At 42.9% G+C, this 72,089-nt stretch overlaps 1 protein-coding gene across 1 annotated transcript; it reads right to left on the bottom strand.

The window, feature by feature from the left end:
- Positions 1 to 24,402: 24,402 nt before the first annotated feature.
- On the bottom strand, positions 24,403 to 49,601 carry LOC119659352 (probable cytochrome P450 6a20). The gene is made up of 2 exons (XM_038067400.1): positions 48,405 to 49,601; positions 24,403 to 25,248 (listed from the first exon to the last, which is right to left on the bottom strand). Exons 1-2 carry the CDS (start codon positions 49,501 to 49,503, stop codon positions 24,839 to 24,841), a joined length of 1,509 nt encoding a protein of 502 aa, XP_037923328.1. The 5' UTR covers positions 49,504 to 49,601; the 3' UTR covers positions 24,403 to 24,838.
- Positions 49,602 to 72,089: the final 22,488 nt, after the last annotated feature.

Below are 72,089 nucleotides of genomic sequence, written 5' to 3'. Positions count from 1 at the left end.
ACATCTTCAGGTTGTTTCGCGACGACAACCACAGCTAGATCATCTGCGAAATCGACAATCGTGACCTCCTTTGGCACGGGAAAGACAAGGACCGCATTATACATGACGTTCCACAGGAGAGGACCCAACATTGAGCCCTGTGATACTCCTGCGGTGACGGTGTACTGCTTGGATTCCTCATCCGTGTCGTACCAAAGTGTTCTCTCCGAAAGGTAACTGTCGAGGAGCTAAGCCAGTAAGCTTTTTATCCACTCCCAACTTGCGCAATTGAACGCATTTTTTAAGTCCAACGTCACCACGGCACAGCATTTTTTGGACGACATCGCGTCTCCAGCCAGCTTTAAAACAACGTCTACGGCGTCGATCGTTGAGTGGGCTTGACGAAATCCAAATTGACGCTCCGACAGTCCATCTTTATATTCAATGAGCAGTCTGTTGTAGATGACCCTTTCGAACATCTTTCCTGTCGTGATGATGATGAAAAACGGTCGGTATAATGATGGGTGTCCTGGGCACTTATTCGGCTTCGTGAGCAAAACTAGTCTTGCCTCCTCCACCGGTCGGGGAAAACTCCTTCTACCATGCACGTTTCACGTCGGGTCTGGTCTTAACAGCGAGTGTAAGAGCTGTATTGGGAACAGCATTCAGACCCGCTGCTTTGTTATCACCAATTCTCCGGCAAACTTGCCAAAATTCCTCCTCAGTTGCCACAGGTGTGGTGTAGATGTCCAATGCTTGCTTGTGTTGTTTGCGCTCCTCTTTATCCGGGGGGCAGAGCGTCATCACGATATCGAGCACAAGATACGGGAGGTCAGTTGTGGTGTTCGCTCTCTCATCTTCTTCATAATCATCCTGTACGCTGTTCCCCAGGGGCTTTGGTCTGCCTCTGCGCAAAGTTTATTAAAGCATTCTCTGGTCCTGCTTAAGCCTACTTCGAAGGTTCACATATACTTGCCGTTTCTCGTCGAAGTCCGGTCTTCCTCTAGATCGTTGGCAGATCCTTCTAGCTCGAAAACATGCATCCCTTAACACTGCGATCTCTTAATTCCACCAATAATTTGAGCGCCTTTTTGCGAAAACTCGTCGCATGCTTCCGTTATGCGTCCCATCATTTGCTCTACCTCATCTGTAGCCGCACCACCGGGATTTTGGCCTCCCAATAGCATCTCTATGAATGCATCCTCTTCAAACATTTTCACGGAACAGCCCCGGTTTCCAGCTTCACGGGAACGCATATTCGCCTATATTGGATCTGAAGGAAAATTTCCTGGTGGTCGCTGTGAGTATAATGCTCACTGACAAACCATGTCATTCTCCTCGCCTCGAGTAGGATGCGGCCCTCATGTGTTCGTAGTGCGACTGCCCCAATCCACAGCCCACGCGTTGAAATCACCCGCTATGATCTTGGCGTTTCGACTTCTTGCATCCGAGACTAGCATACCTAGCTTTCCTTCGAAGTCGCGCTTGGTGCAGCATAGCAACTATATATGTAGATACCAGCTGTTTTTGCCCTGACGAATCCAACTTCTGGAAACCCCGTCACTTCTCGAACGGCTTGATTTCCACACGCCCATATTGTCGCCTTGCCAGTTACATTTGCAATCCAGGCACTGCTCTTCTTATTGCGATAAGACTCACTGATTGTGGCAACTTCGCTTCCCTTCTCATAGATGGTCTGCGAGAGAAGGTCTTGCGCTGCCTCCCAGTGGTTGAGGTTGATTTTTATCAACCCCATTTCTTTACTACATTTAAGGCTCTCCTAAACACGGGGCATCGCTGCTGCCTGCAACGTGCCGACAATCGACGCCCTTTTTCTCCTTGCAAAGCATACATTCAGGCTCAGCCTTGCACTCCCTGAACATATGTCCTTCTGCCCCACATTTTCTGTAACTTTTTGACCTGTCAACGTCACCGGTGCATTTCGCCGCTATATGACCAAATTCCAGGCATCTAAAGCAGCGTTTGAGGGACACCTGCTCCCTGAGTCGGCAAACGACCCAACCTATTTTTACTTTGCCAGTCGCCAGCAGTTTGAACGCTGCTTCAGTTGATAAGCTTATGATTGCCGTTTGCGTGCCTCCGTATGCCTTTCTCAGTCTCCTGATTGCGGAATCTTGCAAGCCAAGTGGTTCGAACTGCTGGCGTCGCGGCGTCGCGGTATTCTTCTTGGTCGTGATTTCATCAATGTTCTTACTTTGTGTGACAATCTCCTGCTTTCTGGCCTGTACTTGCGCTTCTTCTCCTAAGGAATTCTCCACCTTGCCGAAGAAATTGTCTACCGTTTTTCAGCTTCAGAATCATATTTCCTTTTTGGGAGCGTCCGATTCGGCTGACGTTTTCTCCAAGGTCCATCAGCTCAGGATCGGATTTGACCTTCAGAGGATATCGGCGCAACTCACATCACCTTTTTTGGAGATGATAATTAATTCGAGCCGTAATCTTCTTTTCTGTGTTGCATTTTTCTTTCTGCCAACCTTGATCCAAGCTTTCTTGGTTCCTCTTTTGGGCTTTGCCTTCCTTGGGTCGATTGGAGCCGACGCCGCAGTAACTTTGTTTGACTTCCCTTTCGCTGGTGAGAGGCCTTTTTGCCTTTTCGCGTCCTGTGAGGATCCGAAAGAATGGTTTGCCACACCTCTACTCCTCATTTCAAGCTTACCGCCCTTTGGATTTTGAGGGGATACCACTTGTGTTGCTTGGGTGACGCTTGATTTTTTGAGGTATTTTTTTCGTCCTTGGCACCATCGTATACTACACGAATGGTACGGACCATGTTTTTGATGGCCTGTTACACATTGTGTTTTTTCTTTATAAATTCAGACAACTCTATTATTTTACCTCCGAGTAGGGCAAACGATGATTCATTCGGATTCTGACACAGCTCCTCTGCTTGGCTTTCCCATTGAACCCTCGCGTATTTAGTAGCCTTCCGGGAGCTTTTCTGATTTCCTTCCTTCATCAACGTTGATTTCGGAGATCGCAGGATCGTCGAGCTTCTCCTAAATGGATCAAACACTAAGCCCTGCGGCATGTTCCGACCAGGTGTAGTCGCCCCACTATGGGCTAATGAATGATCAGTTTGTGGGGCATCTTTCCGTGTATTTAGAGGAGGCGTTCTCGGGAGTGAAATACTCCTTTTAAAAGCCTCTTTTTCCAGGCTACTTGTAGTATTCGATGCAACGGTGGCCAAGTAATCCACCACCGAGGCACTGCAGTCGAGGGATATCCCACTCCCAAAAGCAACTGATACTGGGTTTACGAGGACCTACACCGTAACTTTATTCTCCTTCTGTTCCTCCATGTTTGGTTTCATTTCTGGGTATCATTCCCATAGCCAATTTTTATCCACGGGTCGGCATGCCCATAGACACCTCCAAATGCGTATATGTGCATATTCCTACGCATCCGCCGAGCATTCCCTTATCCGCACGAAGGGACGCGCCTAATGGGAGATCTAGCAACTCCGCACAGATCTACTCATCTATCTGACTTTGTTCGTGGAGATCTCAGTGCGTCGAATTTTAACATACACCCTTACTCTCCCATCACTGCTACAGAAACACTATAGGGAATTACGTTACATCACGCAACAAATCCGGTTCATTGTAGTGACTTCTTAACTTATTAGCGTTTGTTACCGCGCACTCTCAGCTTCTAATAAACAATCCACTCACATGTCGCCACTACACTACATTATATTGATTATATATATTTTTTCTACGCTCTTCATGCTGGAAAGCTGGGTTTCCAATTATAGAAATCTAATTATCTGTTATTTCACGAATTTAGATATTGATCGACATTGTTGCTATGGTGGTGAAGGCTGCGCTATCCAAAACGGTCCTGAAAATACAATTGATACTTAAGTCAATCCAGATGGCAAATACTTTTCCGAAATTGTATGTAATGTAGACTTCTCTCCTAAAACTGGCAACTTTCAAATACACCGCTTCATCCTATGTTTGGCTTCATCCCTACCAGGGCTATGCGAAAGGATTGCAGCAAGAAAACTACATGTCCTTATTGAGAGTTTCATCACAAGTGCAGATTCATGGATCATGTATTCTTATTAATATTTTGCGTATTTCATCTATCAATAGTCACCGAAGTTATACCTTCCCTATAAGAATGAACATTGCTGAGTCAAAGATTAAATGAAGTTACATAAAAACCCTAATGATATCGTTTCCCACATTGCTCATACGAAATAACCAGATGCGCATGTCGGAATTTTTTAATAAGTCATATTTGCTTGATAGAAATACAAATGCCAAACTGGAGTACCAATCACAATTATAGTTGGGGTATTATCAACAGAGAAATTGCATAATGGTTTTGGGAATACCGAAGTCGTCATACGTCTTCCCGGGGGTCTATACAAATAATGATATATGTACATAAATACCGAAAAAGAAGCACACGAAGCGAACCAAATATTTCCAGTATGAATATTGGTCTTCTTGTATTTCATTATAGAAGAGGTGAAATGAGGGGACTGAATGATGCAGTATAATAATTGATAGTTTCGAATGTATAAATCGTTACCAATTTTTTTACTATCATATCATCTTCCACGGGTTAACAAAGAAGGTTAGGTTAATACATATACGTACTGAATGTTGAGCTCTCGCAACGCTCAGCCGGATAAAGAAATACTTAATTTCACCATGTTTTAAGTTTCCGATGAGTTGCACAGCCCATCTGCTTCTTGACTCGTTTTCCCCTTGAGTAAATTGCGATTCACTCAGGGTATGTTGTCATTCTTCACGGGCAACATTCTCTCCCTCGCGCTTATAGAAGGTCTTGCCTTCCTTAGCAAAGAGGGCGACCAGAATCACAACCGCGATCAGTGTTGCAGCAGACTCTGAGGCAGTATGGTAAGCAGACGCCATCCATGAAGTCCGCTAACTCTGCACTTGCTCAATGAGCTTACAATACAACTTCTTGATAAGAGTAGTGGCTCATACCTTCGCTCTGTAGAGTAGAGCGGACTGTATCGCACTCATAACAAGGCGCCTTCTGCTAGAAGCAGGGCCTCCAACGTTTGCCATTAGCCATACGCCGGTACAGCCCTTGCTCGGGACTGTATCGGGCCAGTATACACCGATGGCTACCGATGCCGAAGATGGGTTTTAACGAAAAGCTTTCCAGTAAAAATTACGATCAATTTCCATGTGCTGCTCCCATACAACTGAACAGAGAAAATTTCCCGATTTTAGACAAACCAGCGAATGCGTTCCTAATGTGTAAAGTGACTTCAGCCACGGTGTCATCATCAGCAGGAACAACGCCGCCAAGATAGATAAAATGGTCGACGCTACCGATGCTCTGCCCTTTGCAGATAGGAGGAGTGCGAACAACCATCAGACTGAGAACCTTGATTTTGTGGGTGTTTATCTTCAGTCGAACACTGCTAGCCTCTTTTCCAAATATAGACCCACTTAGCCAAGGTCCTTGATTCGGTGAGAAAGCAAGCAAATGCCATCAGGATAGTTGTAGCGCTTTGATTTATTCGAAAAGGCTCATCATCGAATTGAGTGTCAATCTGCTGTGTCGATCTAGCCATTCCACTTCAGATGCGCTTTTCGAACACCTTCTTGGCTTTCTCAAGAATACAGAGTGGTGGTTCTACAGGCGACTGCCTAGTGGTTCCTCTGACTTTGCTGATCAACGCAAGCTTCTTCCGTTTCCAGCGAAGAACACAAATGGGTCTTCTCAGGCAAGTGTTGAATGCTAAGAGCGGTTGCAGACCCTAGCGGTTTCTTGTTTTCCATAGAGGAGATAATCTTTTCCAACTCTTTCATGGTGAAAACTGTTTGGAATCATTTCGAGCGTGATACTTATGAAGTAATGTCCGTGCAATGGATCTATTTTTCAGGTGGTCAGCTTATAACCGAATCCCCGTGCAAGAAAAACATTCATCGAATTGAAGCGGACGTAGAGGCGCGTCAAGCGATATTGATATTGTGATATCGCAATTTAATCTGTCGCATTAGATTTTGTCGCAATGTAAACCAAATAATTTTATGTGTCCCCAGGTCTTCTTCACTATATCGGTCATCTTCATCAGTCGATCATTAAATAAATCCATTTACTTTAAAGCATTGCGGAAACACAGAGAGGTAATAATGCCTTCCCCATATAGAATGTTAAGGCTCTAGTCGTTTTTCCCACGATTACACACCATTTTGCAATTGTTAACAACACTGAATCGTTGTTTGGAAAATTATGAGCAGACCAAAACCTCTGGGTAAGTCTTACATGTTGCTCTCATGGCCACTAATCTACCACGGTGGCATGATGATCGAAAATAGTACAATTCCAACAATTGGATCTTCTTCTGGAAAATATCTAATGTCTCGGATGCTGGTAACATGAACTCTGTCTTATAAAAAGGGTGTTGGTACATATTTATTTTTCCACTATTAGCTCAGGTAAGGTAGACATTTTCTTCAGTTTTTTGGCATGCAAGACGAGGGTTTGTCATTCGCTGTTTAACAGCGAACTTCCTTATTTGTATGGTTTTCTGGTTTTTGTCTCATTTCACCCGGGAGCAGGCTGTTCAATGCATCCTTGAATTCAGCCTATGTATAGCTTTGAGTAGCATAAAGACTGCTTCTGTCAAGCGGGTCGTCAATCATTATTGTTATGACTTGGGGTTCGCATGTCTGCGAGAGCATGTCCTAGCCTACAAAAAAGTAATTGGAACCTATGATTCTTGAAAATGTTGCATAAAACTTGTGATGTTTCTGGTCCTAAATATAAACTGAACTTACAATTCTAGGTTGAGATGGGTTAGTAGGCTAATTCCAGTCCACCCGGTCTGTAGAAGATCTAATTTTATAAGTTTCAAGCCATTCTCAAGGACTATGGACATCGTTGGTTAAACCGCTCCACTAAGGCATATAAATTGCTGGCTGGAATATAATCTCGCCTAGGTCCTTGCACTGGATGGAGATCTCAGGCTTTCTCACTAACTAAAGTTTTTACCTGTTGGACGCCTCAGCCTAGAATTCACCAATCTTTTTGAAGTTTGAAAGTTCCAGATTTGCTGTTCACCCAGGTGTAAATAGTAACACTTCTTACCCAAAAGAGAAAGTTCAGCTGAAATTCGTCTCCGACGTTCTGTTACTCATTTGATTCTTCAGGTCAATTTGCACGTCTTTGTGGGTAGGAGAGTTTGAACATGTTAGGATTAGTTGTCGTTTCCCATGCTTGTAAAGTCATCAGGGGTCGTTAGCGATTTTTAAACGGGTCGCTTACGATACGGGGTGGGACGTCCCCGAGGTGCCCGAGTAAGTAGTTCTGCCCCTAGCTGGCAGCATACCTGCGTCCTAGGTAGTAGCCTCGAGAAAGCTTCTCGGTGAAGAGCGAACCGCGAATGGCCGGTACATGTCGGGACACACTGGGAGTCTCCGGAGCCGTCGACAACTCTCTGTCGGCGTCGACGGGGTGATGTGAGCGTAGCTCTGCCAAGCTGGTAGTTGCGACGTGTATCAGGAGCCAGCCCCTTCGGGACCCTGGTCGGGAAGTGTGCATTGAACCGGTGTTAGTAGACCGCGTTGCCCCGAGCGAGCGCTGATCCGTCCGTGAATTCCGGGATCAGCTAAGCGTAGGTCAGGCCTCAGGGAACTGGGGTAGGGGCTGTGTCCCCGAGGGTATACCCGTTCTTGACTATTGCGGCCCGCTCCCTTGCACACGATGCGCTGGTACCTTTTTCATGGAGAACATTCTGAAAATTATAAAAAAAAAGGACGAAACAACAGACAAGGAGGAAGAGCTGGGTGCGTTTGGGCGGAGCACAAAGATGCGTCGTTCACCGCAGCGACCAGTGAAAGAGGCAACGAGGGCTGATATACCCGATGAGATACCGGGGCGCCCAAATAAAGAGGAAGCCTCATCAAGTGGTGCGACTGACCGTGCGGGGATGGCAACTCCATTACCTTGCAGTGCCCCTGTCCTGGAAGTAAGCTCAGTGAGAAACGCTAGTCCTGAGCAGATGGATTTGGACACAAATCGAGTGGAAATGCATTCGACCGTCCTCGCTAGAGCCGAAGAGGAAAGGCTCATCCGAAAGTGCGCAGCAGTGGTGAAACGTATGCGGTCGGCAACGTTCCTTCAGAGAAACGTCAGCAAAGGCGTCAAAAACGGGCTGATGGAACTGGAGGAACTACTGGACCGCATTTCCTTTTATAGACGCACGTGGAGAGCAGCGGAAGACGATTGTAGAGCAGAAACAGTCGCACTCCCCGCTGAGAATGCTGCTTGCGTCAAACGAACCGCAGATAGCCCTCTGCAAAGTGAACAGGGGAAAAAGCGGAAAGAGGACGACGTGCCTGAAGGAGACTTTATCGAAGTAGTCTCCAAGGCCCAAAAAAAAGAAGGCGAAAAAGGATAAAAAGAAACAACGGACTCCGGCGCCAGAGACACGTCTGTCCAAAAACAAGGAGGCTGCCAACCCAAAGCCAGTAGCGGAAAAAACGAGGAAACGAAGAAGGACTAGATCGTCGGCTTTGCTCATTAAGCCGACGGAAGGCAAGACATTTGCGGAAGTCCTTAGTGAAATCCGCTACAGGATGAAACCCGAGGAGAACGGAGCAGAGGTGTCTTCGATACGGAAAACGAGGAGTGGTGGAGTTCTCGTCGAACTGGGCCCAAAGACGACCGACAAGAGCACGTTCTGCGAAGCGGTCAAGGGGCTATTGGGGGAGAAGGCCCTTGTTTCCAGCCTTGAACCCATGTGCTCTCTGGAAATACGGGATCTTGACTGCCTCACAGAAAAGGTCGAAGTAGAGGAGGCGCTAAAGCGTGAATGTCCAGAGGTAACCAATGCCCGGGTAGGTATTACCTCTGTAAATGCTCGAGGCCAAAAACTTGCCGTGGTGGATGTGCCCGAGCAATATGCGAGGAAACTCCTTAACAGCGGGAGAATCAAAATCGGATGGGTAGTATGCAGGGTACGAATGCGGATAGTCCCCACCAAGTGCTACAGGTGTCTGGACTATGGACACACATCAGCAGCTTGCAAGGGTCCGGACAGGAGGACAGCATGCCGGAGATGCGGCCAAGCGGGTCATCAAGCGAAGACTTGCAAGGAAAGCGAGAGTTGTGTTCTCTGCAGGGATCGTGGCGCATCTGGCGAAAGCGTCGCACACACTGCGGGCTCGGGACGGTGCTCGATCTTCAGGGCGGAATTGGAGAGGGCTAGGGTGCGAATGCCATGATCCGCATTTTGCAAATTAACATGCACCGGAGTGCAACCGCTTACCAGTTGCTAGCGCAGTTCGCTGCGGAAGTAAATGCTGATCTAGTGCTGATTAGCGAGCAATACCGAAACAAGGACCCGTCCTCATGGTATCTCGACTTATCGGGCACCGCTGCCATCTGGGTTCGGGACGACGTTCGACTTCGTGTTCTTGCCGAAGGCCGGGGGGACGGATTTGCCTGGATCCGGTGTTTAGGGATAACGTTTTTTAGCGTTTACCTGACGCCGAATGAGTCGATTCCGGACTTTCAACGCCGGCTTGATGCTCTGGAGGACGCCGTTTCGAACACGGAGGGACGAATCCTGGTTGGCGGTGATTTTAATGCCAGGGCTCTTGAATGGGGCATGCCTCAATCAGACTCCAGAGGGAAACGGATTCTGGAAATGGCGGCGAGAACCGGGCTCGTAATTTTAAACACCGGATCCACGCCAACGTTTCGGCGCTCAGGTTGTGAAGGAAGCATTCCCGACATAACTTTTGCGTCGGAATCTCTGGCATCATCGGTGGACGGGTGGCGAGTCCTAGAAGACTTCTCGGCAAGTGATCATCAGTACATTGCGTTCGAAGTGTTTGACGCTACTTGCCGGCGAGCACCAACACGACGTTCCCCCTGCGTGTGGAATGTCGCGAAGGCGAACATCGGAAGGTTCGTCGAAGCTCTTGGAGCAGGTAGGGCCGCGCTGGGGGGCACTCCGGGGGGTGGTGGTGTCGCAGCTGACACCGTCGTAAATTCAGTGATGAATCTGATAACGACGGCGTGTGAGGCTTCCATGCCCCGGAGAGGCCCCAGGCGCGACAAGCCTTCTATGTACTGGTGGACGGCGGAAATTGCCGACCTACGGAAGGAGTGTCATAAGCTCCGCCGTTTGGCACAACGTTTGTACGCCAACGAGGAGGCATGTGCCATAAAGGCACAATATAGATCAGCAAAAAGGAGACTCCGCAGCGCTATAAATAAAAGCAAAGCTCGCGGCTGGCAAAATCTTATTAATGAGGTGAATGATGACCCGTGGGGACTTGGCTATAAGCTTGTCACTCGGAAAATCGGGGCTCTGCGGAAGCCCTGCATACTGAGCACCGACCAGATGGACCGCATTGTGCGGGCATTGTTCCCCAGACACCCTGTACGGCTTGATGTAAACAGCGCGGAAAGCGTCGTGGATTGCCCTCTTTTCACAATGGGAGAACTCGAAGAAGCGGTTCTCACTATGAAAAACAGGAAGGCGCCAGGTCCTGATGGCATCCCGGCGGAAGTTTACAAACTGGTGTTCCGCCAACGGCCAGAATTGCTGCTCGAAGCGTTCAACGCGTGCTTGAAGGAGAGCATTTTTCCTTCTCGCTGGAAAGTGGCCAGACTCGCGTTGATCCGTAAGGATAAAGGAGATCCGGAGCTCCCGTCGGCATACCGACCGCTGTGTATGCTTGACACGGCCGGAAAAGTGCTCGAGAAGCTCATCAGGGGTAGACTCGCTGAAGCGATCCGTGCTGCCGGGGACTTATCCGCAAGGCAGTTCGGGTTTAGAACAGGGAAATCTACAGTGGATGCTGTTATGGAGGTCGTAGATGCGTTTAATCGAGCCGGGGCACACAGCCGCCGATCTCGACGGATAGTGCTCCTCATAACGCTTGATGTCAGAAATGCCTTCAATTCCGTGAGATGGACAGATATGCTGGGCACACTAGAGAACTCCTTTCACGTGCCAAGCTATCTCTTGCGGATATTGAGGGATTATCTGAAAGACCGCTCCCTGTTCTAGAGGGCCAGAGGAGGATGGAAATCACGTCGGGAGTAGCGCAGGGATCCATCCTAGGGCCGGACCTCTGGAACGCTTCCTACGATAGTCTGCTGAGACTCGATATGCCTGAAGAGTCGCGCCTGGTCGGTTATGCAGACGACGTTGCGGCACTTGTTGCCGGACGCACTGTTGAACAGGCGCAAAGCAGACTTGGCATATTGATGCGACGGGTAAGCGGATGGATGACTGCTCACGGTTTCAACCTTGCGCTGGAAAAAACCGAAGTAGTCATCCTGACCAGAAGAAGAATCTCGACCTTGCGTCCCATATCGATCGGCGAGTTGACTATAGAGTCAAAACCAACGGTTAAATACCTTGGTTTAATGCTCGACTCGAAGATGAGCTTCTTCGAGCAAATCAAAGCAGCCGCGGACAGGGCTGCAGCAGGAGTCGCGGCCTTGAGTCGGCTAATGGCGAATGTCGGCGGCCCTATATCAACTAGGAGACGTCTCCTCATGGGAGCAACGCAGTCCGTCCTTCTCTATGGTGCGGAGGTATGGGCTGATGCCCTTGACAAGGAGGTGCATCGTAAACGCCTCGCTCAAGTGCAGAGGCGGGGAGCTTTGCGAGTGGCGTCTGCTTATCGCACTGTCTCCGAACCGGCTGTGATGGTGATTGCGGGAGTGATCCCCGTTGCCCTCCTTGCCAAGGAGCGCAAAGCTATCTATCGCCGTAAGGGCGAAAACTTAAGAGAAGTGGTTGCCCGTGAAGAACGTCAACGCACCCTTAACGAGTGGCAACTTTCTTGGCAAAATGAGCCAAGGGGCAAGTGGACTGCGCGGCTCATCGACAAATTAGACCCGTGGTTGAACAGAAAGCACGGTGAGATTGATTACTTCCTTACCCAACTTCTAAGTGGGCATGGAGGTTTTCAGTCTTACCTGCACAGGGTTGGGAAGGCGCGATCTCCTGACTGTGTGTTCTGCAATAGAGTGGCGGATGACGCTGAACACACCTTTTTCTCTTGCGAGAGGTGGGACGGCCTCCGCCAGCAGCTTTATGCAGACACAGGGGAGCTCTCTCCAGACAACATTGTCAGAGAGATGCTGAAGAGCGCTGGCAGCTGGAATCGTATTGCGCATTATGTTCGGGCTCTTCTTACTACGAAGAAGATTGAACTGGACCGGCAGAGGGATCGGACGGTAAGGGGTTCCCTGAACTAACAACTCCCTCCCCTCCCCTCCCGTTGGTGAAAGGAATTCCTTGACTTGTAATGTGTCAAACGGTTCCAGGCTAGTTCTCTGATGACGGGGAGGTGTTTAGTTGGTAGTCCGCCAGCGTGCTGTTGCGGGAGCCCAACACTCTGTGCGTAAACGCATTCACCTACCCTACTCCCAAAAAAAAAAAAAAAAAAAAAAAAAAAAGTCTTGTTAGAACTTAAATGTAAAGAAATTTGATTTTAATAGAGACTTTCACAAAATAAACTCAATTTTTACCCCAAGCCAGGAATTTTCTTCCTAGAAACCTTATGTTCGGGTTAAAAATTAAATTTTCATCAGTGTTTGAAAAGCGAAACTCTCGTGAACACGAAACCATGATCAAAATACGGACTACGTCCCCAAGTAGGAAGGAAATGCAGGAGAACAAATCCTTAAGAGTAGAGCTCATGAAAATATATCTATATATAAAAACGTATACCATTCTATCAAATTTAATGAATGACTGTAGACACACCGCCCTCAAGGTGGAAATTACCTTTTCCTACTCTAAGATATGCAATTTATTCCCGGAATTACTCTAGAGAAAAATTTAGAAATAATAACCGGGCGAGATTTTAGATCACTCGACGAATTCCAACAGAGTATCCCGACAGTACAGTCTTAACGTGTGAACCCGCCCGAAGGCACCCGGCATGCCACTATCCCAGACATGAATTATGCGGATATTACCGGAGAGGGAATTCGACGAACAATAAACAGATCGAAGAGTTAGAGGGGGGCAGGTTTGGATCTTAAGGGGGTCATCCCGTGTGTCGGATCCACGGAATCGAAATTTTTTTTTTGGTATCACTTGTATCTACATATAGTATGTAGTGATTTATATTCGGAGTCGTTCGGAAATTATAGTGTTACACACGTGATAAGTTACATGCCAGGTTTATGTCGATCGCCGTAATAAAGCACATATTTACCGGTCCGAATGTCGTTCGAATGACTTCGCTTAAAGGACAAGAATTGAAGCCAAGGCTGTATATGTGTTTCTTCAAGAAACCTAAGGTTTATGCATTAGGTATAGGAGATTAACGGTCAGTTTAGGTTTTATGGCTAAAAATCGCATTCTACTTTTTAAATGCGTTTTCCTCGAAACAGAATGCTGAAAATCGACTGCCACCATAGCCCAAAATCTATCCAACGAAATTCTTTAAAATTTGCACGACTTATTCAGAACATATTTCTACTGTCCGCAAACTAGGATAATTGCGATTCATTCAGTAGTTGTTTTTTATTCATTAAAGAAGCCTTTAAAAAATTCACAAAAAAAAAAGTTTAACAAGGCACCAAAAATTTAGCTTTTAATATTTTTTAATAATCCTAGTTTGCGGACTGTAGTTAAGTGTGTACGTTAAAATGCCGTTTATTTTTTTCTTTAAGATGATCACAGCGCCCTCTAGCGTGGCCGCAGAAAAACACCTTTTTTTGGAGATGGGTGTATAAATTGCTCTGTATTTCAATAACCAACAATGCCGTCGGGCTGGAAAAATTACTATGCACGCTCAAGATATTAATAAATATATGGTGAAAAATTCGTATTTGTATCTTTATCTAGTTTTTCACAAAAAAATTCTAAAAAAAGCGAAAAAAACGGCCTTCACACGGGATGACCTCTTAAGCAGAATTTGAGATTTACAAAAATTAACAAATACGCACCTTTTAACACATAGGGTAAATTAGGTCAGCACTGAACCGAAGGAATTCCAAATTTTCCTTACTGTGGGGATCACCTACTTCCTCCTTCAAAAGCATACAGTGAAGGGCTTCTTAGGTATAAGACCGTTTGTTTGATTGCCAACCCGCTACGAATGCATAATGTCCATTATTAGTGGAAGGATCAATGAGAACTTCGAGACCAACAACACTCTGTTCAAGGAACAGAGGGGCTACCGAGTGGGATCGGCGGCTACCTCAAAGACTAACTCATTATCTACGCTGTAGTTGGAGGCCAAGCAACTAAAGACTAAAGAAATCTCTATAGTTTCTATATCGATTACGCCAAGACTTCCGACAGCGCTCCGCATACTTGCCTAATTGAAGTGTCACGTCTGTATCGCATACATTTGAAACTAATAAAGGTTTTGGGGAAAATCATGGAAGAGTACTACCATACCATACCGATCATTTGAGGGTAAGAATATCTCAAAGTTTTACCGTATATAGAGAGGCATTTTCCAAAGGGATTAAACGAGTCTTAAGAGTTTCGTATTGTACTAAAATGTTCATAGCTATTAAGTGATGCTACGACGTCACGACTTTGCGATCGAATGTGACCTACATGCTAAATGTGAAGTGATATGCACCTAGATGACATCAAATGGTTTGTTGGCACTAATAACAATTTTAGACGCTGTTACAGATAGTTGATCTATTCAGGCATGACATTCGGTTGAAATTTGGTTTGGATAAGTTTCGAATTTAAGCTATCCGCAAAGATTATCACGAACCACACGCAGGACATACATAAAAACCTCTTGATCCAAACTATAACCGAATTCTACAAGAAACCCACGCGTGAATTGATGATTTGAAAGAAGAATGTAATCGCCACCATCCCCTTTTTAAGGTTTTGTGTAAACACAAAACCTTATTAAAATCGGTTTACTGTCTGCCTGTCTGTCTGTCTGTCTGTCACACGCATTTTTCTCGGAGATGGTTATTGCGATTGACACCAAATTTGGTAGAAAGCTGGGAACTATGAACGCTCACGCATACAGTGAATTACATCCTTTTACGTCGAATTTAAGGGGAGGTCCCCATACATGCAAAAGAGGGGTGTAAAATTTTTTTTCATCAAATATAGTCATGTGGGGTATCAAATTAAAGGCCTCGATTAGTAGTTTTCGAAGCCGGTCTTAGTTTTGACATTCGTTGGAAGGGTGGGGAGCGCGGGGGGTTGAAAGTGATCACTTCTTTAAGGGGGCCATTCTCAGAAACTACCAAACCGAAAAATCTGAAAAAAATCAGGAGGCTGCCACTATATGGTGCCTAGGCTCCGAAATACCTCCCATGCCGATATCTGTTTAAATAAAGTTAATAATAGTATTTTACTACAATTTTTTGTAATTGGTTAGAAACCCCCCTTAAGTTCATCCTAGTACCATGAAATTTTGCAGTGATATAGGCTATAATATAGAGCATGATCTTACCATCGCACTATTACTAACAAAGTTATAATACCTCAAATTTGTTGCTTCTTTGAAAATTGAAGACTATGAATGTCAATATCACCCGAAAGTGGACACTCTCACATAATATATGGATATATTACGTGCTACGTACTAAGAAATACACAAAACCTTTCGTACCTGAAGCGTCCAGCTTCCGGTTTCCCGACTTGTTTTCTTTAGCGTTATTCAATTCATAAGCGAAGTCGGCTCGTCTTGATCGGTTTCGCCATTTTTCTCCCACAGAGACCAAATCACCAGCTAAAGTATTAACCCATCGCTGTTTCCACCAGCCTTTTGGTAATTTTCTATCGACTGTAATGTTCAGAACAATCTTGGCAAGTAAATTAGAAGAGGAGCATCCAGCAGTGCAAGCTTCTGCCAGTTTGTTGTCGACTATTTCGCTGTAGATTTCCAATTTCCGTTACCGAAGGAATCGCCGCCATATTCAGAGATCTTTGAAAGGTTTCAGCGTCCCTTTCTTGCGATGAGAATAACCTCTGGATAATTTTCGACAAGAGAGTGGGAGATGTAATCTGTGAAGATGACCGGCCTCTGAATCATCTCATTGCAATTCTGTAGGTAGTTACATCCATCTCCTAGCACGGTTCAGTGTTAACTATTGCCCTTTGAGCGGAGCCCCTTGCTCTAGTAGTTCAATCTACCCACACTTCCAATGGCTTTTGCAGATCAATCCGATCCCTTCTCGGCTTGGGGTGTGCTGTTCCCATCCGTGTTGCTCTCCGCATAATAATAATCGTTGGTGCGACAATTCACTTGGATTTGACCCTTGTTAAAATACCTCCCGTGCAGGAGGTAGTGTGGTCACCATTGCCCTCACCCGTGATTGTTACCTTGACTTGACTCAATCACAAAATCACAGTTGTGTCGACTGACATGCGACATCCAGTCTCGATACAAATCCTGCTGACATCAGTGAGATTTAAATTGCGACTTTTCGTATGACAGCCTCCGCTTTAACCACTGAGACATCTGAACTCTCCATAGTTGAAAGATAATTGCCTGGTGATCGCTGTAGATGAAGTCCTCCCTAACGTGCCACAATATATCACGCATCAGTGTAGGACCGACAAAGGTCAGCTTTATGATTGAGGCAGATCCCTTATTCCGAAAGGTGTTTACATTACATTGGCAAATATTTAACATACGTTGGCCTTTGCGTTATTGTCTCAACTTTCTTATTCGAGGCTTCAGGCATTAAAATCGCCGGCAATCTCCTTTGGACTTCATCCCATTGCGTCGTGAACAAGATTGTTTACTCTGTCTTCAAACTCACGGTTTCTGTATGATTCAATTATGACGGGTATCTCCATCTAAGATTCGTGGATGGTCTGCTCAAGCAAATCAGTTCCTCCAACTCCAACTTTCAATGTCTCGCGTTTTTGGAGCCGTACTGTAACATTCTGTAAGTGAATTCTTAATCTGGTTACGAAAGCTATCAGTTTTGCCCAACGTGGATTTTTTCAACACCTCTTCCGGGTCCTTTAGCTCTTGTTGATATTTCCGCCCACTTTTTTTAAAATTTTTGTATTTCCGGGTTCAACAGATTGCCCTTGTTGGAGATGCGGTCGCGGTCGTCACACTTGGACAAATGTGGTGGGTGTCGAAGCCGTCATAGTCGGCCAGTGATTGCCTTGCTGCCCGTAATTTTTCGCCTTCGTTATTGGTGTTGCTGGTCTTCCATCACTCGAACACCTCCTTCTACAAATCACTTATGGCATTAGATCCATAGTTATCCACCACCGGGGCACTGCGGTCGAAAGATATCGACAACCAGAGCCTCCTTGCTCACTCCTAGTGAGTTTACCACTTCTTTGTTCTTTCATTCTGGTTTTATGTTCTGGTTATCTCTCGCGTAGCCATTTTTGGTCCACACAATAGAGATGAGCACGTACAAATGCACAGTCTGAAAAGGAAGATCATGCACACATATTGACACATCAATGGTGCTACGTTACTTTCTTTACGTAGACTCATATCAACCCATTTTATAACTTTAATATAAGCGTTTATTTTACACTCAGTTTTACACTGTCCACCTAAACTTGTTCGTCAAAGAATCGTCGCGATCTTCCGGGTACTTCGATTTAATTGTCGTTCGGTTTCATCTATTTGTTTAAGTTAGTAAACGGTGTCATTAAATTCCTAATTTCCCCGCATGGTGCTTTCAATTTAGATTCAGACTTTTGTTTATCTCCCTTCCTGGGCTGTAATCTCTGAAACAGTACTAGGTGATCCCCGAAGGAACTACTGACGCAATGCAAATTGCACGGTTACTAATGGAGAATCACCGTGAGAAAAATTGCCCTCTTTACATTGCATTTCTGGATCTGGCGAAAGCGTTTTACCGTGTCTCACACGAACTCATCTGATATGCTCTACGCCAACACCTAGTACCAGAGGAACTCGTGCGTTGGTTCCAATTGCTCTATCACGATCAGAAAAGCAACTCTCGAAGTGTGGCGTTTGTATAAAAACCAATTCGTGTCTCTGTCGTTGTTCATCAAGGAAGGGCCCTCTCACCAATCCTCTTTCTTCTTGTTATGGATACTGTCATACGAGACGTCCAATATTCAGCACCTTATACACTGCTTTATGCAGATGATGTTCTGAACAATTTGTCCAAAAATGAAATGATCGTCTCGTGCAACATGGTTCCAGATTGAATCGAATTAAACTGAATTTTTGACGACCGATTCCCATGAAGCAGGCACTATCACTATCAGTATGAAATTGCATCACGCATTCGAGTAGTTTGGACGGAGTGGTGTTCCACCACTGGTGTTCTTTGTGATCGGTTTATCAACGAATATCTCAAATCTAAAATATACTGCAATGTCGCTCGCCCTGTCGCCCTCTATTGTTCTGAGTGTTGGTCGACTATAAACAACAATGAAAGACGTCTCGAGGTAATGGAGACAAAGATGTTACGTTGGTTGGCGTGATATCCGCGATCGATATGGAGTTACACCGATCATGGAAAAATTGCGAGAGGGGCGTCTTCGATGGTATGGTCACGTAATTCGCGCTAACGAAAATTCGCTTGCCAAGATTGGTCTGAACATCGAAGTCGATGGTAAGTGACCAAAAGGCCGACCGAAACAAGATTGGCTTGATACGCTTTATGGTGATTTGAAGGCGTTGCGACTACAGCCATATCAGGCCTTTGATAAATTAAAATGGCGGAACCGATCACGACGATTCAGTTACGAACGGCACAAAAACTAATGAAGAACTTAATATTCTCATTATTTTTGGTACTCTTTGCAGCATCAAATCGCAGCTCGCAGCGAAATGGCATTTTCAGCAGCACTTTCAATGAAAAATAGGCCAATATCCGGTCCAAAATTCACACCAAATTGTCCTTCTCCGAAGATACATTGTCTTCTCGATGATCGCGTGCTCTTAGCATAGCCGCTAATATGAAAAAGTGCTTCATCAGAATAGATGATTTTCAAGCAAAATCGTTATTCATTTCGAGCTGCTGCTCTAAAGCCCAAACCGAAAAACCATGACGAAACCATGGCCATGTACCTTCAATTAGGATAATTCAATTGGACCTTACAAACAAAAAATGTGATGTCTCTGCACAACGTTCGCATTGGGCTGGTGTATGAAATGTTAAGTTATTGAGGTCGATGTTCCAGGATTGACTCGCACACTTTCGGCTACGGCAGCTACATTATTATCATTGCGCACCACATGAAGGGGGGACCGTAAGTGCTAGCCGAAGAAAACTGACGATCTACGATATTTTATGGAGACGGAAAATCATTGCACGTCCGACCGGGAGTTGCGCGACCAAAATTCCGCACATAAAGGCTAACCTTAGTGCCATGTATATGAGGTCATGAGTTGCTGCGAGCCCCTGGCAGCATCTGTCATAACATTAGACGTCGTACGGCTGTTTATGGTTCCCCACATACTAGTGAGGACCAAAGGCAGAGCTTCCTTCAAATTCATCTAGGGAATGCTTTATGGAAGTAAACACCCGTAATATTCTCGACAATTGATCCATGTTTGCTCTACTAGGAAGTGAGGAGCAAATAAGTACATGCATCCAAGATCAATCTTTCGAATACATCCGTTTCCTACTGGGTAGGATGGGGAAATACGGACCAGAAAACCGTCTAACAACATTAACACACCGACACGCCAATATATTAACCACATGGCTCATGGACCACTTACTTCGTTCCTATCAAGATACACAATGAGATTCCGTGCGCCTTTGCCGCAGAATTTGCTCCTCCTGCATATAGTCTTTTTGTGTTGACCAGTAGCATGCAAGTCTGACGAACTTGTAGCGCTAACGGCGTACAGCAAGTGCAACAGGCGCCTCGTTTTGGCCAAACCTTCTTTATAATAAACGCATTGTTTAGGCTACACCAAATTGACTTTGCAAATAAGTTTGGAATGTTTCCCAAAGTTGTTCAAGCATAAAGCGAATAATTTCGTTCCGTGAAAATATGATAGTACTCACTCTCTGTCAAGATTTTCAGTGGGAAAGAGCTGTCAGTGTCAAAATAACATATGATTCAGTTGACAACCTTGTATATGACATCCAGGCCTCAAGATACGCCCACACAGATGACTTCTCAAAAAGCTTCATTTATTAGTATAATATTCTATTTTAGAAACTTACTAGAAATCCGCCTTAGGTTGATCTGAAAAGGTCAAAATTTAATATACATAGCTGACAACATTGAGCATCATACTGGAAAGTTTGGCTGAAATCTAATCCTTATTGTAAATTTTTGGGAGCCTAAATTGTCCACTGCGCATAAATTTTAAGGTACGAGCTCCCGGTTTCCGACTTGACTCTAATTTGAACAAGTCGGGGAAACCGGAAGCTCGGCGCTTCAGGTATAAAAGGTTTTGTTTGTTTCTTCTTTGAGTATATTTGAGTGCAGAACTATCCCATTTGTACGTAGCCCGTTATGTAATGCATTTAGCATGTCAGATTACTCATTTTAGTGAGATATTGATATTTAGTTGCAGTAAATTAACACGGTAATATCAACTTTGAGCTACTGTAACTTTGTTAGTAACAGTATGATTTTGACCAAACTTGGGGATAATATGACTCATATTATATTCTATACTACTATATTATAACGCTAGGATAAGCTTAAGGGGGTTTTTACTCAATTTCCCCAAAATTTGGCAATATACTATTAAGATCTTAATTTTAACAGGTGTCGATGTGGAGAGTATTTTGAGGCCTGAATACCATATAGAGGCATCTTCATGACCTTTTTTTCAATTTTTCGATTGCGTAGTTTCTGAGAATGGGTCCATTGAAGAAATCATTAATTTCCACTCCTCCCACTCCCCGCCTTTTTAACAGATGTAAAAACTAAGCCCGGCATCAAAAAGTACTAGCCAACAACTTTCATTTGATACTCAACATAACTACATTCGGTGAAAAAAAATGGTATACCCCCTTTTGCATGTATGGGGACCCCCCTTAATCTTAACGTAGAAGGATATTATTCACTGCACGGCTGGGCGTTCAGAGTTTCCACCTTCTCACCAAATTTCGTATCAATCGGTGCAGCCGTTTCTGAGAAAAGTGCATGTTGCAGACAGACAGACAGGCAAACCAAAAATCACTATTGTAACCACATAACGGGTAACACCAGGTGTCCAGCTTACAGGATAGCTTTAAGTACCCTACGTACATGAGAGTTATCCAGCTAAATCTAAATCACTGCCAAGCCGCCCAGGACCTGCTAGCACAGAAAATATATGAAGAGGAAATCGATATTGCTATTGCCTGCGAGCAATATAAAAGCCACCATTACGGCGTCTGGGGAACAGATATACTTACTTTCGTAAGTGATTCGCTGGTCAAGCATCTACACTGGCATGTTAGCGAAGAATACATGCATGGCGACCACCAGGCGATATATATTACTATTGATAAAGGACCCAGAACAATAAATCCTCACCTGATGAAACCAGAAATAGGTTGGTCATCAAGAGCACTTAATGAGGATACATTGCTTGAGGTATTGCAGTAGAACACGGAGTTTACTGGAACGGCCATAGAAAAAGCATCGCAACTGTCCCAACAGATATACCGAGCATGTGACGCTTCCATGCCAAGACGTCCACACTGTCGGAAGTGCGACCCTAACTACTTCCTCCGTTCCCCGCAGAGTGGAAAATACAAAAGCTTGTATTGACCCCGAAGCCAGGTAAGCTGATAGGTGAACCAACATCCTGCAGACCTGTCTGTCTTCTGAATACAATAGGCAAGGTCCTCGAGCGGATACTTTATAACCGGCTATATCCATTAATTGATAGTGGCGGTTATTTATCGAATAGGCAGTTTGGCTTCCGGAAGGCGATTACTTCCGACAGCAAAAGCTACTTTATGATATGGAAAATTTAAATTGTCTAAGAAGCATAGCGATTCCAACGCGTGCCTGCATCAAGCCAAATCGGAGTCCAATGCAAGTCCGTGGCCCTTCCCCAAATGGAAGGAATGCATTTGCATTTCTTTCTGCATCAGGTGCAAAGCGATCGGGATTGAAGACTTCTGGGTCTGGGTAATAGTCCGGATCATGGTGTATACCGTAGACGGGAACCATCACCATTGTACCCTGTTCGATAATCTTGTCGGATGAAGGGTCGAAGATGTATGTAATAACGGCAGGAGCCTGTTGTGGGCCCTCTGCTAAGGAACTTAATGTATAATGGCGTTTTACGGCTTCCAGTTGCTAAACGTTGTCGTCGGATTCGCGGATGACGTTGGAGTGGTCATAACATCGAATCACCCCGACGAAGTACAGATATATGCGAACGAGACTATATGGACGAACAAGTCTTAACTCAAAAACCACGGGCAGAAGTTTGCCGAACACAAAACGGAGTTGGTGCATCGGAATTTGCATCGGGGCACATGTTGTTAGCTCTCAGCCATCGCTGAAATACCTGGGAGTAATATTGGACTCCAAGCTGAGCTTTAAACCCCACTTAAAGCTTGCTGGGCAGGAAGCGGCGACTATCAGCTCAACACTGGCAAGGGTGCTTCTAAATGTAGGCGGCCAGAAGCAGAGTCGACGTCTTATCGCGAGTCGTCAGCTGTGCACTTTTATACACGGCACCAGTGTGGGCCTCGGCGATAAAAATCGGAGAAAATCGCAGACAGCTTCAAGCTGCATATCGATTAAGCGCTCTTCGAACATGTTGGGCGTACCGAACAAAATATTATGAGGCGGCATGCATGATTTCGAGGATGATCCCGGTAGATATTCTAACCGATGAGTCGTCTGTACGAAAGTCAGGAAGCGAGCCTGAACAAGCAAAGTGGCGTATGCGGTCATTGGCTGCATGGCAAACAGCGTGGGACCAGGGGGAGAATGGCCGGTGGACACACAGGCTTATCCCAGACATAAGCACGTGGACTATGCGGAACCATGGTGAGACGAGTTACGATCTGACTCAGTTCTTAACCGCCTAAGATTTAAAAGTTCAGGAAGGAAGCTTGAAACAGAGCTAAATACCCGTTTAACGGTGGAAAATCTGATAAGGTACATGGTGCAATCAAATACAGCATGGGACGCGGTAGTTGCAATGGTGAAACGGACCTACCAGCAGCTAAACGCAGCAGAAGTACAGCGGAGACATAGAAAGGAAGCTACTGCAATCGACGCCACGCAAGGCGGTAGCAGCTCGTTTAGAGTGAACAGCCGAGAACTGAACAGCCCCGCGAAGCAATACCGGAACGGTGGTCCAGCGGAGAGAGTGTGGAGAAAATATGGGAGGTTTTAGTCGGTAATAGTTCGGTATGCGGGTCCTAGATTCCAGATGCGTAACCATGATGGATTTTCCCGTCAAAAAAAAAAGACAGACAGACAGACAGACGGACAGACAGATATTGAACCGATTTTAATAAAGTTTTGTATTCCAAACAAAACCTTACAAACGTATTGAATTCCATTTTCCTGCCCTTTATTTGTCTATAGCGAGTTTCATTCAACGTTACTGCGCAACATTACATGATTGCAGTTTAAGAATTTTTAACTGCTACTCAGAAAGTGTGTGAACAGTGATCATGCAATGAAATTTCTCATCACAGGAATTCTCTTTCGATATTGGCAATATGCAATTCAGACGATCATAAATCATGAAAATTCTAGACTTATCTAACTCCACCTGCCTAAGGGCGGCTTGAAAGTTTTGCCAACGAATTCCCGCCCGGAAAATAGCTGTTAAGTGGGTATTCCAGTGAATTGTTACGATGATGTTCATATGTATATATATTATATATCTAGAAGATACTATTATCACGCTATTATTTGAAATTCGATTACTATCTTCCATGTTATAAAAAAACTGCATTCCTTAGTGACATGGGGCAGTATTTTACTGGGCAAATTGTTAACTGTTATCAAAATGCCATTCGTATTTACCAATCGGATGGCATCAGTTTTAAACGTTTATCAAAGTTTTAAAAGCGATTAAATTTTGCAATAAAAAGAAAAAGGAAATTAAATCGCATTGAAAAATCACCTTATCATTTACATAAGCTTAGTGTTCAGCAGGAGTTTGAAAGCATAATCATCGTTCGAAATCGTAATCAGTGAGTTATGAATAAAGAGATATGACAAAATACGTAGAAAGTGCCCAGAAAAACAAGGAATTTTATAACAGCAACAGATAAATTATTTACAATTCTAGAAAACACTCTGATTGATTCGGTTTATCGCATTTTATAGAATTCACTAGTCATTACTTAAAAATGTTTATTATACCTGATAGAAGTGACTTAATTTCCAGAGCAAAAGAATTTGCTGATTACTCGGTTTCGGTCTGTCTAATTATAACCGCGATGCCTACATACATGACCAATCAAATAAATTTAATGCAAATAAACGAACGGAATCTTCTTAGAATCGCTGATAAATTATTGAGAAAAATGAAGCAAAGAATGGAAGATTGGAATTTCGTTGATATAATTTATTTTGTAAGCTATGCACATTTAAGATACTTATGTACACATTTCTTGTATATAATATGGTAAGTACAAATATAAGGACATATCTTTAAATAACACAATATCACAAATATTTGGCTGTGAATTTCAATGTTACCCACATCATTTGAAATTGCATGCATGTGATTTCTTCAGCTTGAGAGGTACGTCAAGATTGAGCTTCTGAATAAAGTAGAAGCCTGGAATTCACCAGACAGAGGTAAGGCTTATCTATAAATACTTACAACATTCTATTTGAAATTCATGAATGGATTCTTTAAATAGTTGAAATAAATTATTAATATTGAAAAGAGTGAAAATTTGGTGGCTATTGTGCTCATATATATATATGGATATCTCAAGTAGAATCTAATAGATATTCTATCAAATGATTCTATACAGTCTCGATTTTAAGATAAAGACCACCCTTTGGTGACAATACTACATTATTTGTTGCAAACACTAATGGAATCATCGTTTTGTCGCATATGGAAAACTTAAATTGTCTTAGAAGCATAGCGATTCCAACGCGTGCCTGCATCAAACCAAATCGGAGTCCAATGCAAGTCCGTGGCCCTTCCCCAAATGGAAGGAATGCATTTGCGTTTCTTTCTGCATCAGGTGCAAAGCGATCGGGATTGAAGACTTCTGGGTCTGGGTAAAAGTCCGGATCATGGTGTATACCGTAGACGGGAACCATCACCATTGTACCCTTTTCGATAATCTTGTCGGTGTCGGGCACAGAATAGTTTTCAGTGGCAACGCGGAATACAAGGCCACTAGGCGGATATTTGCGGAGCGATTCTGTAATGATAAAAGTAGAAAAATATCAAATTAATTTAACGATTGGAGACTGATCTTAAGCTAATTTCAAAAGAGTTGCATGTTTTCAGGAAAATATGAAAGATATGCTGTGAAAATTGTAGTTTTATGGCGGAGCCTTATTAAGCAAAACATAACTGGAGTATCTTGATTTCGAATAGTCAATAAAAGTTGTGCCAGATTCGGTTATGAAAGGCCTAAGTTGTTTTGTTGGAGTGGAGGAGCGTATTTGCCGCGCGAGTTTAGGCGAAGGAACTTTTCCTCGCTGAGCTCAATCCTATCCCGGCAAATAATAAATTAATTGTGACAGACACCTTTCATGGAGTTTCATAATTTGTCCAGATTAACAGCTTATAGCAGAAAATCTTCCTTTTGGTAGAGTGGGTTTATTACAGCGAAGTATGGAATTCGGTGACCTGACGGCGCCAGTATATCACTTGATTCACCGTGACGATAAGGAACGTATTAATACCAAAGGTGTGGTCTCTGACGTTGAAATCGATTTTTTGGCAGTTTAGTGGGATAAGGGTTAGTTTCCACTTCCTGAAGTATTGATAGAGCTAACAAGCTAAACGATGAAGAAATCGCTATTTGAAGGATCTTGATTGGATTGGGGGTGGGAGCGGGTTTCAGTAAGTCCCCCCTGGAAAGTGAGAAAAGGATTGCGGAGAGGACTGAGCCATGTGGTATTCCAGCTGGCTGGGGGTAAGGAGAGAAACAATTGCGCTGAACTTTTGATCGTTGGAAAGGATAGAGATAGGCCTGCAGCTAGTCGAAAAGAGAAAATTTTTGTTTCAATTTTGAGTCAACTCAGGCGGAAATATATCCTCGGAAAGCAATGGTTGTATGATGTTAACAAACAGAGGCTAATCAATGCAGAGTATATATTGAAGAATATTGGAAAAGATTGGAACTTTGCCAAGTCGCAGTGATATTTCTTTGAAAATCTGGTATGTATTTTAGTTAAACTCGTTATTATAGTGACGGTTGCGGAGGTCGTTAGTACACAGCGTAAAGATCCTTTCAGGGATTAAGGTTTTAGGGACACGCAACTCGTTCTTTAGAGTTGTGTGGAGCATATCTATTTCCAAGCTTAAGACAGTTACGACTAGAAGATATCGCTCTAGAACTCATAAAGCAAAATCTTTACAGAAGACACCATAAGACTTAAGATGTGGTTGGGGTTAAGTTTAATTTGGTAGAAAAATAGCTTTTTTAGATTTTTTTTCAGGTTTGTCTAAAACAAAACCTTATCAAAATAGGTTTACTGTCTGTCTGTCACACGTATGTTCCTCGGAAACAGTTACAGCGATTGACATAAAATTTGGTGGGAAGGTGTGATATAAGAACGCTCACACATACAGTGAGTTATATGATTTTGCATTGAATTTAAGACGTGCAAAAGTAAAAGACCTCGGTTAGAACTTTCCGAAGCCGATCTTTGTTTTGACATTTGTCGGAAAGGTAGGGAGTGCGGGGGGTCGGAAGTGATCATTTCTTTTACAGACCCATTCTCAAAACTACTCAACTTAAAAATCTGAAAAAATCCAGAAGCTGTCATTTCATGGTGCCTAGGCTCCAAAATACTCCTCATATCAAAATCTGTTCAAATAGAGTTAATAATAGTATAACTATAATTTTTAGAAATTGACTACAAATCCTTCTTAAGTTGAACTTAAATAATCCGCATAGAAATTATAAATTAAGAATGTAGACTATAACATAGAAATTTGGTAGCATAGTTATAATAAGTCAAATTTGCCGCGTCTGTGCAAATTCAATCTTTCCAAGCGAAAATGAATATTTCCACATAATATATAGGTACTATTCGGACAAATGTTCAGTCAAATATTTTTATAGAAGAAATTAGCAAAACCTTTCATATCTAAAACGTCCAGCTTCCGGTTCCCCGACTTGTTTGTGGTTATTATATTAAGAGAAAGTCACACCGCGTCCTTAAAGAACTATTTGTGGTTACAGATAACGTCAATTTATTTAGCCAATTTTCATATAATAACTAGCTAAACAAGGCAGTCCTTGTTCTGTCCGTGTATGTTTGCCATTTGGAAGCCATCTGGTATTTCCGAATATAAAATAAAAAATGTTCGGATAGATAGATAGATGTGGTTGTAGCGACTCAACCCTCAACAAGTGGTGGCAAAATCACCCTGTCCGGGGAATAGCACATATCAAACATTTCTTACTGAAACTTCAAAGCACGTAAATATAAGCATGATATAGCCATAGCCGCTTTTCTCAAGTTTCAGCAGCTCTTGGAATATAGGCTCTGATTCGTTTTGCTCCAGCGGAGAGTCTTGTCTTGATGCTTCAGCAGCTCTAATGACTGACAGTTACCGTGCATGTCTGGTTGGCCTTCCAAAGTACGATTTTTTGGATGGTGCGGGTGGGTGGTTTTTAGAATTTCAGCCCCACCACCAGAAGGGATGAAAACTTTAGAGTGGGGGAAGAGGTGATCTTCTCACTTCGAAGCCGATAGAAACCCTTCTTAGAAAGTTAAAGCCCTGCAAATGGGGAATATTTTAATATCATTATAATAAAGTTTGATTTGCAAACAACGCCACCGGAAGAGAGGGGATAACAGGAGAAAGAATGCGAAAGTCGCTCATTTCTTTTCCTAATATTACGGAAAAAGTTCCTTTTTGAGGCACCATAATCTTTCAACGGGTGATGACCGTAACAATTCTGCGACGATGTTTGATAGGGTACCTAATTTTCCCTTCTGCATACCCTCTTTATCCCCCCCCCCTAGCGGAGGATAGCGCTGACAAATCAAGCTTTACCATGATGATGTCAAAATATCTCCGATTTGAAGCACCATTTTTTTTTCTTAACACGGTGTGGTTGCAAATTAAAACATTACCAAAACGACATAACAAAAACCTACTTTAAAGGGCCACCACTATTTCAGGGGAGGGAAGTTCCAAAGTTTTCATCAGGATTAAAAAGGGGACCACCCTTTTCCGCATGCATAATCTCCTCACCTCCTACGGGGATGGCGTTGAAAATTCAACTTTTGTCTCAATTTTAATGGATCAATGGTGTAGAAGCTGATCCGCCGCAGTGTCATCTAATGACGAATTACAGCAACGTATACATACGTACAACGTATACATACGTACAAACCTTCTCCAATAAAAAATACATGTATGCACCAATTTCCATAGCGATCAGTTGGAAAGTTTCGAAGTTTATCGATCACAAACAAATATATATATACACCAACCACTTCCATTTTTAAAGTTTTTGGTAAAACAAAACCTTATCAGAAGCGATTCAATGTCTGCCTCTCCGTCAGTCTGTCCGTCACAACTGATTTATTTGGAAATGGTTAAGGTCGCCAGGGCGCCATTTTACGTTGAGGCTTCCTATACATATGAAAGGGAGTTGTAAAATTGTTTTCCGTAGAATATGGTCATGTGGGGTATTAAATTCGAAACCAACCTTATTTTTGATATTGGGTGAAATGCAAAGGAGTAAGTAATAATATAATACGTAATTTTTGAAAGTTTGAAAAAAATTCAACTATTATTAACAAAGTTATAGAAGATCAAAATTTTGAATTTCACGTGAACTTATCTAAGATGTGTATGACATCATCATCATCACCATAAATGAATGGCGGAGCTGAATATATCAAAGAATAGTTTGAATTTTTAACTATGTGCGAATGTAAAAACGTGCATAGAAAATATCTCACACTAGATGAAACGGCAAGATTCCGGTATTCACAATTGGTTGCATCTGTTGTAGGTTAACTTCTTCGAAGCATATGAGGTAGACTCTTATCAATACAATGCTTCCCAGATAAAATTATTTGTGTAAATGGCTTTATGAAAAACAGAGGGCAATTGAATTTTTAACTATGTACACACAGAAGTGTCTTGCACTCACTGTTCCTCATATAGGGAAAGACAAAACCCATTATACCTGAAGCATCTAGTTTCCGGTTTCCGAAATTGTTATACAATAGAAGAAGAGATGAAAAATTAAATATTTTCCGAAATTTCTATTGCAAAAAAAGTTGACTGACTCCGGTGGCACTTAGGGGAAATATGTAGCTGCTTTGTGGTGTATATGGTATTTCACAATAGAATCATCTGAAATAAGAAAAGAATAAAATAGATTTGCTGGAGATGATTCTCGAGATAACCCGGCAGAATTTTTCTTTCGTTGATTTATCAATTTTCCGTAGTATTTCGATTTTTGTTGGGAAATCGATTAATTTAAAAAAAAAGTAAAATTGATAATTTTAGAAAAACAAAAAAGCTCTCAGACATACCTGGTGAATTATGTGAAGAAGTACTATGCGATATTTCAAAAGGATTGGTACAGTAGATTTTGAGTTATGGCGCGCATGGCCTTCTAAGATAACAAGTTTCAAAAAAGTCGGGAAACCGGAACTGGACGAGATTTTGTGTATTCCTTTTATAAGGACATTTGAGTGTACACTTGTCCCATTAGTACGTAGCACGTAATATACGCATGTATTGTGTGAAAATATCCACTTGCAAGTGATATTGACATTCGAAATCCTGAAAGAAGCGACAATTTTGACCTGTTGTAACTTTGTTAGTAATAGTGCAATTTCCACCAAACTTGGTAGAATCACGCTCTATGTTATACCCTACATTGCTGAAATTCGTGGTACTAGGATGAACGTAAGGTGGGTTTTGCAGCCAATTACTAAAAATTATAATAATATACTATTATTACCTTTATTTGAACAGATATCGGTATGTAGGGTGTTTCGGAGCCTAGGCGGTTGAGTAGTTTCTGAGAATGGGTCCGTTAAAGGAATGATCACTTTCAGCCCCCCGCACTCCCCACCTTTCCAACAAATGTCAAAACTGAGACTGGGTTCGAAAAGTACTAACCGAGACTATATTTGATGACAAAAAAAATTACACCCCCTTTTACATGTATGGGGACCCCCCCCCCTTAAATTCGACGTAGAATTATGTAACTGGATGCATGACCGTTCACAGTTTCCGCCTTTCCACCAAATTTGGTGCCAATCGCTACAACCGTCTCCGAGAAAAATGCGTGACCGACAGACAGACAGACCTGTGCGGAGTTGCCAGATCTCCCATCAGGCGCGATCCCAGTTGGCGGATAGGGGCGTACCTATTGATGTGTAAATATGTGTTCATGCACTTTCTTTTCTGACTGCATGAGCTTGTGTTTATTCATCTCTGGTGCGCGGACAAAAATGGCTAAGGGAAGAACATAAAACCACGATGGAAGACGAGAGAAGGAGGAAACTTACGGTGCAGGGCTCGGAAACCCAACACCAGCGGCTTCTGGGAGTCAGCAATCGCACTCCCGGTCGTCGATATCCTTCTACCACAGTGCCTCGGTGGTGGACACCTTGGCCACCTTGACATATAATGCAACAAGTGATCTGGATCTGGAGCAAGAGGTATTCAAGGGAACTACGACCTTACGGGGAACACCAGTAACAAGACCAAACAAAGTTGAATTGAAGGCGGATCGTTGGAGGACAAAAGCCTTGATAACACCCACTGCATATGTTCAAGATGCACGACACCAGGAGGTACTCCAGGACCAAGAAATGAAATCTCCACCAATGCCAAAAACGGTAAACGATAAGGTACAGGCAAGGCCAATAAAAGCCAAAAGTAAACGAGCGTATAAAAGGAGTAACCCTTTTGGAGCTTATAGACAGTGGAGTCCCGAACAAGAGGAATTACCATTCGCCCAGTGTGAGGCAAAAATAGTTGAGCTATCCGAGTTTATCAAAGACAAGCGCAGCGAGCATCAAGCCATAAAGAATATGGTGAGGGCTATTAGAGTCCTCTATAATAGATCGCAGATGGAGGAGAAGAATACTAAAGATACGCCGAAACCCTCTGTACCAACAGTGTCACAAGCGGCCCAAGAGACGCCTCAACATGCTACCATCGAATCACGGCGAAATAAACAAGTACGTGAAAAAGGATTGATCAGTAGGCGCCTAAGAGAAAACAAGGCAGACAAGATATTTTGAAAGCCGGGACCAATAGTTCAAAACGAGGAAAGCATACAGTGAATGTAGGAAAGTCGACCAGCGTCGCGAAGCCCAAGGCGAACAAAAACGATGGGTGGGCTAAAGTTACCAGGAAAAAAGCGAAAGGAAAAGAAAAAATGCAAACTCGCCCAGATGCGGTTGTTATCTCCAGTAAGGGCAAACCGTCCTCCGCGATACTCAGAAAGGTCAAAACAGATTTCGACCTAAAAGATCTGAGCGGAAATGTGAACATAATTCGAAGGACCCAGAAATGGGAACTCATGTTCCAGCTAAAAAGATCCTGCATAGAAAAACTGATGACTTTCGCACCCAAGTAAAAAGCTCGCTTGGGAGAATGCCGGAGTGCGTGCCCAAAAACATGAGATCTACATACAATGTAAGGATCTCGATAAAGTGACATAGAAAGGAGAAATTCATACTGCTCTGAAGGAGTAATTTAAGTTGGAAGAACTTACCAAGGAGTCTATTTTGGGTTTACGAAAATCCTATGTAAATGTCCGGAATTTGGGAAGGCGCTCACTGCAATGAGAAAATGAGACTCATTCAAATAAACCTCAATCATTCCAGGGTCTCTCAGGATTTATTTGAGCAGACCACCACGTTCGAATCTGAGATGGAAATTGCCATCATAAGTGAACCGTATAGAAATCGTCACGTTGGCATATGGGTCACAAATTCGACTGGTAGAGCGGCTTGCGATGGACAGGCTATACAATGCACTGCAAGTCAGGCCTGACACTGTCTGAATTTGAGGAAATGCTTGATAATCTTGTTCTCGACGCAAAGGTGATTGCCGGTGATTTCAACGCTTGGGCCCCCGAGTGGGGTAGTAGAGAATCAAATGCAAGGAGGCACAGTTTATTAGAAGCTTTCGCGCAGATGGACATAGTTTTGGCTAACGAAGGTGTTGTAAACATTTTTCAGAAAGGGGAGTCAGGGGCGGTTGTAGACGTTGGTTGTACCCTGCGCTGGCGCGTGGTATCTTCTGGTGCGTCAGCGAACACTACACCCACAGCGATCACCAGACAACCTTCTTTGAGGTATGTGTCCAGCCGCAGGGCAAAGACCCATCGTGCCCGAAACTGAGAAAGATTTCACGCTGGTCTGGAAAAGCTTTAGATGAGCAGATCTTCATAGAGGTGTGGTTAAATCAACCTGATAAAGCAGGCGCCTCTACGGAAAGAGCCGTTCATGTGGTCCAATGCATCGCCAAAACATGTGACGCGTCCATGCCTAGGAGGTGCTCATTTCCCAGTAGAAGACCAAACTGCTGGTGGAATGGTGAACTGACTGGCCTTCGATCAGCCTGCCACCGAGCCAGAAGAGCGGCTCAAAGGGCGGTAGGTAGAGTCGATTAGGGACAAAAAGAACGCGCCTACAAGGCAGCTCGCAAAACCCTCAAGTTCACCATCCAGCGAAGCAAGAGGAAATAATTTAAGGGCTCTGTTCAGAAGCGGACATAAATTCGAGGGGGAATGCTTATAGAATCGTGATGGGACAATTCAGAGGCCGGTCATCTCCGCAGACCACATGCCCTACCCTCTTGCTGAAAATCATCGAGGGGCTATTTCCCCTCCAGATGAAGCATCCTCATACAGACCCATGTCTTGTGGACACTGTGGGGAAAATGTTAGAGTGGGTAATCTATAATAGATTACTCCCTGTTGTTGTGAGCAAAGGCGGCCTTTCAGATCGGCAGTATTGGTTACTGGCTACTACTGGTTACTACAGTAAGGATAATACCAGCAAATAATGCGTGGTTTTTTTGTTTTTGTTTTTAAAATCATTTTTATTTTTAAGAAATAGGTAACAATAGTATATAGATTGGAAAAACGAACAATAAAAAACAATCTTTTAAAATAACAAAAATAACTTAAATCGAATGGCCACTGTGGGCTCTCAAAATTTTTGAATAACGATTTACAGACAGAGAAGAGAAACAGTAAGAAATGAAAATCTAATTTTACAATAAGTTGTCGGGAAATGGTCAAAAAACCCGACAGAATTCACTTGGCCTTAGTGGCAAATAAAGAAATATAAAAGTAATAATAAAAGTAATAAAAAATACTTTTAACTTAAATTATTGTTCTTAAAACTATCATAATTATATATTTTATATTACACATTTTTTCTTTTTTTTTACAATAACATCCATACAAAAAAAAACAAAGAATAATAACGTATGTTTTTAAAAGTTACAACTGGAGACAAAATCAGCACCCGTTCAATGTATACATATTTACAAAGCCCCACCAAGAAACAAATGGCAGAACTGAGCACGGCCACCGCTAACCGGCATCCCGCAGCCACCAGTACCAAGATTTCTCTTTTTCATCCCGCTTAATGTCAATTGCTCTCGCTCTGGAGTATCTCCAGTCGAATCCCGGAGCCCCACTGTCAAATTCGGGGGGTATTCTATCCTTTTGTCCGTGGCCCGTCTATGTATATGATACATAACCGGATCACCGGCAGAATCAAGAATTAGACCATTCCTGTCAAGATACACGAACGCTTCGGGAGGAATGAAGCCTGTCGTGAGAGTTTTCTCGAAATACCCATCATTTGGGTAGAACGGCTGCGAAACCCAAGGGTTCTCACCATGCGAAGCAGATCGCACTATATGATTCCGAATCAATCTGACGATAACTGTGTCGATTCTTGGCACAGCAGCAGCTGCATACATCACTTCATTAGTTACATAGTGCTCATAGTTTGACGAAGCAGTCTTATTAAGCCCCGTGCAAGCACGCAGACATTTCCTTTCAAAGATCCTTATTTTCTCCATTTGGCTAGCACTCAAATTAAACCAGATAGCACACCCGTAGGTGAGCACCGGTCTAACCAAAGTAAGATAACAAATAATCTTAACCTTCCGGCTAAGATGTGGAGCATAAAAGAGTCTTCGGAGAGACATGAATGCCTTGCGAGCGCTCTCTAGCGTGACTTTAACGTGCTCGTTAAATTGGAGACGCTCGTCAAGACGCACACCCAGGTATCTAACGCACTTCTTATGAGGAATGCGCTCAGAACTATCCTCGTTCGCGACAATGTGGAAATCTCTCCAATTCCTTTTCAAGTTCCTACTGGCATACGCCAAGGAATTTCGAAACAGAATCGTTTCACACTTTTGCGCATTGATTTTCATCCGCCAACTGTTCGTGAAGAACTTAATATCATTGAACATCTTCTGAAGTTCAACTTGCACCTCAGTTACCTTCTTGTGCACCGTGTAGGCTATCAGATCGTCAGCAAAGGCAACCAACGACCTTTTAGGAGATTTATTAAAATCGAAAGAATTGAGCAATTCGCCGGCAAATACCGCAAAAAGTGTAGGCGCAGTCACTGTCCCTTGCTGTAATCCATTCAGAACATGAAATTCTCTGTTAGTAGTGAGATTTCCGTCCGTAATGACAAAGCACTTGCCATACAGCATACTACACATCATCGCTACGAGGTGACTGGGAAACTCATTCTTCAGGAGCCTGAAAATCAGTCCATCCAACCAGACGGTATCAAAGGCTTTCTCCATGTCTATAAGGCAAGCGCCTACGCACTCACCATTGTTAATCCGCCAGCAAATATCAGACGTTACCTTCGTTATTGCATGTATTGTCGAATGTCCAGATCGAAATCTGAATTGCGCGTTCGGCAATAATTCCTTCTTCTTGATATGCCCGTTCAAGGCTTTCAATACCAAAACCTCAAACACCTTGCTGATGTTAGGCAGCAAACTGATTTGGCGGTAGCTTTGAGGGCTGGATGAATCCTTCCCTCTCTTTAAAATCGGGAATACTCGGGCTTTCTTCCATTGTCCTGGAAAGAACGAATTGTTCAATAAATTATTGAACAAAATGCAATAATAACGAATGGCAATGTCTGGTAAGTGCCTGAGGACCACGTTGGGAATGCCATCCATACCGGATGATCTCTTATTGTTTACTCTTCTGAATATGGAAGTTAACTCAACGCATGAGACAAAGTAATCAAGCAGATTATCACTCGGTATGAGATCAGCCTGCAACGCAGAGCTAAATTGGAGAACTGTGGTGCCGTTCAGGCTATATTTGAAATTGTGGACATCTCGTTCTACAATTTCCGAAAGTCGCGTTGGCTCTAAGTCCGTTCTGGGCCGATGCACCGATTCAAAGTGCTCCCCTATAAGTTCGAGTTTCAGAGCATCATCCATCACGATGTAATTGCCTTGCGCATCAGCAGTTACACTATTCGTGTCTATACCAGAGTTAATAAGGTGTTGTATCTCGCAATATTGCGTGGTAGTAACCCCGAAAATGCATTCAATTCGGCTAATTGGAATCTAATACGGAAATCCCTAGCGAAAGTTGGTATTCCCGCCTATCTCGCTGTTATTATCGATAATTTTTTATGGTTATTGAAAGGAGGCTCTGGTATGATAATGATGATGGACCCCAGGAGATTAAATACAATCTCACCCAGTTTCTCACGAGGCACAGAGGATATCTCCAATACCTGCACAGGTTTAAATTGCAGACCTCACCCGACTGTCCATGTTGCGATGGAGTCCCAGAGGTCTCAGAGCATATATTCTTCCACTGTCCGAGATTTGTGGAAGAAAGGAGGAATCTAAAGGAGACTTTAGGAGAGGTGCTGGTACCAGAAAATCTGGTGCCGAAAATGATAGCACAACAAGAGAATTGAGATGCGGTCAACTCAATGATCGCATCTATCCAAAATAAACTGTGAGGAGAGGAGAAAAGCGCGGTTACGTACGACGTGTATAGAAGAAAGGTGAAAGGCAAAGTGAGCTGACTCCGCCCCGTGATGTGATACTTTATGGTGGTTCCGCGGTGCAGGGAGGGAATCGGAGTGGTTTTAGTAGGTAAAAATCCCACACACTAGTGTGTCCAGACCAGTGTCTTTTGAAGATTTCCATCTCCTGGAAAAAAAGACAGACAGACGGTAAACCGATTTTAATAAGGTTTTGTTTTACACAAAACCTTAAAAATCAACAGCTAAAGACATCTGTTTGAAAATTGAGAAGTTTTTATAGGAACAACAGTTCATGAGATCCATTCAGAAAACCGCAGAATTAACAACAAATGGTAGTATAATCGACTTCCAATGACTTTGAGGTATTTACATAGAAGTATTTATGACGAGCTTAGGTAGCTCGTAAGTCTCATAACACGAGTTTTTACAGCTAACTAGAAATCGTTGCTTAATAGGCTAATATTATTGTAAAATATAATCACAATCATTACTTTCATGTGTGGCTTTCATATTCCCAATATTCTTATAACGTCCATACTTTATAAGATGGCAAAAATACTTTCAGGGGATTCTTAATGAATTTATAAATTAACTTTGAAGGTTGAGTTAGAAGAGGTTTCCACGCTTACAAGTGATGAATGACATTTTTTTTCTCATAGAGGATTAAGTGTTAGTGTTCGATTGATGTACATCAAAGACGGTATTACGTTGCGTCTGTGTATTATGTACTATTGTGTGTACTGTGTACTATTATTATATGTACACACATATAGTATATTTATATAATATTATTGGTATGTGTAGTTAAAAAAATGTATATCTCTTAAGTCAATGTGTGCCTAAGTAGATTTAATTGAACATTCAGATATTTCTGAGAACACAAATTAATCTATATTTGAACCCAACGTTAATTACATGAACTTCAGATAGAAATAATTGCTATAACGAAAGTTTCATTTTTATGTTCGTTTCAAGGTCTCCAAAGACATCTATAAAAACAGAACGTTACGGCCGCAGTATATCTAATAGGCAGTACCCACACTCAATTGACCGGACTTGCGTATGTTTTGAGGAAGCTTATACGTACATATCATAGGCTCTCAACAGATGGCAGTATCTACATGTGGTTTAGTGCCTATGATGTGTACGGATAAACTTTTCTAATACATTCACAAGTGCGGTCCATTTAGTGTGGATACTACATATTTAATGTACTGTGGCTACGCTGGAAAAGTGTCCTTTGTCATATGAATGATTGACGTCTCTCGTTCAAAAAGCCAAACGTATGCTAGATTGATATAACATAAATGAGGGAATAGGCGATTATTACCGTACATTTGCCACGATTTTCCTTTCCTGATCTTCAAAAAAAATTAAACTTTTTCTGGATTTCCTTTCATCTTGTTTCAAGATTTTATTTATACTACAGCGAAGTTTGATTCGTATGAATTCAGTGTACTTTATTATACATAAGCCTATATACCTGAAGTCGAAGTAATGACTCACATACCAACTCATGCTGAATGAAAGTGAGAAATATTATTTAGGTAAGGGCGAGTTTTCAATAAAAAAGCAAGTCTCTGAAATAACAATCATGTCGTCATTCAGTCAATACTTAATTCGATATCAATCGATCAATATCGACCACTTTAATAGTAAAGTGCCACTACCAATGAAATAAAAGCTTCACATCTTAGATACAAGTAAACAAGTCGGGAAACCGGAAGCTGGACGCTTCAGGTACGAAAGGTTTTGTGTATTTCTTAGTACGTAACACGTAATATATCCATATATTATGTGAGAATATCCACTTTCGGATGATATTGACATTCATAGTCTTGAATTTGCGAAGAAGCCATAACTTTGACGTATTATAACTTTGTCAGTAATAGTGCGATTTCCACCAAACTTGGTACGATCATGCTCTATGTTATCATCATCATCATCATCATCATCATCAACGGCGCAACAACCGGTATCCGGTCTAGGCCTGCCTTAATAAGGAACTCCAGACATCCCGGTTTTGCGCCGAGGTCCACCAATTCGATATCCCTAAAAGCTGTCTGGCGTCCTGGCCCACGCCATCGCTCCATCTTAGGCAGGGTCTGCCTCGTCTTCTTTTCCTACCATAGATATTGCCCTTATAGACTTTCCGGGTGGGATCATCTTCATCCATACGGATTAAGTGACCCGCCCACCGTAACCTATTGAGCCGGATTTTATCCACAACCGGACGGTCATGGTATCGCTCATAGATTTCGTCATTGTGTAGGCTACGGAATCGTCCATCCTCATGTAGGGGGCCAAAAATTCTTCGGAGGATTCTTCTCTCGAACGCGGCCAAGAGTTCGCAATTTTTCTTACTAAGAACCCAAGTTTCCGAGGAATACATGAGGACTGGCAAGATCATAGTCTTGTACAGTAAGAGCTTTGACCCTATGGTGAGACGTTTCGAGCGGAACAGTCTTTGTAAGCTGAAATAGGCTCTGTTGGCTGACAACAACCGTGCGCGGATTTCATCATCGTAGTTGTTATCGGTTGTGATTTTCGACCCTAGATAGGAGAAATTGTCAACGGTCTCAAAGTTGTATTCTCCTATCCTTATTCTTGTTCGTGTTTGTGTTTGACCAGTGCGGTTTGATGTTGTTGGTTGATTCGTCTTCGGTGCTGACGTTGCCACCATGTATTTTGTCTTGCCTTCATTGATGTGCAGCCCAAGATCTCGCGCCGCCTGCTCGATCTGGATGAAGGCAGTTTGAACGTCTCGGGTGGTTCTTCCCATGATGTCGATATCGTCAGCATAGGCCAGTAGTTGGGTGGACTTGAAGAGGATCGTACCTCTTGCATTCACCTCAGCATCACGGATCACCTTCTCAAGGGCCAGGTTAAAGAGGACGCATGATAGCGCATCCCCTTGTCGTAGACCGTTGTTGATGTCGAATGGTCTTGAGAGTGATCCTGCTGCTTTTATCTGGCCTCGCACATTGGTCAGGGTCAGCCTAGTCAGTCTTATTAATTTCGTCGGGATACCGAATTCCCTCATGGCCGTGTACAGTTTTACCCTGGCTATGCTATCATAGGCGGCTTTAAAGTCGATGAACAGATGGTGCAACTGTTGTCCATATTCCAACAGTTTTTCCATCGCCTGCCGCAGAGAGAAAATCTGATCTGTTGCTGATTTGCCTGGAGTGAAGCCTCTTTGGTATGGGCCAATGATGTTCTGGGCGTATGGGGCTATCCGGCCTAGCAAGATAGCGGAGAATATCTTATAGATGGTACTCAGCAACGTGATACCTCTATAATTGCTGCACTGTGTGATATCTCCCTTTTTATGTATGAGACAGATTATGCCTCGCTGCCAATCGTCAGGCATTGATTCGCTGTCCCATACCTTGAGCACAAGTTGATGAACCACTTGGTGTAACTGGTCGCCTCCATATTTAACCAATTCGGCTGTAATTCCATCGGCTCCTGGCGACTTATGATTTTTTAGCCGATGAATTGCACGGACTGTTTCTCCTAAACTTGGTGGTGGCAGTATTTGTCCGTCGTCTTCAGTTGGCGGGACCTCCAACTCGCCGATGTTCTGGTTGTTCAGTAGCTCATCAAAGTACTCAACCCATCGCTCTAATATGCCCATTCTGTCGGAAATCAGATTTCCCTCTTTGTCTCGGCAGGATGAGCATCGAGGTGTATAAGGCTTCATCCTGCTGACTTGTTGGTAAAACTTCCGCGCCTGGTGCGGTTGCTCCCTGTACTTTTCTAGTTCACAGACTTGTTGGTTCTCCCAGGCTTCCTTTTTCCGTCTGTGAAGTCGCTTCTCCGCTCGACGGAGTTCGTGATAAGTCTCTGCGCGTGCCCGCGTTCTTTGAGAATGCAACATTACTCGGTATGCGGCATTCTTCCGTTCCGTTGCTAGCTTACATTCATCGTCAAACCAGCCGTTCCGACTCCTTTTGCGGCTGGGGCCAAGTATATTTGTGGCCGTATCCATGATAACGTTCTTCAGGTGGTTGTGAAGATCATTAGTTGATGCTTCATCTCCAGGTCCTCTATTGACTGCGGTTATTGCGGCATCCATTTCCCTCTTATAGGTGTCGCGGAGGGTTGTGTTGTGGATGGCTTCAGTGTTCACTCTCACCTGATTGTCAGAGGGGATTCTAGGTGGTATTGTTATTCGAGCTCGGAGCACCATGCCAACGAGATAGTGATCCGAGTCTATATTGGCCCCCCTATATGTTCTAACATTCATCAAGGCTGAGAGGTGGCGGCGTTCGATCAACACGTGGTCAATTTGGTTGAAAGTGGTCCCGTCTGGAGAGGCCCACGTATGTTTGTGGACCGCTTTCCGCGCAAACCAGGTACTTCCAACAACCATTTCGTGTGACCCTGCTAATTGAATAGTCCGCAGTCCGTTATCATTTGTTTTTTCGTGTAAGCTATGGGATCCAACGTATCGCCTGAATACGGGCTCCTTCCCTACTTGGCTGTTAAAATCCCCAAGTATGATTTTGATATCATATCTGGGACAGGCTTCGAGGGTTCTTTCTACTGCCTCGTAGAAGGTATCCTTCTCCGACTCTGCAGTCTCCTCTGTAGGGGCGTGGACGTTTATGAGGCTTATATTTCTAAACTTGCCTCGCAAGCGCAGAGTGCATAGCCGTTCGCTTATACTTTCAAAGCCGATAACAGCAGGTTTCATTTTTTGGCTGACTAAGAAACCTACTCCGAGCACATGGTTTACTGGATGGCCGCTATAATATATGGTGTAGTGGCTCTTCTCCAGGAAACCGGTCCCTGTCCATCGCATCTCTTGCAACGCTGTTACATCAGCCCTATATTGGGACAGGGTATCGGCTAGCTGCTTATCAGCTTCTTCTCTGTACAGGGAGCGCACGTTCCATGAGAAAATGCGCAAATCGTTGTTCCTTTGTCGTTGCCGGGTCCGTCGTTTTAATATCCGTCCTATCCGAGGCTCCTGTTGTGGCTTCGTAACGGTTGTTTTCCGTGTAGGGTTGTCAGCCCTACCCAACCCCCAACCTGGAGGACCAGTTGGTACAATTTGTCCCGTTTTTAGGCGCGGGAGACTCGCCTTCATCCTTCTCCGTCTGCAGCTTTTCGTCAAGAAAGAGCTCCCAGCGGTCACCACGTGGAGGTGGAGATAGGGTTTGGTAGTAGAGCTGTTGGTGTTGGTTCAGCAGGCATTTCCCAGGTTTTATGCTCCATCGTGGGTACCAATCCACGCTTCGCCCCGGGACCTATACTACCCTTTGACCACCAGTGGTGCTCTATGTTATACTCTATATATTGTGAAATTTCGTCGTGTTAGCATGAACTTAAGGGGGGTTTTGCAGTCAATTATTAAAAATTATGGTAATATACTATTATTAACTTTATTTGTACAGATATCACTATGGAAGGTATTTCGGAGCCCAGGCACCATATAGTGGCAGCCTCCTGATTTTTTTCAGATTTTCCGGTTGGGTAGTTTCTGAGAATAATAATAATAATCGTAGGCACAACAATCCATATTGGATCAGGGCCTTGAAGTGTGTTAGAGCACTTCATTCAAGACCGTAACGGTACACTAGGAGGCAATGTGGTCAGCATTGCGCACGTTTCTGAGAATGGCCCCCTTAAAGGAATGATCACTTTCAACCCCCGGCACTCCCCACCTTTTCAACAAATGTCAAAAGTAAGACCGGCTTCCAAAAGTACTAACCGAGACCTTTCATTTGATACCCCACATGACTATATTTGATGAAAAGAAAATTTACACCCCCCTTTTGCATGTATGGGGACCTCCCCTTAAATTCAACGTAAAAGGATGTAATTCACTGTATGCGTGAGCGTTCACAGTTCCCACCTTTCTACCAAATTTAGTGTCAATCGCTACAACGGTCTCCGAGAAAAATGCGTGTGACGGACAGACAGACAGACAGACAGACAGACAGACGGACAGACAGACAGACAGACAGACAGTAAACCGATTTTAATAAGGTTTTGTGTTTACACAAAACCTTAAAAAGACTGGATATATATATGTTATTTCCCCCAAGGTTAACGACAATCAATCTCAATTTTCTGATTAGTCCGCCTCCCAGTCACATTGACCATCTTTCATGAGAATTACTATACTTAAGTACTACTTTTCAACCGTTGAACCATTTGAAACCAATAGTCGCCAACCAGCCGAAAAGACGAGTGAGTCAGAACTAATCGACGACAGTAATCAAATTAGGGTGACTATAATCTGATCAGCAGTAAAAGTTTTTAATGTGTAACTTCGATAAAAAACTAAAGCCAAAAAATTAGTTCCTTTTGATTGTAGATATTGGCAAAAACTATAGGCGCAGTTGAACAGTTTATATTGAAAAATTAGTGACCAGCAATTCGAGAGATAGTAGGTCCCTCACAGTACTTTCCGCTTCTCATGAACTAGCAAAAGTAAGCCAGTAAACGTAATCAACGTATTGGTCACTCAAAATTGGCGCTATTAGAGGTTGCAGCTTAAAGTGAGGTACAATTTAAATACTCTGAAGGTCCCTGCTTTTTCTCACTATAAAAATCCTCTATACCTGAAAGCAGGCAATGCAGACAAGAATTATCGATTATAATCGATGACATGAAAGTCTACTTTAAACTTAAAGGTTGAAACCTTCATTTCCTCCTGGCCTATTGTGCCATGTATTTGGCAATACGCTCGATTGTTACTCTTCTTTCTTCTCCGTTCGATAAAGGAATCGATGGATCAAACTACCATTGTTTCCGTCAGCCTTTGGATTGTTTCCCGCCGACCTGGATATTCAAGCCAATCTTAGCTAGCGGGCTATCCCACTAATCTAGTCCAAAATGAGTCCCACTGCAACAAAATACGCGTGTCAACAAAAACTACTCGACGCTGGGCTTTTCTGACCCTACGTCAGTATTTACGTAACTTTTAAAAGATTGGAATCCCACACTTCTTCTATAAGAAAACGGGCAACAAATACCGCCAATAAGCCATATTGCTCTGAAAGACTCAACCATTACCGATTGGTTAAATTGTCAAGATTCTAGCGACTCGAAAGCGAAGACCGTGGATGATGTGTTTGGTCCGGAAAAACAAGAATACGAAGAGGAGTTCTTTAGTGACTCAGGTTATGAAGAATGCCAGGAACAAAATGACCAAGTTTCCTCTGAAGAAGATGTTATACAGTCATCATTACGATCTTTCTACACGACCAATAGGCCGGCCGAAACAACGACTGGATGGGGATTTGAACTCGTCGCGATTGCATGTAGGTCAGGCAAATGACAGAACAAAATGTTCCAACTGGTCACGACGGCCCGACCTCGTTTATAAACGGAATAAAGCTAAAGAAAAAGACAATTACAATCTTTCTACAGAAAAAATCGATGCAACCAGGCACGCCGACTCATTCAATAAATGACGACTTGTTATTAGAGATATTCAAATGGACTAATGAAAGGAAAGAATGATATCGTTCCAAATTTGCAATGACAACCGAACAGAATTTAAAGATATAGACATGATTGAACTACATTTTTTATTGGCCTCCTTTATTTTACGACAGTGTTCAAATCTAATCATGAAAATGCAGGACCCGGTGTTGCTCAGTCAGTAGTCACATATTGTATGACATTTACCTTAAAAAATTTACTTCTTAGAGCGAACTTCGTTTGGAAAAGGGAGTTTAAAACAACTTCGCAATTGACTTTTCAGCTCCAGAACAACACGAAACCTTTCATACCTGAAATATCTAGTTTCCGATTTCCCGTCTAGTAGATAAAGCACCAACATTTGCAAATTCGACAATGTATTAGTCGTGGATGCTACAGGCTTAGTGTGTATTTATATTTCATTTTGTCATATGAAATTTGTGAACATTTTTGTGATTGTGAAGCAAGACGAGGGCTGTCCTTTTTGCACAGAAAAAAGTATTTCTCGCATAATTAGACGAAAAGGGGGGAATATCCTACAAAAAACCAGAACTTAGGAAAGGACGCCAGTTCCTGTGGCCGGATACGTGAAATAAACGGAAGTCCTCTGGAGTCCGTCTCAAAATTCAGTACCAGAAGATCTACCATATTTTGCGGAAGATTGTCAAGAATTGGGAGCCTGGTGTTATCGACGAACGGTACGAAATGCTTGGGACCGAGTACCAGACGAGCATTAATGAATACAATAAACGCAAGTAGAGTCAAAAGACCAAACCTATCCCAGGAGGAGGTTGACTACACTAGCAAGCCTATAGAAATCCAGCAACCTCACCAAAAAACAAGGCAACATCAGTTTTACAACCCTAAAAATGCCGATTGGGATAGGCGAAAACCGTGTGTCTTTAACAAAAAATGGTCCACTTGCTTTCAGGTAATATCTGAACTATAATACTTTTCAGCAAACTGAAACTGAAATCGGTGAGAGCAAAAGACTTGTTTCACGGTCAATCGTCATCGCTGGAGGAACTGCAGCATTTAGCTTCCTTTGTTAGAGTGAGGAAAGCGAACCTGTTATAAGATGTCAACGTAAGGCTAGCTTTTGCTTTCAAGTTAAAAAAAGGTTAGAAGGGAGTCTTTCATATTACTTTCTTTGCTGGCCGGGACCTTCAGAGTACAGGATTGGCGAATACACAAGAGATCTTTCTTGGATTATACCAGGATATTCTTCAATCTAACTGGAGGAAGTTTGCTCAGACGAACTAGAATGAAAGGTTCAGATTTTAGAGAATGCAATGGAAAAAGACTTGCAACTACGGTGCAATGTTTAATTTCAGGGAGATAAGTACAAGTATAGGTCCCAGGGGGAAACGTGGATTGATACCCACGATGGAGCATAAAACCTGGGAAATGCCTGCTGAACCAACACCAACAGCTCTACTACCAAACCCTATCTCCACCTCCACCTGGTGACCGCTGGGAGAAGGATGAAGGCGAGTCTCCCGCGCCTAAAAACGGGACAAATTGTACCAACTGGTCCTCCGTGTGGTACGTTCGGTTACCGTGTCAGCTCCAAATGACCGACCAAATGACCGAGTTTGAATCATACAGAAAAAGTATACGTTTTTGGCTCTTTTCCATCCTTTTTTTCCTTTATATTCCCTGTTATCCCAACGATGGTCAAAACTGAAATGACCCCTTGATTAAATGTAGGAGTATTTATACTTCAATATTCAATACCAACAGCGCCAACTGGTGGTGGTTTGATGCACCAAAATCGTAACTAACTTCACTTGATTGCCAAAACGGTCATTTCACATGGAACAACCTAAGAGTTGCCTATGCAATTGAATTTTGAATTATTATGCAAAAGAAACTGAAGCGCACTCAAAGAAAACACAAAACCTTTTATACGTGAAGCGTCCAGATTCCACTTTCCCGAGTTGTATGTACCTATTGACATTCACATTTGTTAATAATATTGAACTCCTATTGTGAAGCGTATAAAGTTGACTATTATCACTACCATGCTTTCCAGATCAAAGTATTTGACTTTTTTAAAAAATAGAGGGCAATGAAGTTTGATTAGATACACACGGAACTGTCAAGCCCTCATTGTTTCTCATATAGGGAAAAACAAAGCCTTTTATACCTGAAACATCTAGGCTCCAGTTTTCTGGCACGTTAAGGTTTTGTGTAAGACAAAAGCTTATTAAAATCGATTCATGGTCTGTCTGTCTGTCTGTCCGTCACATACGAACCAAATGTACACACTTAAAGTGAGACAGGACTCATTTTCGGAAACTACCCAACCCAAACATCCGAAAAAAATCAGGAAGGTGCACTTGGATGAAATCTAGGACTATGTCCTATGTCTATGTCCTATTCCGATATATGCTCAAATAAACTTACTAATAGTATATTACCGGCTTTTAGAAATTGATTGGAAAACCCCCCTTAAATTCATCGTAGAGCTACCAGTTTCACACTAGCATAGAGGATAATATTTTGTATATACACGCCCAATTTCATGGAAATCTGGCCATTAATCCCAAAGTTATAGCAATTCAAACTTAGCAATTTGACGCGAATTTACTGCTTCCAAAGCGATGCAAATTCGATGCTGACGTCATAATTATCGAGAATAATTGATATTCGCGTGAAATTTTAAAGTTGCTTTTATGAAGAATCTACTTCACCGCAGCCCTTTTTAGGGTTTTGTGTAAAACACTTGTGTGAAATTTAAGCCTCGAAGTTATAGAAGTTCAAACTTATTAATTTCGCGCACATTGGCAAGTGAATTCTCGTTAGCGCGAATTACGTGACCATACCATCGAAGACGCCTCTCTCGCAATTTTTCCACGATCGGTGCACCCTAAGATCGATGTTCTCATTTAGGATGTGATCAAAACATGTCACACCACTAGTCCAGCACAACATCTTCGTGTCCATTACGCCGTTCATTCTCTTTTATAGTCGGCCAACACCCAGAAACATAGAAAGCGACAGGACGGATGACATTGCTGCAAATTTTAGATTTGAAACGTTCGCTAATACGTCGATCATAAAGAACATCAGTTTTGGAATGCCAATTCATCCAGGTTGCGCTAATGCGTAAAACAATTTCATTACGCAGTTCTCCATTGGCTGATTGCATTGACCCGGAATATTTAAACCGCTCAGTTCTGAGCAGGTAACTGGCGCTAACAGAACTGAGCGATTTAAATATATCGAGTTAATGCTATCAGCCAATGGGGAACTGCGTTCTGATGTTCACATAGGGAAACATAAAACCTTTTATACCTGAAGCGTCAAGCTTCCGGTTTCCCGACTCGTTTTTCTTTTCTTCCCAGTGATGTGCTTTCTATTTTATATGTGAGTACAATATCTTGGTGGAATTTTTCTTTTTATTGCATTGTACATTTGCAATTAAATAAATAAATAAACAAACATACTCGGTCCATACTAAAGAGGCTTCACTCCAGTCAAATCAGAAGCAGATAAGATTTTCTTTCTGCGCCAAGCAATGGAAAAACTGTTGGAATATGAGCAGAAGCTGCGCCATCTTTTTATCGACTTGAAGGCTGCCTATGATAGCATAGCCAGGGTAATATACGGCCATGAGAGAATTCGGTATCTTCACAAAATTGATATTTAAATCCTTAAAAACAAATGAAATGTATTCATGACTACGACGAAAATTGGAAATTTCGGTATTCGATATTTCGAAAACTAGACGAGATATGGAAAAATTTTAATTTCTATTTGCATCTTGTTTTGGTTTATTTTATCAAGATCGATCGTCAAATTGTAGCAATATATTATCATAATCAAAAACTCTCCAAATCGAGAAAGTTTTGGGTTTTGGGCTTATGAATCAGACAAATGTTAACACTCACAAGACCATAGTAATCCAAAATTATATTTACCAACATTTTGCTGCAAGGTTTGGCATACCTTATAGCAGGCACTACCAGTGCAGTGAGGACTACGAGATCCTCATGCACTTCCAATTGTCTGAAAGGCAATCAGTTTAGGTCAGTCATGTCAGGAGACATTGCCAACATGCCAAATTGTAGTTCAAGAAATTTGTCATCTTCCGTGAAATCCACGGTCTGGCGTAAAATTTTAGAACCGCCATATTACAATCCTTCTCCTTCCTTCTATGGGATTTGTGGCATTAAAACGGGACAACACATTAATTATGGTCCACTTCGCCATGCAGCCACTTTTACTTACTTACCATAAGCTAAACTAGTATGTTTTTATTTTTAGACCGGAATAAACGGCATCAACAAACTCATAAAAGCAATATTGACAAACACGTAGTGCCGGCATTAACTAGTCTCTCTATTCTTCGATTTCTAAAATATTGCACCTCTTATGTATATGTATTCGTCAGATAACACGATTTTTACAAATTTTATCACCCTTTATCTTGAAATATTACCCATCGCATTAATAGACCCACGCCTGACTACATTCTTTTGAACAACAAATTTGGTTGAAAAAATTTCATAGATCGGAAGGTGACAGAGCCAGCGATCTGCCTCCACCTAAAGTTTCTATAAATATCTATTGTAATATAGTCTTTAATGATCTTCAGCTGATTTTTATGTAAATGCATAAATTAAATGAGTCGCTTTTCGAGTAATAAATTTTTTCTCTCTTCCCTGGCAAGCAAAGCAAATATTTTCCTCGGGAAATCTTGTTTGTAAACATTTTCTCGTGGTCTTTAAGATTGCCGAAAAGCGTCACCAATCTCGAATCGTTTCTTACGATAATGGGTTGCAAGTAGAGTTCCGGCAACAATAACAATTAAAATATACCATTTCACATCTCCTACCAAGGAACCCAAAGGACTTAACCTAATTATTCGTCTAACGGTGTGGGTACATACCATAAACTATTTGATGAATGTAAGTCATCTCCATGAGGCTTTCATAAGTCAGCTGCCCGTCGTGTTTCTTCAGTGTCTCATCGATTGACTTTCTCGCCTTATCTTGAATGTCCTGATTAAGCGCTAATTCGTACAGGACATACGCCATTGAGTTCGATGAAGTCTCGAAACCAGCGAGGAAAAATACAAATGCCTGTGCCGCCAATTGTTCGAAGGTAATTTTCCCAACTTCACTGTCCGGATCATCTTTGATTTTCCCGGTGTCCATTAACTGAATCAGTAAATCCATAAAATCGTTCCTCTGAACTCCATGATCCTTTCGTAGGTTAATGGCTTCGCGAACCACCTTCATGAAAAACTCAGAGACATCGTCGTGGTACCGTTTCAGCTTCAGCTTCTTAGCAAGATCCCGGGAGGTGGCCATGAATATCCTTTTGAAAATACCGCTCCTAGGTGTATCGAACACCTTCTTCCCCATCACTCGGAATTCCGCCTGCGGATCCTTGAGACTGTTGCACTCTATACCGAAAGCGCAAGTGCCGATGACGTCGGTTGTGTAACGCGCCAAAATGTCTTTAATTTCAACTTCCGGGCTTTGTTCAAATTGTTTTCTCAATGCGATTTGGAGTTGCTCGCCCACCTCCACGATGATTGGGAACATAAATTTCATTTTACTCGACGTGAAAGTGGGTGTCAGTTTTAATCTTAATTGCCGCCACTTTGGTCCGTCTACTGAGAACAGGTTTCCAGTTAACGGGTCATCCCTTTCATTGAAATACATTCCACGATCCCGAAAAGAGTTGAAATCTTTGATGAGAACTGTCTTCACGAAATCCAAGTCTGTGGCCAAAACAACGGGTTGGTGGAAGAGGTAGATGCCAGCAAAAGGACCCTTCCCTTTCAGTTGGTCATAGAGCCTCCCTATCCGTTGGGAACTATGCAGTATGCGGTTGAATGCGCGGATATTACCAAATGGTAACGATGGCTCGAGGTACGGAACTCCACGCTTTCGCCAGTACGTGTAATTATGCTTTATATACAAATAGACACCGGTTAGAAGCGCAATTAAGCCCAGAAGAAACAGCGGAATGAGCGCCATTCTGCACGCCTACTGATCCGTACAGCGAACGAGAAAGACGTAAACTGAATGCCTCCGAAGCCGGAAAGACAGCGGGACTGCCTGCTCCAGCATTTAGAAAGCTTTCACGAAAACTTTAATTATTTTACAATTCGACAGGCCGATACCGTCATGTGTTTACCTAATGACGAAGTCGAGCCGACAAAGCGGGGCCGCCATTCACGAATATGGAAACATAGAATCTACGCACTTACTGCAAACCCGGTATGGATGAGCGCTTTGGCGTAGCGATCATTATCACGCTTCACCAGTGTAACCGTTTAGCAATTCTTTCCATTTATTCAAATTTACAGGTATTGAACTTTGGCAACTTAAGTGTAAAATTTAATTCAAACTTTCAACTAAGACTGAGTTGCTCTTTGGACATTTCTAGCAATGCTTATAGTATTAGAATGTTCTTCCAGAATTGTCATTAGCAGTGGGACTAAGATATGTACATATATGACTGGTAGAAGCACATATGTAGGCAGCATTAGTAATTGACTCTCCACTCGGCCCCAATTTCTACAGTGCATTGCAGCTTATAACGCACCGTACTTCCAAACATGCGTGCGTTTACATAGAAATATATATATAAATAGGTAACCAGCAAGATAAGTACTTAATTGATGAGAAAATAATTAGTCATGTAGTCTAGTATCCAAGCATGTACTCATTACTAATCATTCCGCATGTATTCATCGGGAAAAGAAAGGGAATTTCTTTACATGAATTTGTCGCTCCACTTATTGCGTTATTCTCACAGGGAATTCCCAGTTCATCGCATAATTACTGATAAGCAACTCATTGTAACTCATTGCAAACATACATACTTATATGTAATTGCAAATACCTGTACAGGATTTATTGGCGGTTGATAAATGCACCTAAGCAGATGAATTTCAGATAAGCGATTCTCGAATATACAATAATCATGAAAACTAATTTTAGAATTGTTCTATTGAATCTTAGTGTTTGGATTTCATCAAAGACAATTAGAAGTAAGTACATTGCTAAATTATCAAAGTTAAAATCGAATCATTCACCCAGCTCAAGGTTGACTTTGCTTTATCTTGCCTGAGCACATTTTTCCCTTCCAAATTTAACTTAATTGTTTGAATCCATTGTATTATTTTTCACATTGCACACAAAAGCATTTGAGCTCAAAATTGTTTTAATAAGTTCCTGAAGTTCCATAAAGGTTAGTCGCAAAATATCACATTATATTACAACATAATTCTAGTCCGTCGAGCCAGATCAATATCGTGGATCGCGAAATTGCTCGTTCCCCAATAGTGTAGTTTACAACGTCGGATAACATCCGCAACTAGGTTACATCTAAATCACGGTGGGTAACGTCCGCGAAGTAAATAGTTGTGCAAGCTAAATTTTGTTAAGAAGATTATGAATAACATCCATTGACCTTTATTTCTTCTTCTTCAGCCTTCGTCCTATTCGCAAGCGGGGTCAGCTCATCGTGATCGGTTTCGCCATTTAGTTCTATCAAATGCCGCATCTGGAGGCAACCTCGAGGCTTTCAAATCACCCTCCGGCATATCAAACCACCGTTGTTTCGGTCGGCCTTTTGGTCGCTCACCACCGATATCGATGTTTAGACCAATCTTGGCAAGTGAATTCCTATTAGCGCGATTTACGTGACCATACCATCGAAGACGCCTCTCTCGCAATTTATCAACGATCAATGCAACTCCACATCGATCGCGAAAACCCTCATTTCGGATGTGATCAAAACGTGTCACGCCACTGGTCCAATGTAACATCTTCATCCCCATTACCGCAAGACGCCTTTCATTGTCTTTTATAGTTGGCCAACACTCAGAACCATAGATGGCAACAGGATGGACGATATTGCGGTAAATTTTAGATTTGAGACGTTCGTTAATACGTCGATCACAAAGAACACCAGTTGTGGAACGCCGCTTCATCCAGGTTGCGTTAATGCGTGAAGCAATTTCATAACGTAGTTCTCAATTAGCCGATAGCGTTGACCCGAGGTATTTAAATCACTCAGTTCTGGGCAGATCACTGCCGCTAATAGTGATTGTGCCTAGGCCGAGCAGATGGACCGTATTTTAAGGGCACTCTTTCCTGCGCACCCCGTATGGGATGGTGACGTCGGCGCGGAGAGCGCAGAGGACTGTCCACTTTTTTCTACAAAAGAGTTGGAACAGGCCGTCCCCTTTATGAAAAACAAGAAGGCGCCAGGACCCGATGGTATTCCAGCAGAGGCATACAAACTGGTATTCCAACACCGGCCAGACCTACTGCTTGGCGCATTCAACGTTTGCCTGAAAGAGGGCACTTTCCCTGCTCGTTAGAAAGTTGCGAAGCTTGCGCTGATCCATAAAGGGAAAGGCAATCCCGAATTGCCGTCTTCATACCGCCCACTATGTATGCTTGACACTACTGGGAAAAGCTCATCAGAAGTAGACTCGCTGAAGCGATACGTGCTACCAGAGATTTATCTCCCCGGCAGTTTGGTTTTAGAGCAGGGAGATCGACAATTGATGTTGTCATGCAAGTCGTGGACGCCGTTCAACGAGCAGAGGCACATAGGCACCGAACTCGACGGGTGGTACTCCTCGTAACACTTGACGTCAGAAACGCCTTTAATTCCCTAAGATCGAAAGACATTCTAGGCACACTAGACAACACTTTCAACGTGCCGAACTATCTCTTACGGATTTTGAGGGGCTATCTGAGGAACTGCTCCCTGCTCTATGAAACACTAGAGGGTCAAAGGTGGATGGAGGTCACGTCGGGGGTAGCACAAGGATCCATCCTAGGGCCGGACCTCTGGAACGCTACCTATAACAGTCTGTTTAAACTCGTCATGCCAGAAGAGTCGCGTCTGGTCGGCTACGCAGATGGTGTCGCAGCGCTTGTTGCTAGACGCACTGTCGAACAGGCGCAAAGCAGACTCGGCATATTGATGCGACGGGTAAGCGGATGGATGACTACTCATGGTTTCAACTTTGCACTGGAAAAAACCGAAGTAATCATCCTGACTAAAAATAGAATTCCGACCCTGCGTCCCATATCGTTCGGCGAGTCGATAATCGAGTCAAAATCAGCGGTAAAGTACCTCGGGTTGACTCTTGATTCAAAGATGAGCTTTTCTGAGCAAATCAAAGCAGCAGCGAACAAGGCTGCGGCTGGAGTTCGGCGTTAAGTAGGTTAATGGCCGTGATGGTGATCGCGGGAGATGAGCCGGGAGCAAGGGAGAGGAGCCAAGGGAGGTGGTCGCTCGCGAAGAACGGCAGCACACTCTAGACGAGTGGCAGCTCTCTTGGCAAAATGAAACTAGAGGCAGATGGACTGCGCGGCTCATCGGCAACTTAGGTGCGTGGCTGAATCGGAAGCATGATGAGACTGACTATTTCCTTACCCAATTTTTAAGTGGGCATGGAGGTTTTCAGTCTTAACTGCACAAGAGTGGAAAGGCACGTTCTCCGGATTGTGCATTTTGCAATGGAGTTGTGGACGACGTCCACCACACTTTTTTTTCTTGTGGAAGGTGGGATGGGGTTCGTCAGCAGCTCTATTTAAATACAGGGGATCTCTCTCCAGACACCATTGTCGAAGAGACGCTGAGGACTGCTGACAGGTGGAATCGTGTTGCCCATTACGTTCGGGCCCTTCTCGTTACTAAGAAGATAGAACTCGACCGGTGGAGGAGCCGGATGGCAGGGGGTTCCTTGAACTGACAGTTCCCTTCCTCCTCTCCCCTCCCGTTGCTGAAAGGAATTCCCTGATTTGAAGGCTCCGCAAGGCGAGCGAGATTTCGGGGACTAGCCCGAAGTAATGTGACAAACGGTTCCAGGCTATCTCTCTGACGATGGGGAGGTGTTTAGTTGGTAGTCCGACGAATCGGGAGTCCAACACTGTGTGCGCAAATGCATTCACCTACCCTACTCAAAAAAAAAAAACAGTGATTGTGCCTGTTTCATGGGGATCGGTCGTCAAAAATTCAGTTTTGTTTAGATTCAATCTGAGACCGTTTTGCATGAGGCGATCATTCCATTTTTAGATAAGTTGCTTGAGACCATTTTTGCTATTAGATGCTAGGAAAGCATCATCTGCATAAAGCAATGTGTAGGGCGCTGGACGTTGTATGTCCCGTGTGATAGTGTCCATAACAAGAACAAAGAGGAGTGGTGAGAGAGCGCTTCCTTGATGAACACCAATAGAGACACGAAGCGGTTTTGATACACCCGCCACACCTCAAACTTTACTTTTTGGACCGTGGTAGAACAATAAAACCCAGCGCACGAGTTCTTCTGGCACTAAGTGTTGTCGTAGAGCATACCAGATGAATTTGTGTGGCACACGGTCAAATGCTTTCTCCAGATCCCGAAATGCAATGTAAAGAAGGCGATGCTTTTCATGGTTTTCCTCCATGAGTAACTGTGCAGCATGTATTACGTCAGTAGTTCCGCAGTTTTTGACAAATCCGGCTTGATTCCAACGATTTTGCGAATACGGTTATCAGGAATGCATTCAAATATCTTCATGGTGTGGGGAAGTAACCAAATCGAGTGAAAATTTGAACATTCTGCTGTATTACTTTTCTTTCTTCATATTGGGACAGTGGTACTTTCTTGCCAGTCAATGTTCTACCTTCCTGAAAAATCCGATTAAAGAATTCACTGAGCCACAGGGTTGGCTCCCAGCTCTTCGCTTTCCCGAGTTCAGCTGCGATGTCGTCAGGTCCTGTGGCTTTCCCCGATTTCATTCGTTTTATTGCTTCCTCGACTACAGTTGCCGGATTTTACCTAATACTAGCACTAAGTGCCAAGCATTTAGGTTGGACGATCCTACCTACTTAAAAACTAAAGGCGCACTGGTGGTGGTGGCCGGTGGTAGGTCAGTGGGAGAATCCGTCGAGTACTCCGCGCAACATCGAGCACGTATGTAGAATGGTGTACTTCTGCATGGTTTGAAACAGACTGTGCGAAAGTCCCAGGACATCAAGGGAAGTCTTGAGGGATTTAGGTACTATTATTAACTTCATTTATCATACATCACTGTGATTTTTCTTTAGATTTTTCGGTTGGATAGGTTCTGAGAACGAGATCTGTTTCATTTTTCGAGCACACATTTTGAATGCTATTTATATTTTACTCAATATCAGAAATAGGACCAGGTTCGCAATGTACTATTAGAGCCCTTTCATGTTATACATGACCATATTCTGTGAAAAATAATTTACATCCCCCTTTCGTATGGGGAGCCTTCCTACAAATTAAACACAAAATTAAGCCACTCCCTGCATGAAAATGGACGGACAGACCACATGTTCTCACCAAATTTCGTGACAATCGGTACTGCCGTTGCCGAGTAAATCGGGTGTGACAATAAGGTTTTGTTTCACACAAAAACGGATTTAATGTCAACGAATCTCAGAAATCCTACTTCGAGCTATGTTTATGTATAAGCTAGGGGAGGGGAAAGCCTCTGAGCACTCAAACCCTAATGGTCCATTGTACTCCATTCCTCCGTAATTCGAGCCATAGTGATAAATATTATGAATATTTTGATAAAAAAATTATTATAATTCACCCAATACTAATAATAATAATAAACTCCGCCGAAGCCGATCCCAAGCCCGGTTGTGAAAGGAGGAGGGATGGATAGCTTCAGTCTGAATGACTGTACGCCACCGCAGCGTCTCAGGGGTTAGGTGAGGAAAGTGCAGGAACTTTGCAGTCTTGCAGATTACTCACTAAGGAAGCTATCTCAACACGTGGCAGCTAGGGATAAAATGCACCACCAAAAATGAGAAGAAGGAGAAATTTAAGGACCGGTACGGATAACCGGCGGGAGTCGTCTGACTTGGTGACTGGGTCGGGCTCTCGTAATGGACAGCACGGCGTCGAAACCGCTAGTCGTGTGGCGGTTCGACGTCTAGGCGCCACGACGACCAGGAGCACAGCTCCGCCTGCTGCAGCTGTTTCGCCACAATCTGTGGCGACCACTCAAGCAAGTTCGCGTAGGAAGCGGATGAAATGGACTGAAGAAATGAACCTCTTCATCATCCGCTCCTACTACGAAATAACGGCGGGGGCGGGTACAACATCTTACCGCCCCTTGTTGCACCAGAGATTCGTCGAGCGTTTCCCGCAATTCGCGCACGTGACTGTGCAGCGAGTCGCAGACCAGTACCGCTTTATTACTCTCAGCGACACAATCCCGGCCACCATCAGGGAGCGTGTTCAACTTGAAGTCATCGGGGAAACTGGTGACCGAGAGTCGATGGGGGCAGAGGCGGCGGTATCAACAACACCACGCCGCACTGCAGGTAACAGTTTCAGTAATCGCCGAAGCACTCTTCTCCACTGTCCAGCTGAGGTTTCCGCTGAGGTTCGGGACGAATTCCAAAGAGCGTGTATAGAATCTCGGATATGGATCCTTTGCATAGACCAGGTATTCCTAGGCTCTATGCATCTCCAGCAACTCCGGGAATTCTATCTCAAATCAATGATGAGATTGCATCTCGACTGTGTGCTGAACTACAATCACTTGTGTATTGTGGTGCAGTTGCGGCTATCAGATTGCACAGTCAGAAGATTCGCTTTCGTGTTATTGGTTTGAGTGACAAAAGGGATCCACCATGGAAAATTAGTCTGGAACGTCGGCGGGACTCACAAAGGCAGGACATTGCTAGACTGGTTCAGATCAGCACTGGCAATGCCAGCCGACGGGTGAGAAATAAAGTGCAGAGGGTTTACCGGAACTATGCCATCCCCTGTGAGACACCCGTTGTTGAAATTCTGGACACACTAAAACAGAAACTTTCTGTCATATGCAGGCGGCTACGACGGTATGGCGAAAGTTGTTCCAGACGTGTCCAGAATGCAACATACGCGAGGAACCAGCGGAGCTTTTTCAGATCTCTCAACGAATCCCAACAGAGCGTCCAGACAATACAGTTCTCGGTGACGGAAGCGAAAGAGTATTGGAGTGGACTTTGGGGGTTACCTGCCCAGCATGATGAGCATGCTGAGTGGATCACCGCAGAAGGCACCCGCCATGCCAATACACCTGGCATGAATTTTGCGGATGTTACCGAAGAGGAAGTTCGACGAGCCATAAACATCTCGAAGAACTGGAGGGGCCCAGGTCTGGATCGGGTGCAGAATTTCTGGTATAAGAAATTTACCAGCGTACACAGTCGGTTGGCACGCAGTATAAATGAGGTCATGTGTCGGCCGGAGGAATTTCCACCCTTCCTCACTGCGGGGATTACCTACCTTATCCCTAAGAAGGACACGGTGAAGGACCCCGCAGACACAAGACCGATCACTTGCTTACCAACCCTCTACAAATTCATCACGTCCACTATTAGTGGAAGGATCAATGCGCACCTCGAGACCAACAACATTCTGTCCGAGGAGCAGAAGGGCTGCCGAGTTGGTTCAAGGGGTTGTAAAGAGCAACTCATTATCGAATCGGTAGTTGTAGGACAAGCAACTAGAGGCCAAAGAAACCTCTTCAGTTGCTATATCGATTATGCCAAGGCTTTTGATAGCGTTCCGCACACCTGGCTAATCGACATCCTACATCTGTATCGCATTGATCCGAAACTAATAAAGCTTTTGGCGACAGTCATGAAAGGGTGGCATACCACCCTATCGGTGCGTACATCTAAAGGGTGCTAATACCTCAGAGCCCATCCGCATACGGAGGGGCATCTTCCAGGGTGATTCGTTGAGTCCCCTTTGGTTTTGTATTGCACTGAACCCCCTTTCATGGCTACTGAATGATGCTAGAGGGCATGGTTTTGCAATAAAGTATGGCCTACGTGCTAAGTGCGAACTGACACACTTGATGTACCTAGATGACATCAAGCTGTATGCTGGTACTGACAACCATCTTAGAAGTCTTTTGCGAATAATAGACATGTTAAGTCGTGATGTTCGGATGGAGTTTGGATTAGACAAGTGTTGAATCCAAGCCATCCGCAAAGGTCATCACGAGCCGCATGCCGGACATAGCATTGGTGACCTCCACATCGAAGCTATGACCGAGACAGACTTCTACAAGTACCTAGAAATTCTGCAAGGAACCCATGCTCGAGTTGGTGATCTGAAGGAAGCTCTGCTGTCCGAATTCCTGCGACGTGTAAATCTGGTGCTGAAATCGCATCTCTCGGGGAAGAATAAAATAAGCGCATTGAATGTATTCGCTATCCCTTCACTGGCTTATGCATTCGGAATATTGCCGTGGACGAAGACCGATCTGGAAAACGTCCAGCGGCGGATACGGACAACTATGTCCAAATTCCGAATGCATCACCCAAAGTCTGCCGTGGAGCGGATAAACCTGCCTCGTGACATCGGAGGTAGGGGCGTGGTTGACGTGGCGGCACAACATCATCGCCAAGTCGACTCGCTGCGCGCTGCGGTGAAGTCGGACCAAGAGCGGATCGATGAATGGAAGTCGAAGGCAATGCACGGTAACCACGTGAATTGTCTTTGGCAGCCATTTGTCGATTTGCATCTGTCGAACAGATGGCTGTGTGCTGGGGAGCTCTTTGCTGAGACGGAGGGGTTCATGTGTGCCATTCAGGATGGCGTGGTCGCCACCCGAGCTTATAGAAAGCTCATCATGAAAGAACGGGTCGAGAACGGCCAGTGCAGAATGTGTGGTTCGGCGTTAGAGACATTGGACCATCTCATTTCTGGGTGTACTGTTATGGCACCGGGCATAATGCTGTATGTAAGGTTATCTATCAAAACCTTGCATATAAGCATGGGCTGATCACGGGAACATGTCCGGTTTACCGATATGAGCCGCAAGCAGTACTTGATAGTTCTGCTTACAGCATGTATTGGAACCGGCAAGTTCTGACTGATCGCCATACTGCACACAACAAGCCTGACGTACTGTTAGTTGACAAGATGGGTCCCGCCGCGTATATTATTGATGTTGCTATCCCTCATAATAGCAACATTGAACGGAAATACATGGAGAAGAAGGTGAACTATAAGCCATTGGCTCGGGAAATCAAAGAAATTTGGCGTCTCGAGCGGGTGGTTGTAGTTCCCATAATATTGTCAGCTACAGGTATTGTACTTAAATCCCTCACGGCTTCCCTTGATGTCCTGGGACTTTCGCACAGTCTGGTTCAAACCATGCAGAAGTACACCATTCTGCATACGTGCTCGATGTTGCGGGGAGTACTCGACGGATTCTCCCACTGACCTAACACCGGCCACCACCACCAGTGCCCCTTTAGTTTTTAAGTAGGTAGGATCGTCCGAGCCTAAATGCTTGGCACTTAGTGCTAGTATTAGGTAAAATCCGGCATTTGCCGAGATTGTGATAACTCCGAAATAATAATAATCGTTGGCGCAACAATCCATATTGGATCAGGACCTTGAAGTGTGTTAGAGCACTTCATTCAAGACCGTAACGCTACACTACAGTACACTGTAGGAGGCAATGTAGTTAGCATTGCGCTCGCCCGAGATTATTACCAGGTATTCATTCATAACTGATTCGACTGGTATCCGACGTCAAATCGCGATACAAATCCCACTGCCACCAGCGAGATTTGAACCGCGGCCTTCCGTATGACAACCCAGTGCTCTAACCACTGAGATATTCGGACGCATAATTCACCCAGTAGTTTCTGAAAAAAATAAGAAGTTTGGAAAATGTGCTTTCGAGATAAATGTGGGTAAAGATTCAGAAGATGTTTGCGACCATTCGCAATGTAAAACCTTATTAGTTTACAGTTCTTAAATTACAAGTCTAGAATTCATATGATAAACATGCTGCTTTATTTTCTTGTTAGTGGCCTGTATGAAATTTCCTGACTTGCTTTTATAAAACAAAAAAAAATCAAACAAAATCAGGCAACCAGAAGCTGGATGCTTCAGGTATGAGCGGTTTTGTGTTTCCCTTTGTGAGCAATTATGAATACATAGCAGTTGCACTCACATAATAGTTTAAAATTCAATTAGATACCATTTTTCAATAGCCATATACACAAATAATTTGCTCTGCAAAGTAATCTCCCAGTTACCATTAATACATATACATACTTTGGGTTGAGTTGTTTCCGAAAATGAGATCCCCCTAACCTAGGGTGACAAACAAATCCACCAATAGGCGAACATTCAAAAAGGTAATAACAATCGTGGTTCGCTGGACGTTCGATTAAATAGTAAATCTGACACCGATAAAGTGTTTGAGCGTTTCAATAAAATTTTACTGGAAGTCGAAACAACAAATACTACGAGGCGAGCCGAATTCAAAAAAGTCTATTCGTCAAAAATTGTTTGTGGGATGAACGACGAGCACGAAAAGAATGACAATTATATAGGTCTCCCCAACAAAACCAATGAAACAACAAAACAACTTAAATTGGATCTTATAGAAGATCAGGAGTCTGATGTTGCACGATTCATGGGCGGGCTGTCTGCTCTTGAGTGCAGTGACTATTTGTTGTGAATAGCAGCTGTAATAAAAAGATTAATTACTACCGCAGGAAATTGGAATAAAAGTAATGAGGACAACCCCAAAGCATTTGCAATCCACTTGAAAAAAGTTTTTCAACCAATCGATCTCTAAATGCCATTTGAACTTCACAGATGCCAAATTAGTAGCAAGCTAAGCAGCCTGCAAAATTCCCTGAAAGACGTTGAAGGTATCATTCAAGAAAAAGTCAACTTTAGAAAGCTCTACGGTATGATTTAGTTACTTCTTGCATGTTGAAATAGGTGCCAGTAAAACCCCTCGAATTACTGTGCTATATCTTCAATGCAATCTTAAGAATCGAATATTTCCCAAATTGTTACAAGAATTGTAACAAGCATTCCAAAAGCTAGAAAGGATGAAATGCAAATCAAATAGAGAGGCCGCACAATATCTAAAGTATTTGAAAAACTGATACTCCAAAAGCTATTGTCAAGGTTGCCAAGGTTTGGCGCACAGGTATTAGCAACTGATTCAAACGGCTACTTCCAGGTTATTTACATAATCTATTAATATAATGTTTAACGAAGTGCAGATTCCAGGTTAAATGCAAAGATAACGTATTCTCAGTGGACAACTTAAAATCAGAGCAGGAGTTCCGCAGGAGGGTGTACTCGGTCCTGTACTGTATCTTATCTACAAGGCAGATATTCCTGCGTCACCGTAATCTTAAATTCACATGCACACCCAAAACCAGTTTTTTGCAACTGGAATGATATCTAATGGGAGTTGAAAACTGGCTTCAAATGTGAAAGATGAAAGTTAACGAGTCGAAATTTACACTAGTAACATATGTTCAAACATTTTTTCTGAATGCTTCACAAAAAAGTGTTGATCTACAAATCAGTGCTTAAGTCTGTATGGACTTATGGATTCAGTTATGGGGCTCTGCCTAACCTTTAAACCTTAATCTGCTTCAGCGATCTCAGTCTAAAATTTTGAGATGTGTATCTGATGCTTCCTGGTATTTCTGCAACGTTGATCTCCATAAAACAACTTAGAAACCAGGACCAGGATAGTTGAAGAAATTAAATGTTCCGCTAATGAACACTTAATCGGACTGAAGAGTCAACCCAACACAATAGCTAAGAGAATTTTATCTCATCGAAAATTCACGTGGCTAAAAAGATTTCATCCCCTAGACCTCGGAAAGGAGTCAGTTTGAACATTTTTGTTCCTTTTTTTAAATAAATAAATTAAGATCCACCACAATTCCCTAAAAATTTGCTTTTTAACTTAAAAAATATATAGTTTAATGTTAAGACAGAAAATTCCTAGAGGTGGCCTAGGATTATATTATATTAGTAATTTATTAGTTTTAAGAATTGCAATGTATTTGAAACTTCCAATATATGGTTGGAATCAAATAAGAAATATTTATTCCATAAAACAAAGACCAAGTGGGTAGGCTAACTTGAAGGAGCGGTTTTTCAATCCTCTGAGTGGGGTGGAGTCGGACCAAGAGCGGATAGATGAATGGAAGTTTAAGGCAATGCATTTGTCAATTTGCATTTGTCGAACTGCTGAGACAGAAGGATTTATGTGCGCTATTCAGGACACGTGGTCGGCACCTGAGCTTATAAAAAGCTCATAAAGAAAGAGTGGGTGGAGAAGAACCAGTGCAGAATGTGTGGTTCGCCGTTACTGTAATGGCATCGGTTCAATACATGAACAGGGATAATGCTGTATGTAAGGTGATTCATCAAAACCTTGCATTCAAGCATGGTCTGATCACAGGAACATGTCCGGTTTGCCGTTATGAGCCGCAAGCAGCACTTGATAGTTTTGCTTACAACATGTATTGGGACCGGGAAGCTGTAACTGATCGCCACATTCCACACAATAAGCCTGACGTGCTGTTAGTTCACAAGACAGGTCGCTCGCGTATATTATTGATGTTGCGATTTCAGATAACAGCAACATTGAACATAAATACGTGGAGAAGAATAAGAACTATGAGCCACTGGCTCGGGAAATCAAGGAAATTTGGCGTCTAGAGAAAATGGTTGTAGTTCCCATAATACTTTCAGCTGCATGTATTGTATCTAAATCCCTCACAGCTTCTCTTGACGTGCTGGGACTCTCACACAGTCTGGTTCAAACTATGCAGAAGTACACCATTCTGCATACATGCTCGATGTTGCGGGGGCCCTCGACGAATTCTCCTACTAACCTACCTGGTAGCGGGTGACCAAAACCAGCGCCCTTTATCTATTAACTTTTAGGTAGGTAGGATCATCCTAACCTAAATCTTTGGCACTTATGGTAGTGCTAATATTAAGTAACATCCGGCATCTGCTGGGATTGTGACAACTCGAAAATAAATATAGTTCCACATTGAAAAATCTAGATGTCTGTAATGAAATGTATTATCATGAAGGTGTAGTCTCGAAAATTCGCTGTCACCATCGATTAATCAATAAGTTGGGAATGAACTCCCAACTTATTAAAGCTGACGTAATAGTATCAACACCCGAGAGTGACTGCTATAGAAACATCAATTCCATGTAATTCTGTTAATTTCATAAAGATAGTTTCACAACGAAACCTAAGAAAAGCTGTTTATGTAGGATTGAAAAACGAACACAATTGTCAACATATGTATATACATATGTACCTATGCTATCTTCAATTGGTTTTCAAATATTATTTCGAACTCAATAATTTATTTATGTTACAGTTTTAATCTGGTTATCTACACTATGTAGATATCTCTCAAAACATTAGCTGCCATTAGGCACGTACGCAAAGATTCCCCGTTATGATTATTTAATATTTGGAGCCACTAAGTCTACGCTAGTGAGTATGTAGTACAACGTAGTTTATGATAAAATATTTCTTGACTGGTAGTTTACACTTCAAGCTACAGCTATTTTAACCCTCTAATGGTCACTGGTACCCATGTTAAAATGTAAACGGTGAACAATATTTAACATCTAAATAAATCTCTTCCTGGCATTGAGGGTACATTTCAAGAATTTTTTGAGCCGCTAATCTTTTATTAAGACAAATGGTACAAATACTTACCAGGGTCTGTTTTTAATTGAAATTGGTGCATAACAAAGTTTTTCCATTTTGCCATGATATCTACAATTATTTTTTGCATAATTTTTTGATACGGAACATTCTTTTGAAATGTGTTGATGATTATTGTCAAATTTATATTTCAAATCATTTTGGGTATATGTGGAGAGTGAACACAACCTCGAAAGAAATTTCTTTCTCTTTCCACACTCTTGGTATATTTTTACATATTATTTCAACTTTAGCTTTCAATTTAAAATCACTCGCTTTTAAGGTTTTTTGTAAACACAAAACCTTATTAAAATCGGTTTACTGTCTGTCTGTCCGTCTGTCTGTCTGTCTCTCCGTCACACGCATTTTTCTCGGTGGAAACTGTGAACTCTCACGCATATATTGAGTTACATCTTTTTACAACGAATTTAAGGTGGGTTCCCATACATGCAAAAGGGGGGTGTAAATTTTTTTTTCATCAAATGTAGTCCTGTGGGACATCAAATTAAAGGTCTCGGTTAGTACTTTCCGAAGCCGGTCTTCGTTTTCACATTTGTTGAAAAGGTGGGGAATGCGGGCGGTTGAATTTGATCATTTTTTTAACGAACCCATTCTCAGAAACTAGTTAACCGAAAAATCTAAAAGGGGGCTGCCACTATATGGTGCCCAGGCTTCGAAATACCCTTCATATCGATACCTGTTCAAATAAAATTAATAATAGCACATTACTATAATTTTTAATAATTGACAGGAAAACCCCCTTTAATTTCACCCTAGAATCACGAAATTGCGGCAATGTAGGCTACAGCATAGAACGTAATCCTGCCAAATGTGGTGAAAATTGCACTATTACTAACAATGTTATACAATGGCAATATCACTTGGAAATGGGTATTTTCACATAATGTATGCATATTTTACGTGCTACATGCTAATGGGACAAATGCACACCCAAATCTCTTTATAAAAGAAATACACAAAACCTTTCATACCTGAAGCGTCTAGCTTCCGGTTTCCCGCCTTGTTTCTTTTTCCTCATAAAAAAACAGAAATAAACAAAATACAGTATTGTAGGAGCATTTTTGAAAGATAATTTTAGCATTTTTTATATATGTAGTTTATAGCACTCAGAAAATCTTCTGATAAATTTTCCTTTTTACAACTGTTAACATGGAGAGCTGCCTCTTCTTGCACATATTTATAAAATGAAGAATCTACCAAGGAGCAGAATCAACCTTAAAATTATGAAACAATTTTTACGAACACTATCATATAATAAAGTTTACATTCCGTATACTAAAACTAAACTCACAGAACACTATACCAGCAAAATAAATTACTCAATAATATAATCCCAAGTAGTTTTTTCGGATACATTCTACAATTAGATCTGATTATATTCCCTGGCTACTTTTTCATAGGCTTCATCAAATGAAATCCATTAGAAAAGTAATATGGATATGTACCAATGGCCGTTTAGAGTTTAAGATCGTTTTTAATATTCTGTGTAAAAAATCTTCAAAAAGCACTAGTACATATTTTGCCAGCACGTATAATTTCCACCAAGTAAAACTAGCTCCTAACTTCAACCCTTCTCCCGGATCCATCGCGAAGTATTATTTCGCGGAGGGAGGTACCTCTCCATTCGCCAGCATGGGTCACAGTACAGAGCCCTGCGGAAGGCCCTCGGAGATAATGTGCTCTCGAAGGTTATCGTCCGTATCGTACTAAAGACTTCTTCCTGTTAGATAGCTATCATATCATTAAGTGCACCAATTGTCACGAGAGACCTCCTTATCAGGTTTCAGCTAACAGAATCCACCACTAAGGTGATCAGTATGTAATAATACATACCGCAAGCTAGCAAAGGACTAACAAAAGTCATGTCCACAATCGAAAAGAACCTTAATTTCAGGTATGTATTGAGCTGACCATCGTTAGCAAAAAGACAATCCCATTACCTTTTGGAGTAAACATTCTGTAGTACGGACTTTTGGTCAGTATGTCATCGCACTCGGCCACTGTGGGACGGGTTAGCATAATAACTCTTTTGCCGATACGAAGCCAGTTGCACACTAGAAAAGGACATATAGAAATATAGCCTTTAATGCTCCTCATTGGGGTTCAGAATTTATTAAAACAGGACTGAAACTGATTGAGTTTGGATGCTGAAAGCAAAATTGTTCAGAAGTTAAATATTGTCTTCTATTTGTAGTTAAGTCTTAAATTGATAGACCAGTAGCTTACTCCAGCTTTGTACTGATGGAGGGAGTAAGTTGCTCCCGAAATATATATATACACAATAAAATAAAATGGTAGTTTGGAGTAAGCTACTGGCCTGTTTCAAATTTCAAAATTGTTCGCCAGGGGTGATTCTTATCCATTTTAATACTAAAACAGACTTCTCCTTAAGGTAGCCACACATAGGTATTAGGTAGTAATTTTTAAGGGTAGAGACTGAACTCATAGATGGCCATAGCCACTGCTGCAAAGATTGGGGTGATCACCCGGAACAACACTGACTAAAAGCATCCCTCTTTCTTTCTATTCAAGGTCTCGCGAAATTTCCTTTAAGTTTTACTCTGATATAAACTATTTGTAGCAACTAATTTCCCATCGTCAGCATTATAGCGTTTAGCAAGAGCTAATCTTGTATAAAACAAAATATTACTGAAATCGGTTTACTGTCTGTCTGCGTGTCACCTGCATTATTTTCCAAAACGACTACACCGACTCAAACGAAATTTGGTGGATATATGGAAACTATCAAGTACCACGTATGTGGTGAGTGAGTTTAAGGTGGGGCTCTTCATACATGCACGCGGGAGATAAATATTATAAATACAAGGTCACTATTAGCACTTTCATTTCGCGAGAATTTATTGTAGTTTACGCCAAAGAAATAGGAAACTGATGTCATAATTAATGAGAATAATTGACATACGAGTAAAATAAAGCCCATATATTAAGAAGTTAGTTTTCCTCCGTCCTTTGCGGAAAACAAAACCTTATTAAACCCGGTTCACTGGCAACGAAACGATTAATTCTATTGACACGAAATGTGGTGTAAAGGTTGAAATTGTGAAATCCCACCCAAGCAGTGAATTACATTATCCTATGTTGAACTTAACGGAGGGGGTTCCCTATGCAGCCAAAAGAGGGGTGAACATTTTTTTCAGCGTGCTCTAGTAGGCAAGCATAATGGGTGGGCGTTGCTAAGGCGACTCCATGCATCGTTCACTCTCTTTTTATCCTTATGGTCAAACACGTGGATGTGTGACAAGCGCTTGCGGCAAATTCAGTTTGATTTGTGCCAAGAAAACCGACACTCGACTCAATCGACTATAAGCTCCTGCAACCTACACAAACCAAATCAAACACTCTCTCCGCACATTTGACGGTTGTGACCTGTATAGGTTTGGCAACCGTGTGGACGCGGCATTAGAAACTACCCACACAAAGAATATTAAAGTCATTATGGTGTTCCACTAAATTATACATTTGTGGCGAACCCCCCTTAAGATCATCCTAGGGACATGAGATTACAATAATACATATTTCGTATGGAGCATTATTCTGGAAAGTTTAGTGGAAATCTTATTATTATTAAAAAAGTTATAGTAAGTCAAAATTACCCTTCTCATATCAAATTGTTGCTTCCCAAGAGATAAAATGTCAGCTTTATATCGAATTGAATATCGGGTATATTCAACGCATATAGACTATAAGCTGAACATATACATTAAATATTCTTGCACAGAAAGTCTGCGAAACCTTTCAGGCCCGAACTTATCTGTTTTAGATTAATTTATAACTTACTAACAATGTTGACTAATATAGTAGTTTCTAGGGCAAATTATAAAGAATGTAATAATAAATTGCTCTTGAAAAATAGTGGACAATTGGAATTTTAATTATGCATCATGCACTCAAAGTTCCCTACATAAGGAAACACAAAAGCTTTCATACCTGAATCGTCCAGCTTCCGGTTTCCCAACTTGTTTGGAGAGCGAGGAGCAATAATGGTTTTTGACTCATGCAAAATATATCAAATTGCAAGATTTGCAGTGCGTTTCATCACAATGGAACCGTAGGTACAGTAGCGGAATCCCAGTACGGGGACTCGCACTGCTGAAGGGATTATAGGGTAAATGCTAACTGTTAATAACTTCTCCTACACGTTTAAGAGAACAGGCGGATGAAAGGCAAGCTCAAGACGTAAGCAGAACTGGCTTGATACCAGTTTATGGAATAAGATTCGCGCAAACCGGATAACGCAAACCAGAGAAAGCGTTAAATTGAAAACAAAAGAATGCCTTGCAAGAAAGGGATGAGAGATTGTGGATGAGGACATGGGCACTGCTGCATCTCCATCTGCAACAATTCTGAGAGAAATCAATCATACGATGATCGAGTCTTTGACGGTATTGCAGGAGGAAAACTTGATTACACACCGACAGTTGAAATTCAGTCTGAATATTGCACGCAAGCAGAATGCAATACAAAGACGGAATCCTAGAATCCAATTACCGCTGTGGTATGCCGTTTTTAAGCCACAAACTCCTAAGACCATGACTACTGTTATGAGAGCAAGGAAGCGAGTCCCGCCGGCTCAGATCTTTAGATCCAGCCCGTTGCAGCCGGAGATCTCCCTGAAGTCACCAAAGGTTTATTTACTCTAGCTAGAACTGGGTAAACGGAAAGAAAATGCCTTAGAATTTCCCCCTCTTCTCGCAGTTTCGGCAATACAAATTATTTCGAGTCCTGCACACTCCCGCACTGACTGCACAGACCATCTTTGATTTGTCGGTGAAGGATACTGTGTCATAGTCTTGCAACATGCCGCTGGTGTTCCACTCTGCCCTGGTGGGAAAGTCCAGAGCAAAGTTTCCCGTAAAATTCAGTTTACTAAGGCCGTAGGGCTTCGCTATCCAGCACCGGGATACACGTAAGATGTCGAGGAGTACACTGAGAGCACCTGCCATAGTGCAGAGTGCAGTAGTGCAGAACCCCGATAGCACCTGTACACGCGGTTCCTTGAATCCCATTAAGCTTGGTTCTATTGTACTTTTCGCTCAAAGCCTGCCATCGCACAATGAAACCGTATGTTAAGGTGGGACGCACAAAAACTGTATAGATTCAGAGAACTATCCTCGGCCGGAGTTCCCATTTCTTTGCAGGGATTCTCTAACAGGCATAGAAGGTTATGCAAGCCTTCTTAACTCTCAATACTGGTTAAGGCTTTCTTGATGCCGTAAGTCGCTGGAACTCAGGTCCGAATACAGAAAAGCGTTTGATGGTTCGGTCTCTTCCGATCTAGAGCTTTTGCATTAGTGCGATTTCTACGTCTTCCTCTGAGAGGAAGGCAAACTATAATCTGAGAGGAATCAAAGGAGAACATGGATTCCGTGTGTTCCCCTTTGGCATCTAGTAGATGGTTAATGACCATCTCCGACAGCCTGGCCTCAACGCTGGTCTACATCTCCAGCGCTAGTTTGCCGCAAGCGGAATTTCCATCCGCCAGTGACACACGTAAATGAGATCTGGCCACGTCACTAAAGAGCTTTGCAATTCGTGGTTCATCGGCTGGCCATTGTTGCTTACCTGTCAGCAGAGGTTGCTTAACGTCAAAGCCCCTGCACATTCTATTCGCCTTGTGTCTTTGTTCGACCTCGTCTAGAGATCGATTGCTTTTGAGAGCAATGGACTCCGCCTTCTGCTCGTCTGTCAGGCGTTTGCTGTTATATTCTTCAACAATCGCCTGGTATTTAATGAGGCTCTTTTCATCCCGCTCGTCGATAGTACCGGCCTCCTTATTTTTAGCATTCCAGCTTTCTGATAGTCGCTCCTGATCAGGACTCCAGGGCACCTCCGCTTCTTATTTGGTTTCCGGTATCAGTATGATTAAGAGTAGGAGTTTCCGATATCAGTATGGTTAGGAGTACTATGGCTGGTACTCGCTACACCCAGCTTGACGGCTGTGGAATCCAAGCTGGAAACCACTGGTTCATCTGCGCCTCGTTCCGGGAGGTCCCTGCGGTTGGTTTCAGCACTGCGGTGCTATAGCTAGCACCGACTGTACTGCTCTTGACGGCTACTGTCCCTTGACCGGATGCCAGCAGTTCGTCCTTTGATGAAGGGCCTGGCAACGCCACCTCTTCTTCTATTTTTGGGTTTTTTTGTTTTTATTAATTGAGTCCATGTCTTGGTCCCACGAATAGCCCCGGAAGAATATCCATCCTGGCTAGCTCGGCCACAAAGGTAAGGGTCTTATTTGAAACAGAAGGTGCCCAAGGTACTCAGAGTCGACATAGTAAAAACCAAGCTCACCATTCGTCACACAGAACTCGCCGTATGCTACTCCACCTTGACTTAGGATCCTGTAAGGGCCTTTTCCGGTAGAGGAGGGACAATCCCTAGGCCCTAATACATGACCAGCAGGGAAACAGATCATCGTCGGTTGGATGAGCCTGCTCCCACCCCAACCCTATACAATCTTGGCTCGTCTGAAGATGGACTTGCCGAATTATTCAACCTTAACCTGAGCATAATCAGACCAGCCGCCCTCCCCCTTGTATATTAAATATCAAAACTGAGACCAGCTTTGAAAAGTACTAAACGAGAAATTTCACTCGATACCTCACATGATAGTATTAGGCGAAAAAAAGTACAATCCCGTTTGGATATTTGGAGACTCACGCCCCTTAAATTCCACGTAGAATGATGTACGATGTTACTCATTGTATGCGTGACGGTTCACAGTTCCCAACTTTCCACCGAATTTGGTATTAATGGCTATAATCGCTTCTGCAAAAAATGCGTGTGACAGCCAGATGGACAGACAGTAAACCGACTTTAATAAAGTTTTGTTTCACACATAATCATTAACTTCATTTGAGCAGCTACCTTTCATTTGTGGTTTGTAGCGTCGAACTTTTTCGTTGTTCTGTGTTTCAATGACACAAAAATATTGTTTTTTTATTACAATGGCAATCTGGGAAAAGCCATATTTTTACATAAAGCTGGACGTGGGAAATGCGATGTAATCATGAACAAGGACAAGGGTGGAAAAAACAATTAAGGAATGTCACAAGGCGTCATTGGAAAGTGATCAGCAATACATGTATCCAAGCCAACTCTTTCAAGAATCAGATGCCTATCTAAAATCCATAAGCCTGGAAATGAAATGAGGGAGATAATCCCCACAACAAACTCGTCAACTCAGAAATAGGCGAAATGGCTGATTTCGAAACTAAGTAGCTGGAGGATCAAAGGTGAAAACGCGGTGAATTATTATTATTCTGTTAAGGGAAAGTCGCACCGCGTCCTTGAAGAACTATTGTGCCCCTTTTACTGGTTATAATGGACCTATTGATCATAGTATCTCAAGTAGGCCTGTAACCGTTAGGAACTTTAGTATGTTCCCCCCTTCTAGATGTTTCAGCTTTGCATCTGGTATTAAGTGTTCTCCCAGATGTCTCGACCTACTTTGCACAAGTGCCGGACACTGTCCCAGGACGTGTATAGAGGTTTCGTCCTCCTCCTCACAAAACCTGCAGGCAGTGTCCGTAGATATCCTTAGCTTAGTTCAGCCGACAATGACCAGTGAGAATTCCCACTATGATTCGGAGGTTCTTTTTGGTGAGGCTTCAGCAATCCTTTGTACGCATGGGTTCGTATCCCCCAATAAGCACCCTGGACTGCTCCATCCCTGGTAGGCCCGCCCAATATAGTTCCCTCAACCGTTTCTGTTCGTTTCTTAGATTCATAGCCATGAAACCGTTTCCGATTCCACAGAAGGATTCTGGCCCGTGTAAAGGCATCCCTGCTCCCTTCTTGGCTAGTTCATCCGCTGCCTCATTGCCTTCCAACCCAGCATGGCCTGGAACCCAAAGTATCCAAACCTTGTTGGACGAACACATTCAGTCTCTCAAGGCATTCCCATACCAGTTTAGAGTTCACCTGGTTGGACCTAAGTGCCTTGATCGCTGTTTGGCTATCGTTGAGAATAGCTATGTTCTGCCCCCTGTAGTTCCTTTGCAGATTAAAGGAGGCACATTTGTCTATGGCGTATATTTCCGCCTGGAATATGCTAGTGTATCTGCCCATTGGCTCAAAGTACATTTTCCTTAGACCAATGACACCGGCACCCGCTCCCTCTGCTGTGAGGGATCCGTCAGTGTACCAAGTAATCAGTTGCTGGTTTAAGCCGTATGTCGCAGCCACGCTCTCGCGGTTTGCCTTGTTACTCCAACGTGTTTCAAACTTCTTATCGAAGTGAAACCTCGTTGTAATGTTGTCCCTCGGTATCAGTAATTCGGGATACCGCCTAGAAAGGATATCAATCTTCCTTCGATTTAGGCAGCTCCCCGCCTCACTCATACTACCGGCCATCCTGAATATTGCCCTCCTTGCATGCATCTGTATGTGCAGATGGAGAGGGGTTAATCCCAGAAGGACCTCCAGGGATGCCGTTGGGCATGTCCTCATTGCCCCACTGATACACACGCAAGCCAGCCTTTGGAGCTTATGTAATTCCCTGGCTTGTGTGCTGAGTTGGGTTCTCTCTGCCCAGATTACCGCTCCATAGGTAATCATTGGCCTTACTGTTGCAGTATATATCCATAGTAGTATCTTCGGGCTACAACCACATTTTTTTCCTGCTATATACCCACAAGTCATCAGGATGTCGGAAAGCCCTCGTGGCTTTCCGACAAGTGTTTCCGACATGTGTCTTCCAGAGTAATTTTTGGTCTTGCGTGATTCCCAAATATTTGACCTCTGTTTCTCGTTTCACCTCCATATCATGTAATGTTATGGCTTTCAGGTGATCCAGCTTACGCCTCCTAGTGAATGGTACTATGGTGGTTTTGGTTGGGTTGATCCGCAGTCCCACCTTCCTGCACCAGGCACTAGTAACCCTTAATCCAGTTTGGATTCTATCACATAGGGTATCTTCATATTTGCCCCTACAGATTAAAACAATGTCGTCCGCGTAGCCCTGGACTTGTATTCCAGTATTTGTTAACACGTCCAGGAGTTCATCC

This window comes from Hermetia illucens, chromosome 6 (genome assembly GCF_905115235.1).
Source record: "Hermetia illucens chromosome 6, iHerIll2.2.curated.20191125, whole genome shotgun sequence".
Classification (NCBI taxonomy): domain Eukaryota; kingdom Metazoa; phylum Arthropoda; class Insecta; order Diptera; family Stratiomyidae; genus Hermetia; species Hermetia illucens.
This window is presented reverse-complemented; position numbering and strand designations above follow the sequence as displayed.

What these genes read in the sequence shown, in the direction of transcription:
- LOC119659352 (XM_038067400.1), bottom strand. Translation starts at nt 49,503, where the DNA reads ATGGCGCTCATTCCGCTGTTTCTTCTGGGCTTAATTGCGCTTCTAACC. An exon ending in CATTCATCAAATAGTTTATG is followed by an intron (nt 25,249 to 48,404) that starts GTATGTACCCAC and finishes TTATCATTACAG; the next exon opens with AATCGCTCCGCAAATATCCG.